The following is a 60,948-nucleotide window of genomic DNA, read 5'->3' on the forward strand; positions in this document are numbered from 1 at the left end:
AGCTAACAGAATCCATCTTTATGGAAGAGGCCATATGTACTTGGTAAAGAGTTTCAATGTGAACATGTCTTAAGCTTTGTTGTACACATAGGATTGAGTTAATTATCATCAAGAAACTTTTTTACAGAATTATGCTGTGCTTAAAAATGGCTTAACTGCCAGGGTCAAAATCTACAAGTTTGAACCAACATAGGCTGTAAGAAAGAAACAAACTGAGCCATTTTGAATAATACTTCCATCTTAAAAGCAGAGTGAATAAAGTTTAAGTTCCCCAAACCTCCCCAGTCCTCTCTGAATAACTGACACCCTGGTTGGCAAGGTGAGACCTGAATGGTGGATAAACTGACCCACCATATTTGAGTGAACCAACCAGTGAGAGCAAGATAAGTGTACCACAGAACAATGTTCCTAGGAAAGTCCCTAATTCCTGAATCCTGATTGGTGGAAAAATGTAACTGTAACTTTGCAATTTTTGTGCCTAAATACTTGCTGAGATGAGCATTTGGGGTGCAGTCAGCTAAGTCTGTACTGTTGTCCCTGACCCATGAGTGTTTGCTGTCCAGTTCAACGAAGATCTTGATTTGTGTGGACTGCTTGGGTTGATCAGGAGCCTTGGACACCACAACAAGGTTACTAAGTCCTGTTGAACTGGATTTCATTAGTTACTCTGCCAGCCCTGGTATTTGGAGAGACACACACACACACACACACACACACACATACACATACATCTTGACAACAGATAAAAGTCTTTGGAACTATTCACTTGATAGAACTCTATTCTCTGTTGCAGATAAAATAAAAGACTCAGAGATCAATATTGGGGTTCTAGCTTCAAGCTGAAGATCAGAAAAGTAACGCAGCCAGCCACTAACTCTTACCTCTACCTCAGCTCAGACCAAAGGGGCGATTCTCAAACTGCTCCCGACTTCACTGCTCCTCAGATTCACTCAGACTGCTATGCTGTCCTCAACATGGCTATAGACTAACTCTCAGACTGAGAGCCTCTACCTTTTATAGCTCTAAAATCCTAGAATTAAAGGTGTGACCTCTGATTCACTCTCTGGTGGCCCAAGGTGGTCTTGAACTCAGAGATCCATCTGCCTTTTTCCTGAGTCCTGGGGTTAAAGGTGTGTGCCACCACTGCTCAGCTTCTATAGCTTGTAGCTGACTTTGCTTTCTGAATTCTCAGGCAAGCTTTAATAAATCACAAATAATATATCACCACAATTCTCCACCAATCCAAGGGCTATGCATGCTGTCATACACCTGAAGCCATAGCTGAGGTCTGCCGCTGTGCTGTATCTGATACTTAACATTTCCATTAATGTGTCTGAAGGATGTCTTGATTTATAACTTTTTGTTCTGTTCCATGAAACCATGGAATCTGGGTACCTAAATCTGTTTCTGAGGCCACAGACACTCAAATTTGGCTCCAGAATAAACTATTTCTCATTTCCTTTAAGAGATGTATGTTTATATCTACCCCAGGACTAAGGATGGTATGGTGACAGTCACCATGACCTCCTAATGTGCTTTGAGGTTTTTGAAATATTAATACTAACAACACGGTACTTCTGCCCCAAAGTGCAATGTGATAGTGTGTGATTTCATTTCTCTTTATATGATGTGTTGGTTAATTCTTTTAATTAATTAATTATTTAATTAATCCCAGCACTCGGGAGGCAGAGGCAGGTGGATTTCTGTGAGTTAGAGACCAGCCTGGTCTACAAGAGCTAGTTCCAGGACAGCCTCCAAAGCCACAGAGACCTGTCTCAAAACCCACCCCCCTAAAAAATACTTTTCTACTGAGTGGTGGTGGTGCAAGCCTTTAATCCCAGCACATGGGAGGCAGAAGCAGGAAGATCTGAGTGAGTTTGATGCCAGTCTGGTCTACAAGGTGAGTTCCAGGATAGCCAGGACTGTTACACAGAGAAACCCTGTCTTAAAACAATAATAACAAAAAAATTATTGCTATGTATAGATGTGTTTCAGTTAGATTTCTATTGCTATGATAGACACTAAGACCAAAAGCAGCTGGGGTGGTGGTGGGGGCATTATTTCATTGTATACCTATAATCCATCATGAAGTAAAATTTGGGCAGGAACTAGAGGCTGGAACTGAAGCAGAGGCCATGGCTTACTAGCTTGCTCCTTATGGTGAAGGGACCAGCTCCCCATTTCAGCAGCCATAACAGCCGAACACGTGCTTGTCTGACCTTGTCTTAGTCACTAGGAGGTTAGATGCCTGCCTCGTGGCAAGCAACCAATCAGAAGTTAGCTGGTGGTGCTATGCTTTACGGCTTTGGGTATGCTTTACGGACAAGTGCACAGAAGTGACGCACAGAGCATAGCAACCACCCTGGGAGGGCCTATGGGCCATATCAACCAGTTGAGCAATCAACACAGGGCAAACCCTCCAAGACTGGAGGCACACCAATCCTGAGCCTGTACATACCCCTAGACACTCCCCTTACGCTGCCCTATAAGATCTCTATGCAGACACTTCTAGCTGTCTTTCCTAGCCATCTGCCATGGTGGGTGGATGAAAGACCCGAGCTAACCTGGGGTTAGCTCATTAAACAACTATAATAAAGCCTGGTGCAGTTTGCATCAAGCTTTGGACTCTGCCTGGTGATTGGGGTGACCACAGTCCTGGGCTGAGATCCTGGAGGCCTGAGCTTCCGGGGGTCTTCCATTGGCTTGTTCAACTTGCTTTCTAACATATCCCAGAATCACCTGCCGAGGGGTGACACAAACCACAATGGGCTGGGCTTTCCCCTATGAGTCATTTTTCAACAAAATGCAGCCAGGTGTGGTGGCACACACCTTTAATCCCCATGTGAAAAGTAGAAGCAGACAAGAAGATCTCCATGAGTTCCAGGCCATCCTGGTCTACATGTAAGTTCCAGGACAGCCAAGCCTACAAAGAGAGAACCTGTCTCAAAAAGAAATGCTCCCTGAAGGGCAATCTTATGGAGGTTTTTTTCGGGGTGTTCTGTTTTATTCCAGCAGTGGTTGTTCTGTTTTATTCTGGCAGTTCTGTTTTATTCCAGTAACTCCAGGATAAATTTTTGGTTTAGCAGAGCAGCAGGGGAGTCAGTTTCTGGTGAATTGACTGCCCTGTTGCTTTGTTTACCAAAAGGCCTTTTATTGTTATGCCTTAGCAAGTCAATTCCTGAATACCAAAACTTCTTATCTGGAGTCCCTTGAAGGAACCAAATGCTGGATCAATTCCTAGTCACGAGACCTCTTGGTTTTCCAAGTTTTCTCATAACTAAGTTTTTTGTTTTTGTTTTTGTTTTTCTTGAGACAGGGTTTCTCTGTAGCTTTGGAGGCTGTCCTGGAACTAGCTCTTGTAGACCAGGCTGGCCTCAAACTCACAGAGATCCACTTGCCTCTGCCTCCCAAGTGCTGGGATTAAAGGAATGCACCACCAATGCCTGGCTTATAACTAAGTTTTGCAAATGCCTTGAGCCCCTCAGGAAGAACTCAGGGAAGAATCAAACACTTAAGGCTGGAGAGTTGGCTCAGAGGTTAAGAGCACTGGCTGCTCTTCCAGAGGCCCTGAATTCAATTACCAGAAACCACATGCTGGCTCACGACCATCTATAATGAGGTCTGGTACCCTCTTCTGGCATGCAGGTATATGTGCAGACAAAGCACTGTATAAACTAGAAATAATAAATTAAAAAAAAAAGAATCAAACACTTTAAACAGAAGGCATCAGCCGGGTGGTGGTGGCACACACCTTTAATCCCAGCACTCAAGAGGCAGAAGCAGGCAGATCTCTGTGAGTTCGAGATCAGCCTGTTCTACAAGAGCTAGTTCCAGGGCAGCATCCAAAGTCACAGAGAAACTCTGTCTTGAAAAACCAAAAAAAAAAAAAAAAAAAATTTTAGTTTTATACTGTTTGACAGAAAAGACTAATATTTTATGTTTTATACAGTGTTATACACATGATATTCTTCCACTCAAAGTTGGATAACTTAGTAATATGTGCCTTGATAATTTATAATTTTTTTTTGAGACAGGGTCTTCATGTAGTTCCAATTGGTGTCAAACTCACTTTTAACTGAGGAATTCCTAAACCTCCTGCCTCTATCTCTGGGATTGCAGGTGTTTGCCACATTTTCCCTGGCAAAAGTTTTCTTTTTGTTGTTAGTAGGTTGGTCTTTAAAATGTTTAATAATTTATTTTTATTTTATGAGCATTGATTGGTATTTTGCCTGAATGTATATGTCCATTTGAGAGTGTCGGATCCTCTGGAACTGGACGGTTTTTTTTTTGTTGTTGTTGTTGTTTGGTTGGTGTGTGTGAACTGCCATATGAGTGCTGGGAATTGAACTCAGGACTTCTGGAAGAGTAGTCAGTGTTCTTAACTGCTGAATCATCTCTCCAGTCCCCTTTTCTAATTCTTAAAACAGGGTCCCAATCTTAGGCTGTGTTAGCCTGGAACTATGTAGCCCAGGATGCCCTCAGATTTGCTTCAATCCTCCTTCCTCACTTTCCCAAGTGCTAGGATTTCAAGTATATGCCACCAGACTGCTCTGGGCTTTGCTTTTGTAAGGAACGGTGCTAAATTTAGGGCTGGAAAAATAGCTCAGCGGTTAAGAGCCTGGCTGTAGTTCCAGCACCCACATGGAAGCTCACAACTGCTGGTACCTCCAGTTCCAGTTATGGAGGGTCTGTTGCCCTCTTCTGGCCTCCTTGGGAACTGCACAGAAATACAGCCCCCCCCCCAAACCTTTATACTAATAAAATAAAAATAAACAAAATCTCAAAAGTATTAACAGGAAAATAAAGTACTGATACTAAAGATATGGGTTTTTTCTGAGAAAGTTGTAGAAGTTAGCAATATATGTTCTGATAAGTTTAATATGTATCTATAAAACCACATAACAGTTGTTCTATTTATTTGTTTGTTTATATTGAGACAGGGCCTCATTATGTATGTAGCCATGGCTGGCCTGGAATTCACTGAGAACTATCTCCTCCCTCCTGATTAAGGGCATGGTTGCCAGACACATTTTTTTTAGATTTATTATTATTATTATTATTATTATTATTATTATTATTATTATTATTTTGGTTTTTCGAGACAGGGTTTCCCTGTGGCTTTGGAGGCTGTCCTGGAACTAGCTCTTGTAGACCAGGCTGGTCTCGAACTCACAGAGATCTGCTTGCCTCTGCCTCATGAGTGCTGGGATTAAAGGCGTGCGCCACCACCGCCCGGCCGATTATTTTTATTTTATTAGTATATTTTTGTTTTGTTTTGCCTGCACGTATTTTTTTTTTCTTTGTACCACATGCATGCAAAGCCACTCACGAAGGCCAGAAGAGGATGCAGGATCCCCTGGATCTGGAGTTACAACCGGTTGTGAGCAGTCTTGTGAATGCTAGAAATCGAAGCCTGCTTCTTCAGAAGAACAGCCATGTTCCCAACCACTGAACCATCTCTCCAACCTCAAAACAGAGCTTTTAAAAAAATATTTTATTTTAGCTGGGCGGTGGGGGCACAAGCTTTTACTCCCAGTCCTAGGTAGGCAGATCTCTGCCAGTCTCGTGTACAGAGCGAGTTACAGGACAGCCTCCAAAGCAATATAGAGAAAACCTCTCTCTCTCTCTCTCTCTCTCTCTCTCTCTCTCTCTCTCTCTCTCTCTCTCTCATTTAAATTTAAATTTTGAGATAGGGTCTATGTAGCTAGCTTTTTTTTTTGGGTTTTGTTTATTGGCATATATCCATTGCACATGGCACTGGGTTTTTAAAAATACATAAATTGGTGTTTGCTTAAATATATAAACTGGTGGTTTTAAATAAATTGGCATTGGTGTTTTGCCTGCAGATGTATCTGTGTGAGGGTATTCGATACCATTGAACGGGAGTTACAGACAGGTGTAAATTGCCATGTGGGTGCTGGGAATTAACCAGGGTCCTCTGGAAGAGCAGGCATTGCTTTTTACCACCGGGCCATCTCTCCAGCCCCGCTGGCTGTTTTTTGTTGTTTAACTTTTTTTTTTTTTTTGCTGGCTATGCTTTTAAAATAACACTTTTCATTTCTCCTTACAACCTCCCTCTGGTGGGGTGTCTTGGGAGGCGACATCATCCACGCTGGAAGAGGGTTTGGGAGTTTCCTGGCTTGTGGCATTTCGGGTCGCCTCCGTCTGAGAGCGTGACATCTTCCTCGCCCCTCCCCTCCCCTCGCCGCGTTCCTTGCCCCGCCCCTTCCCTTGCGCCTCCTTTCCCTCTACTCGCTTCACCCCGCCCCTCTTCCCAGCTCCTCGTTCCTCCGGGTCCCTGGCTCCGTCCGGCCCCTCGTCCGGCCCCTCTCAGCCCTCTTCCTGCAGTGGCCCGGGTCAGTGCTTCTTAGCCGCTTTAGCCACTCAGTGTCCCTGACACAGGAATCCCAGCAGCGTGAGCCGGAGTATTTTCCCGTCAAGCCTCACGCCGGCGTCAGAGCCGCGGTTGCCTAGCTACCGGACGTGCCCGGAAGACCACTGGTGGGGCAGGACTTCCGGCGCCGCTGTTGCATCAGATTCTGGAAAGAGTCTGTGGCGCCAGCCGCGGGTCGGGATTCCCAGAGATGGCAGGTTCCTCCGCGGAGCAGGGTGAGTGGCGCGGGCTGACTGGGGCTAGCATGGCTCGAGGAGGCAGTGCCAGGCTGGGGCCGTGGGGACAGCAATGGCCCAAGAAGCAGTGCTAAGACTAGGGATCTGAGGATAGCGATGGCCCAAATGGGCTGTGGCAGGCCAGGGCTCTGAGAACAGTGATGGCCCGAGTGAGCGGTGGCAGGCTAGGGATCTGGATTTGGCATGGACTGGAGTTGGCAGTGGCGAACCAGGGATCTGGGGTTGACTGAGCTCAAGTGGGTAGTGGCCAACCCAGGTCTCTGGTGACAAGTGCTTGGGTAAGACTGGGAGCAGCCATGACCCAAGTGGGCAGTGCCAGACGAATGCTCTGGGGATGGCCAGGGTCTCAGTGTGCAGAGGCAGGCCACAGGATCTGGGGGTGGGGTGGTTGCCTTGACTTCCTGAAGCTAGAGTACCTGCTTGATGGGGACCTGTCTCCTGTTCATACATCCCTTCCTCAACCTCAATTTCTTGATTTGGTTAAGGCTAAAGTGTCCTTGGATACTCAGAGATGGTCCTGAATCAAATAGCCTGTCTCCAGCTGATGCCTCGATGAGACTTCATCCCCCCCACCCTACCCTCCTGCCCTGGCTGGACTTTGGGGGTGTTGCAAAGGCCCAAAGATTGTTTTGGTCTTCTGCCCAAGTAGGTGGGCGGAAGGCCACCCTAGGTTGCTACTTAGGGAAGTAGGGCAGAGGAAGCAAGAACTCAGTGTACACATACATGAAAGAGCTTGGCGCTTTATGAAGGCTTTAATCGCCGGTGTGGCCATCAGTCACCACAGGGGCCTGTCCAGTCAGAGCATCACTGTATACTTTATTGCCAACTGGGAGGCTCCTTCTAGAGGCAGTCACTTAAGTCACCCAAGGGGAGACTTGGACCTTGGCAGATCTCTAAGAGTAGTGTCTTCTCTCATTATCTTTCAGCAAGTGGGTTCTAGAAAGAACAGGGGCTGTGGCCCAGACCCTGAAAGGTCAGAAGCAAGCCTTCCAGGACAGAATACTTGGTGTAGGTTGTAGTCTCTGTGATGCAGGCAGAAATTAGATGTGAGTTCTGACCTCCCAGTTGCCTGCCTCCAGAGTAGAGTATACCAAGATCTTTCTGGTGCCCTGTGGTGCTTTGTTGTTCCTGTTGTCTTGCTGGGTTCTAGGTAGGTGGCTCTGACTACCTGAGTATCCAGTGGTGTGGGGCACCCAGATGACATGGCAGTTCAACCTGTGCCTAGTGACAGTGGTACCTACCTTCATATTTGCAGCATCCACTCAACCCGGAGTGCCTGGATTCCAGCTGTATCTGCCACCCAGAGCACATCTTAGAAGTCTACCCAGACTTCTAAGTAACACAGCAGTGTGGCCATCCATTGTACCCTAAGCTGCCCAACAGGTCTGGGATTACAACTGTGCCCATACTCACAACACCTTGGAGAATGGTTCCTGCCTCAGAGGGCGGTGTAGGCATTGAATGAACTGGTAGGAAGGACTTGGAACAGTGCCTGGTGTGTAAGAGCCAGGTCTGTCAGAAATGAGACTCTGCGGCATTTATTTATTTTTTTATTTGAGATAGGGTTTTATATAGCCCAGGCTGGCCTTGATCTCGATAAATGATCCTCCTGCCTCCATCTGTTGTACAGAGGTGACTGGTGGCTTCCTCTTTGGCTTTTAAGTAAAAATGTACGTATGGTGTGGTTTGAATGAGAATGGCTCCTATAGGCTCGTATTTTTGAATGCTTGGTCCCTTGTTGATAGAAATGTTGGGGAAGAATTAAGAGGCAACATTGTTGGAGGAAGTGTGTCACTGGGGGTGGGTTTTGAAGTTTCAAAAAGCCTCTGCCATTCCCAGTTAGGTGTCACTGCCTATTGCTTGTGTCTCAAGACGTGAGCTTTCAGCTGCTGCTCCCCTGCCATGCCTGTTTGCCTGCTGCCATGCTCCCCACCATGATGGTTATGGAATCTAGACCTCTGGAACCATGAGCCCCAAATTAGAAACAAGAGACTAGAAATAAGATCTCCACAGAGATCACAAAGGAGATACACAAGTCCTTAGGGAAGATGATACAAGAGTCAACACTTTTCCTTGAAAGTCCAGGACTAGGCAGTGGTGGGTGTGGTGGCATGTGCCTGTCATTCTAGTGCTGCAGAGGCAGAAGTAAGAGGATCTCTGGGAATTCAAGACCAGCCTGGTCTACATAGCAAGTTCTAGGGCCAGTCAGGGATACATACTAAAACCTTGTGTCAAACAAACAAACAAGAAATAAAGAAAAAAGAAACTCAGGGAAAATGGCCACTTGCAACAAATCCAGCAAAGCTGTGTGTGGTGGCACACCATTAATTCTCACACTCTGGGAGATGAGGTAGGAGGATCACCAGTTTGAGACCAGCCTGGACTACATGAGATCCTGTCTCCAAAACAACATAATACCACTTAAGAACTGGAAAATACACAGTACAGAGATGGTCTTTAGTTGAGTTTTGGGAGCATTTGAGCAACTGTTTTCTTCATGTTTCCTCAGAAGGTGGCTCATGCTCTATGTAACACAGGGCACAAAGGGCAGGCTTATTACAGGAAATGTGGTAGTTGGAGCTCATCTCAGACACCTGATTTTTCCCATAGTTTAACCAGACAGTCTTCATAATCATACCATAACACACAGTTTGACTCAGCAAAGTCCCAGCACAGCTGTAACAGTGCCCGTGTTCCTTGTGATCCTTCCAGTGCAGTGAGTACCCTGACAACCAGACAAGTGAAGCGATTGAGTCTGCTGTTACCACAATCAGAGACAGGGCCAGGAATCCCTTGGTGCAGGGACTTCAGCTACCACTGTAGCAACTCCTGAAGATTCTTTTAGTGTGATCAGGTTTTGGCTCCAGTTCCCAAGTATGGGAAAGTACAAGAGCAGAGCAAAATGGACCTGTTTGAAGGCTACAGATACTTGCTCATCTGTGCCCTCATGTTCCCAGGATGTCAGTTACGGCAGTAGCTGCTGGTGAACACTGAGCAGCAGCTCCTGGTGGCAGTAGTGGATGGGAACCCCATAGGGAACATACAGGATAGGAGAAGCAAGAGCTGCTAGAGGAGGCTGAGAGGTGCTTTTGCTGGGATGGAGCAATCTGCAGGTATGGGTATTGTTGAGACATCTGCAAGGTGAGAGCCTAGCAATTGTGGCAGTAATAGACAAAGAGGGTCAGGAGCAAGTGATGGTGTTGCCCTGTCAAGTGGAGGCTTACCACCTGGGAACTTAGGGACCTGCTCCAAGAATGCTTTCTTGGAGAGCTCCCAGAGAGGAAAGGGGACAGAGACGGGTATGAATGCTGATGGGAGGAGCCAGCTGTTTTTCCACATGTGAGGACCGTGGGTCATTTGAAGTGAGGTGGCTTCTTCACTGTGCTGAGTGCTAGCACCTGTGCAGTCTCCATGGCCGTTTGGCAAAGACTCCATATGCTGTGTTAGTTATTGGCAACCTTTGGGACAGTCCCACCATCAAAGGGCTCTGCTCTTTGTGTGTTCGGGGGATTAGCTGCAGATCTGCTTGGTGGTGACCTGCCCTTCTGTGGAGGTAGAGTAGTTTGGGCATGGTGTGTGAGGGGTGAGGCCGAGTTTGCAGAGTGGGCCTGGGAGGAATTCTGTTGCCAAGTAATGAACAGCTGGAGAATGGCTCAGCCAGCTCCCTTGAGAAAGCTGACCTGTTCGAGACGCTTCTTCCAGGAATGTCTGCACAGCTGCCGTTACCAGAAGGACCACCTCATACATTCTTAGTTGCCCTGCTCACCTGGCCAGGCTTTGTTCCCTCACAGTGGTCTGGGCTGCTTTACACAGAGCCTTTGGGATGCTGTGGTCTGGCACATTCCTCCAGGGAGCCTCTGGAGTTCTTCAGTGATTACAATCATCGTAATGCTGGAGCAATTACAGTAATGACAGCAAGCAGGGGAGCTGGCTTTTTGCCAGAGATTTGTAAAGCATTCTGTAAGTGTAATTGCACTTAGCACTGTGAGGCTTTACAAGGTGGGTGGTGTCAAGTGTGGTTCAGTCTGAAGAGGGCAGGTGCTCAGCCTGCGGGCTAGGCCCATCTCCCAGAGCGTCCTGCAGCCTGTTCCTTCCCTGTGCTGTTTCCCTACACTCTAAAGTGTTGCAGTTGTCTGGGTGGTGTGGGTGCTTAGGGGACTTGGTGGCTGCCTAGAGTAGAAAACAGAAGTGATGAACACAAGAAGGGAGTAAATGTTTGGGGGTATTCCTGGGCGTGGCTTGGTGGTGCTCAGGGACTAGGAGGCAGGGGCTGCCTTCCTTCCTGTGTAGCCTCTTCATCTGGGAAGAGGTGGCCTATAAATGTCACCTAAGTGGCATGGAGTAGAGTCACAAGAGCACAGTTGGAGGGCCCTCCTTAGGCACACATCTAGCTCCTTCACCTGTGGCTGAGGGCCTGGAACAAGGAGCTGTTCTTCAAAGCCCACAGCTGAGTCCTGAGAGCCACATGCTTGAAGAAGGGAGGGAAACTGAAACTGGGCATGGGAGCTGGAAGAACTGGCCCTTGGGAGTCCCCAGCTGGCCCTGACACCTTTGCGGGGACAAGATCTGTCTGCTGCTTAGCTTTACTTAGCAGTTGGCAGGTCTGAGTGAAAAGTGCCTTTCTTGTTCTTGGATCCCTGTGTCTTTGGGTAGTAGTCTCCAGCCAAGCCATCCATGGGGGTGAAGGCTAGCCATCCCCAATGCTGGCTCTGTGTTTGGGTCCTTCCTGAGAAAGGCACAGTGAGCTCAAAGCTATAACTACAGTGCTAGCCCTCTGCTAGTCATGCCCTCACAGCTTTGCCAAGTGTCTGAAAAAGTCCAGGCTGAATTCTGGATGCTGAAGATAGCACAGTGAGTAAAGCAGCTGGAGAGCAGCAGTCAGTGAGGGGAGGGGGCAAATAAGCAGGGAGAAAGGGTAAGATGCCCTGGCAGTAGGCACTGAAAGAGTGAAGGAAGTTAGGGGCTTCACCATGCCTAGAGGTGCATATACCTCCCTGGAGCCAGCGTGAGGCCTGGCCTGTGTTCCTGTAAGGTACAGTTTATGGGAGGCAGAGAGACTCTCTCAGTAGGGAAGGCCATTCCGGACTGCAGGCTTGGTTTGCTAGGAGACTGCAGATAAGAGGGGATCTGGGTCCAGGTGCTGGGTGGATAGCTTGCTCTGGAAAGGGACACAATTTGGACTGGTCTGAAGGGGAGGATGAAGTTTTGGGCTCCTGTGGCTGTATAAAGTCACAGATAGACCAGGCTATCACACTGTCACATATATGTAGAGGACCTAGGTTGGTCCCATGTGGGTTCCCTAGCTGTCAGTTCAGAGTCTGTGAGTTCCTATGAGTCCAAGTTAGTTTTTCTGTGGATTCCCTTGTGATAACCTACACACACACACACACACCTCGTACAATCCTTCCCTCTCTTCAACAGGATTCCCAGAGCCTTGATCCAGTACTTACTTGGCTGTGGATCTCTGTAGGGTAGTCACCAATCTGGTTACATTAGATAGCCAGTTCAGGCACTCTTTCCATTATTGCTAGGAGTCTTAGCTGGGGTTATCCTTGTGGATTCCTAGTCATTTCCCTGGCACCGGGTTTCTCCCTGATCCCGAAATAGCCTCCCCTACCCCCAGCAGGACGTCTCTTTCATTACTCTCTCCCTCCATCCCACACCCAACCCAACCTCTCATGTTCCCATCACCTCCCACCCTGCCCCCAGTTTTCACAGGAGATCTCTTCTGTTTCCCCTTCCCAGGGAAATCCATGTGTCCCTTCTTGGGACCTCCTTGTTACTTAGCCTCTCTGGAGCTGTGGATTTTAGCATGGTTATCCTTCACTCTACAGCTAATATCCACTTATGAGTGAGTGCATAACATGTTTGTCTTTCTGGGTTTGAGTTACCTCACTCAGGATTATTTTTCCTAGTTCCGTCCATTTGCCTGTAGATTTCATGATGTTGTTATTGTTTTGTTTTTTGTTTTTTGAGACAGGGTTTCTCTGTGGCTATGGAGGCTGTCCTGGAACTAGCTCTTGTAGACCAGGCTGGTCTCGAACTCACAGAGATCCACTTGCCTCTGCCTCCCGAGTGCTGGGATTAAAGGCGTGTACCACCAGCGCCCGGCGAAGTCGTTATTTTTTTATAGCTGAGCAATACACCATTATGTATAAATGTACATTTTCTTTATCCATTCTTCAGTTGAGGGGCATCTAGGTTGTTTCTGGGTTCTGGCCATTACAAATAATACTGCTATGAACATAGCTGAACAAGTGTCCCTGTGGTATGATTGAGCATCCTTTGCATATATGCCCAATATTGGTATGGCTGGGTTTTGAGATAGATTGATTCTTAATTTTCTGAGAAACCACCATACTGATTTCCAAGTTTACACTGGCACCAGCAGTGGAGGAGTGTTACCTTCCTCCACATCCTCTCCAACATAAGCTGTCATTAATGTGTTTTTGATCTAAGTGTCTTTTAGCCATTTGAGGTTCTGTTGAGAATTCTCTGTTTAGATCAGTACCCCATTTTTTTAATTGTAATATTTGGTATTTTGATGTCTAGTTTCTTGAGTTCTTTATATATTTTGGAGATCAGCCCTCTGTCAGCTGTAGGGTTGGTGACAATCTTTTCCCATTCTGTAGGTTGCTGTTTTGTTTTATTGAAGTCCTTTGCCTTACAGAAGCTTTTCAGTTTCAGGAAAGTCCTGAATTTACTTATTAAAATAAATTTATTAATTGTTGATTCCAGTGTCTGTGCTACTGGTGTTCTATTTAGTAAGTGGTCTTCTGAGCCAATGCATTCAAGGCTACTTGATGACAGCCACTTTCTTTGTTACCGAGTTCAGTGTAACTGGATTTATGTTGAGGTCTTTGATCCACTTGGACTTGAGTTTTGTGCATGGCGGTAGATATGTATCTGTTTGTATTCTTCTACATCCAGTTATGCCAGCACCATTTGTTGAAGATGTTCTCTTTTTTCCATTGTATAATTTTGGCTTCTTTGTCAAAAATCAAGTGTTCATAGGTGTGTGGATTTATGTCAGGGTCTTCAATTCAATTCCATTGACCCATCTCTGCTTTTGTGCCAAAACCATGCTGTTTTTATTACTATTGTTCTGTACTAGAGCTTGAAGTCAGGGTTGCTGATAACTCTGGAAATTCCTTTATTGTATAGGATTGCTTAACTATCCTGGTTTTTTGTTTTTCCATATGAAATTGTATAGTTTTCTTTCGAGGTTTATAAAGAATTGTGTTGGAATTTTGATAGGGATTGCATTGAATCTGGTAGATTGCTTTTGGTATGATGGTCATTTTTATTATGTTAATCCTACTGATTCATGAGTATGGGAGATCTTTCCATCTTCTGATATCTTCTCTAATTTTTTTCTTCAAAGAATTCTTTTTGTTTGTTTGTTTGTTTGTTTGTTTGTTTTTTGAGACAGGGTTTCTCTGTATTGCTTTGGAGGTTGTCCTGGAAGTCACTCTGTAGACCTGGCTGTCCTCAAACTCACAGGGATCCACCTGCCTCTGCCTCCCGAGTGCTGGGATTAAAGGAATGTGCCACCACTTGGGGGTGAGGGTGGGGGGGCATGAAGACTTAAAATTCTTGTCATGCAGATCTTTCACCTCTTTGGTTAGAGTTACCCCAAGACATTTTATATCATTTGTGGCTATTGTGAGGGGTGTTGTCTCCTTGATTTCTTTCTCAGCTAGTTTATCATCTATATATATAGGAGGGCTACTGATTTTTTTTTTTTTTTTTGAGTTATATCCTACCACATTGCTGAATGTGCTTACCAGCTGCAGTAGTTCCCTGGTAGAATTTTTGGGGTCACTTATGTATACTATCATATCATCTGAAAATAGAGATAGTTTGACTTCTTCCTTTTCAATTTGTATTCCCTTAATCTCCTTTTGTTGTCTTATTGCTTTGGCTAGAACTTCCAGTACTATATTGAATAGATATGGAGAGAGTAGATAGCTTTGTCTTGTTCCTGATTTTAGTGGAATCGTTTTGAGTTTTTCTCCATTTAATTTGATGTTGGCTGTCATCTTGCTGATTATTGCTTTTATTATGTTTAGTGTTCCTTGTATCCATGATCTCTTCAAGACCTTTATCATGAAGGGGTGTTGGATTTTGTTGAAGGCTTTTTCAGCATCTAATGAGATGATCATGTGGTTTTTTTCTTTCAGTTTGTTTTTATAGTGGTTTACATTGACAGATTTGCATATGTTGAACCATCCCTGCATGTCGGGATGAAGCCTACTTGGTCATGGTGGATGATATTTTTGATGTGTTCCTGGATTTAGTTTGCCAGTATCTTATTGAGTATTTTTCATCAATGTTCATGAGGGAAATGGGTCTGTAATTCTCTTTCTTTGTTGAGCCTTTGTATGGTTTGGGTATTAGGGTAACTATAGATTCATAAGAAGAATTTGGCAGTGTTCCTTCTGTTTCTATTGTGTGGAACAGTTTGAGGAAGATTGGAGTTAGCTCTTCTTTGAAATTTTGCAAATTTCATTCTGCCCTGAAACCATTTGGCCCTGGGCTATTTTTGGTTGGGAGACTTTTAGTGACTGCTTCTATTTCCTTAGGGGTTATAGGTGTATTTAAATTGTTTATCCGGTTTTGATTTAATTTTGGTATGTAGTACCTATCAAGAAAATTGTCCATTTCTTTTAGATTTTCCAATTTTGTGGAGTACAGGTTTTTTTGACGTATAACCTGATGATTCTCTGGATTTCTTCAATGTCTGTTGTTATGCCCCCTTTTTGTTTCTGATTTTGTTAATTTGGATATTCTTTCTCTGCCTTTTAATTAGATTGTATAAGGGTTTGTCTATCTTGTTGATTTTTCTCACAGAACCAACTCTTTGTTTCATTGATTCTTTGTATTCTTTTTGTTTCTATTTTATTCTTTGAGCCCTTGGTTTCTTTCCTGCCATCTACTCCTCCTGGGTGTGTTTGCTTCTGTCTGGCAGACCTGTCCAGTGGTGAGAGTGGGGTGTTAAAGTCTCCCACTATTAATGTGTGGGGTTTGATGTTCGGTTTAAGCCTTAGTAATGTTTCCTTTACAAATGTGGGTGCCCTTGTATTTGGGGCATAGTTGTTCAGAATGGAGACTTCGTCTTAATGGATCTTTCTTTTGATGAATATGAAATGTCCTTCTCCATATCTTTTGATTAATTTCAGTTTGAAGTCTATTTTGTTAGATATTAGGATAACTACACCAGCTTGCTTCTTAGGTCCACAAGATTGGAAAATCTTGCAGCAGAAGGATGGATGCATCCTGTTTTCGTATCCATTCAATTAGCCTGTGTCTTTTTATTGGCAAATTGAGTTCATTGGTAATAAGAGATATTAATGACCAGTGATTGTTAATTCCTGTTATTTGTGGTTTTGGTGATGGGGTGTGTGTGTGTGTGTGTGTGTGTGTGTGTGTGTGTGTGTGTGTGTGTGTGTGCGCGTGTGTGTTTTCCTTTGGGTTTTGCTGGTGTGAGATTACCTATTGCCTGTGTTTTCATGGGTGCAGCTAACTTCCTTGGGTTGGAGTTTTCCTTCTAGTACTTTCTGTAGGGCTAGCTTTGTGGATAGGTGTTGTTTAAATCTTGTTTTGTCAAGAAGTATCTTGTTTTTTCTATCTATGGTGATTGAAAATTTTGGGGTATAGTAGTTTGGGCTGGCATCCATGGTCTCTTAGTGCCTGCAAAACATCTGTTCAGACCCTTCTGTCTTTTAGGGTCTCTATTGAGAAGTCGAGTATAATTCTGATAGGTCTGCCTTTATATGTTATTTGGCCTTTTTCCTATGCATCTCTTAATATTTTATCTTTATTCTGTATGTTTAGTATTTTAATTATTATGTGGCAAGGGAACTTTTTCTTTTGGTCCAACCTGTTTTGTGTTCTGTAAGGTTTTTGTACCTTTATAGGCATGTCCTTCTTTCGGTTAGGAAAGTTTTCTTCTATGATTTTGTTGAATATTTTCTGTGCCTTTGAGCTAGGATTCTTCTCCCTCTTCTATTTTTATTATTCTTAGGTTTGGCCTTTTCATGGTGTCCCAGATTTCCTGTATGTTTTGTGTTAAGAATCTTTTGGATTTAATATTTTCTTTGACTGAGAAATCTGTTTCATCATATCTTCAATGCCTGAGATCCTCTCTTCCATCTCTTGTATTCTGCTGGTGATGCTTGCATCTGTAGTTTCTGTTCACTTCCCTAGATTTTCCGTGTCCAGAATTCCCTTGGTTTGTATTTCTTTATTGCTTCTATTTCCATTTTTAAGTCTTGAGCCGTTTCCTTCACCTTCATGTTTTTTTTTGTTTTGTTTTGCTTTTTTCTTGGCTTTCTTTTGTTTTGTTTTTCAAGACAGGTTTCTCTATGTAGCTTTGGAGCCTATCCTGGCACTCGCTCTGTAGACCAGGCTGGCCTTGAAATCACAGAGATCCATCTGCCTCTGTCTCCTGAATGCTGGGATTAAAGGCATGCACCACCACCACCTGGCTTTTCTTGGCTTTCTTTAAGGGATTTATTGATTTCTTCCAAATTTTGTTTGTCTTTTCCTTGATTTCTTAATTTTGTTTGTCTTTTCCTTGATTTCTTTAAGGGTATTTTTCTTTTTCCTCTTTAAGGGCCTCTATCATCTTCTTAAAGTTATTTATTTATTTATTTATTTATTTATTTATTTATTGGTTTTTCGAGACAGGGTTTCTCTGTGGCTTTGGAGGCTGTCCTGGAACTAGCTCTTGTAGACCAGGCTGGTCTCGAACTCACAGAGATCCTCTGCCTCTGCCTCTGCCTCTGCCTCCCGAGTGCTGGGATTAAAGGCATGCGCCACCAATGCCCAGCCTTAAAGTTATTTTTAAGGGCATTTTCTTGTGCTTCAGCTGCATTGGCGTGTTCAGGTCTAACTGTTGTAGCATTACTGGATTCTGGTGGTCCATATTTCTGTTATTGAATGTATTTTCACATTGGCATTTACTCATCTGGATTTGGGGTGATTATAGCTCTGGGTGTTGATTCTTCTATTTGTTTTGGTTGGATGGGTGTTTTTTAATTTAAATTCTTTAATTACTACTCATATTTAGATATCCATCCCCATTCCCTCACCCTTCCATCCCCCCATGTTCCCCACCCAACCCCGCCCACCCCCAATTCCTCTCCAGGGATAGTGAGGCCCTCCACCAAGGACCTTCAAAGTCTGTCATATTGTTTGGGGGAGGGCCTAGGACCTCCTTGCTGTATCTGGATACAAGAGTATCCCTCCATAGGGAATGGGCTCCCAAAGTCCATTTGTGCTCTAGGGATAAAGACTGGCTCCGCTGTTAGAGGTCCCATAGACTGTCTTGGCCTCCTAGCTGGTACCCACATTCAGAGGGCTTGGTTTGGTCCAATGCTGTTTCCCCAGCTTTATGACTAGGGTCTCCATCCTATCAGTAGGTCAGATCCACTGTTTCTACAGGTCTCTCCAGCCCCGTCTTGGCTCCTTTGCTCATCCCTCTTCCCTCTCCACAACTGAATTCCAGTAGTATGGATCAGTGCTTAGCTGTGAGTGTCTATTTCTGTTTCAAACAGCAACTGGATGAAGGCTCTCCTTCCTCTCCCTGCCCCCGGGCTCCAGTTTGGTCAGGGGTTCTTGTCTCCATCCCCTTCTTCAAGGGACTATGCAATCTTCTCTTGGGGTCCTCCTTGTTTCCTAGTTCCTCTGGCAGTATGGATTGTAGACTAGTGATCCTTTGCTCTATGTCTAAAAATCAAAAATGAGTGAGCACATACCATGTTTTTCTTTTTGTAATTGGGTTACCTCACTCAGGATGGTTTCTTCTAGTTCCATCCATTTGCCTGCGAATTTCAAGATTCTATTGTTTTTTTCCCACTGAGTATTACTCCATTGTGTAAATATACCACATTTTCTCTATCCGTTCTTCAGTTGAGGGTCATCTAGGTTGTTTTCAGGTTCTGGCTATTACAGATAATGCTGCTATGAACATAGTTGAACGTATGTCCTTATTGTATGAGTGTGCATTCTTTGGGTATATGCCCAAGAGAGGGATTGCTGGATCTTGAGGTAGACTGATTCCCATTTTCCTGAGAAACCGCCATATTGATTTCCAAAGTGGTTGTATAAGTTTGCACTCCCACCAGCAATGGAGGAGAGTTCCTCTTTCTCCACATCCTCTCCAGCATAGAATGTCATTGGTGTTATTGATTTTAGCCATTCTGACAGGAATAAGATGGTATCTCAGAGTGGTTTTGAGTTGCATTTCCCTGATGGCTAAGGATGTTGAGCACTTTCTCAAGTGTTTTTCAGCCATTTTGGATTCTTCTGTTAAGAATTCTCTATTTAGTTCTGCACTCCATCTTTTAATTGCATTGTTTGGTGTTTTGGTGGCTAGCTTCTTGAGTTCATTGTATATTTTGGTGATCAGTCAGATGTGGGGTTGGTGAATATCTTTTCCCATTCTGTGGGCTGGTGTTTTGTCTTGCTGATGGTGTCCTTTGCTTTACAGAAGCTTCTCAGTTTCAGGAGGTCCCATTTATTAATTGTCGATCTCAATGTTTGTGCTACTGCTGTTATGTTCAGAAAGTGGTCTCCTGTACCAATTTTCAAGGGTGCCACCTACCTTCTCTTCTAGGAGGTTCAGTGTGGTTGAATTTATGTTGAGGTCTTTGATCCATTTGGACTTAAGTTTAGTGCATGGCGATAGATATGGATCTAACTGCAATCTTCTACATGTCAGAATCCAGTTATGCCAACACCATTTGTTGAAGATGCTTTCTTTTTTCCATTGTAAAAATGGAAAAAATCCATTTTTGTCAAAAATCAGGTGTTCATAGGTGTGTGGGTTAATATCAGGGTGTTTTTGTTCCTTTATTTTCTGTTTTCTTTGTTGTCTTCTGGCCCAAATGGCCAAAGGTTCTGGTGACTGGCAGATCTTCAGGTCTAGTAGAGTGTCTCAGCTGAGATTTGTAGGGTTTGGGTGCCTAGATATAGTGTATCCTCCTGGTTTTCTGACTGGTGTGAGCTGCACCTTTGCCTATGGAGTCTGCTGGAGTTTCGGGGGAAGGGCTCACCACAGGGAGGATGATGAGGTGGGTGGGATTGGGTGTCAGAGTGGTTCTTGGGAACAGAATCCAGTGGGTGGTGTCAGTGGTGGTGCAGCATGATAAGAGCTTAGATTTCTTCCTGGTAGCCCATGCAGAAGCTTACCCTGGAGTCCTACACACTCTCAGGGTTGTGGGTGGTGGGTGTCATGACTATTGTACCCTTTGTATTAGGTGCCTCAGTGAAGGGGTCAGGTGTCCTTGGAGCAGTTCTTTCTGGCATCCCTGAGCACTATCGAGTGGGCTTGGACAACCTGGGGATGTGGTGTCTTGCTTCTGGAAGTCATGTTTATTCCAGTATCTGCAGGCTTATGCATGGTGATGTCATGTGCAGAGGGCTCTGCAGCTGCTACCCTCTCCATAGCATAAAAGTAGCCATTTCGTTAATTAATTAAGTTTATTTTGTGGTGCTTGGCTTCATACCAAGAGCCTTATACTAAGTGAGTACTGTGCCACTGAACTACATCTGCCAGCGATTCACCTGCTTCTGCTTCTGCCTCTGCCTGTCTGCCCCTCTGTCCCTCTGTCCCTCTGCCCCTGCCAGGATTAAAGGTATACATCACCATGTCTGACCCAAAGTTAGACATTTTAAAGCACATAATCCCTGGCATCTAGAGCACCCACGGCACTGCAGACCACCTCAGTGTACATCTGAAACCTTTCCATAAGTTCCAGGAGGAAATCTGACCTGTGCCACTGTCACCCTGCCTTCCTCCTGCCAGCCACTGCTCTGCATGCCCACCCTGTGTTCACTCTTCTTCTGGATGTCTGGCATTCAGGAAAGGGCTTTGATACACACAGTTCTCTAGCTCTTGTTCCTGGACAGCTTTCCACGCGCATGCCTGACATTCTGTGACCTCTTCCTTTTCCTGTCCCACGCCCTCTGCCTGCCTGCCTGATGGTGCATCTCTCTACCCACTTGCCTGACATCATGTGCCCTTCTGCCTGCTTTCCTGCCTGCCTGATGTCATGTATTGCCTGTCCTCTGGCCTGATGTCCTGTGCCCTCTGTCTTTGCAGCTGCCGACTACAGGTCCATTCTGAGCATTAGTGACGAGGCAGCCAGGGTGCAGGCCCTGGACCAGCACCTCAGCACGCGTAGCTATGTCCAGGGGTACTCCCTGTCCCAGGCAGATGTGGACGTGTTCAGGCAGCTCTCAGCCCCTACTGATGACTCAAGGTTCTTCCACGTGGCTCGGTGGTTCAGACACATAGAAGCGCTCCTGGGTGGCCCCCAAGGCAGAGGCGAGCCCTGCAGGCTTCAAGCAAGTGAGTAACAGCAGTGAACCTCTGCTCCAAGGTCAAGGGCATGAGGTACTATAGGACAGTGGATATCCTGTTGGAGACTCACCTCCATATTTTAGTCAAGTGTTCTCATGGGGCAGATGCCATGCTTGCTGGGTCTGGTAGGGTGAAGTTGTGTACCCAGAATGGCAGGGCTCAGAGCCACCACAACCAGGGACCACTTCAGGGCCACACTGCATGCTGCTATCTGGGATTCAGTTAATGCTTTGCATGTAGTGGCTCTTGGTTCTTGTCTTTAGTACTGTAGGTTACATTTGTTTCTCTTCAGGTGCAATGTCACTAAATTTAGAGCTTTATTCATTGACATTGAACCTTTCAAAAACCAGACATAAATCTCTTGTCTGTCAGCCATGCCTGTGGGTGCTGCTGGTGTCCCTGGACACAGTTGTTAGTATGGGGAGGCACTACTGGAGAGGATTTGGCTTGGGACCCAAATAGTTTGTCACCTTGATTTGGCCATATAGAAATGCTCCCTTCTGTGGGTGCTCCCTTCTGAATTGCCTAAGGCCCTTGAGCCCCAGTTTCTCATAGCTACAATACACTTCTCCCTTATGTGGAGAGGGCTGAGTGCTAATTTATGCTAGTCCCTGCTGATGACCTCCTTGAAGCTTTGCAGACTTGGGGTGGGTAACTTGGAACGTGTGGAAGGGTCTCCTAGGGTTAGAAGGTGTCTTGATTTTCTGGATTATCCCAAGTAAGCATTCCAGCCTAGGTGGGAGATGTGACAGCATCAGTGGTCTCCCCTGGACATCTGCTGTCCTGTGTCCAGCACTGTGTTCCAGGTGTCATGTAGCATCAGGTGTCTTCTTCAAAAAGCTCAGGGAGTCAGATTGCCTGAACATTATGCCCCAACTCCAGTGAGATGAGGGACCTGGTCCTGGCCTCAGCAGCCACCCATTTAGGCTTCCTTTATGGTCCTGGGAAGAACTGAACAGACAACCACTGTCCATACCAGTAGACACAATAGAGCATTACTTCTCAGGGGCCTCATGACCACGAAGAGAGGGTATCCTGATACAGTCAGCCACTATCTACCGAGGCTTCTCTGAGGGATGCTTTTAAATGGAGAATGGACCAAGGACAGAACTAACAGGATTATCCTGCTTCCTCCAGTACCACAGCAGCCTATGAGGCCATCAGGACCATGTAAGCCTGTGAAGATCGTGTGTCAGGTCAGATGTCCCTCAAACAAAACGTTCAGAAGCTTGGCTGGAGGGGAAGGCAGGTTGGAGCTGGGCTACCTGGGTTTGGTCAGGCCCGGGCCCCAGAATCCAGTGTCCACACTATGCCTCTGGATTCATAGTAGCTCTGTCTGCCTCTGTGCAGCTATGAGGATTAGAGTTCTCCCTGTCCTGGTGTCTCTAAAGTATGATCTCCAAGTGAGAACAACTCCCCACTCCAGGCACTGCTCCCCAGCACAGCCCACCATTCCTTCTGCTTGCTGCTCTCTACATAAAACATGCCACATCTTGCCTTCACCAGCCTCCCCTCCTCAAGGCTGAGGCCTTAGCAGCAAAGGACCCTCTCAGATATGGAAAATTCCTATGTTGTTCTTAGCCTTCATGGTCCCCTTCCAGAGGAACCAGCCCTCTTCCCACCAGCCTCCCCTCCTCCTTTCTCCCATCTTGTCACCTTGCCATCCTCTGTGCTTTGAGCTTGCTTGGGAGCTCTCACCTGGAACTGGAGCTTGGCCCATTTGGCCCCTTACTTCTCCCAGTTCTTCTGGAAGCAGCAGACATACTGGAAGCCAAGGCAATGTATTTAGGAAGGTTCAGTACCTGAGTTCTTCATCCCAGGCAGGTGGCCACAGCTGGGGCTCAAGCTGCTGACATTACCTCATGCTCCTGGAGCAGGCTGTTGCTTCCCAGGAGCTTCTCCCTCTTTGGACCTCCAGCCCCTTGCATCCCATTTTCAAAGTGTAGCTGTCTGTGCTGCAAAGCTGCCTGTTGTGTCAGTGACCCTTTCAACATGATGAATATGTCACCATGGTGCCTGGCCTGGAGTGGGACAGTTTCTGTGTGTATGTGGAGTGACACTGTTCCAAAAGAAACCCAAACAGGCTGACAGCACCTTGGAGGCTGTGGGGACCCTGACACTGCTATGGGTCCTTGGTTGTGAAGTTTCAGGGATAACCTGAGAACCTCATCTGTGTGTGCCCTGTTGACCCAGGGAGCCTGTGCAAGGCAGGCTGTTGTGTATCTTGCCCTGTTGTTCCCCTTTTCAAACCAGAATGTGTCTCTGCCAGGTGGCCTTGAAGCCTGTCACTAGGTTTAGGGCTATGGCAGCCTTTAGTAGAGATGAACACTGAATGTGGCCTAAATTTTACAGGGACTCATCTTCAGCCCTCAGCATAGTAGCCCTTGGCAATGTCTTTTTCCTGTGAGAATGCAGCAGCATCTCCATTTTTTGCTGTCACCTCTGGGTATTATGAGGAAGGACAGTGACACAGAATCCTTCATCACATCATAGATTTTCCCATAAGGATGCCAATGTGCTCAGAGTGAGCTGAGAGTAAATTTGATGTCTGATGAAAGGTTTGGGGATTGCCTTCATCCTAGCCTGTGGCTGCCTGTGACTGGATCCCGAACTCACCTGGAGGAAGGATCTCCTGCTTGCAGCTGGCTGCTGTTGCCTCCCTCATCTGCATCCACACCATGGGCAGTCCTCCCCTTTATCCTTACCCTGTTAGTTACCAGTGTCCTCTATTCTGTTTAGTGTAATCTGGGCGAGGATTGGAGGCTGGAAATGGCCAGTGACCAGAACAAATTTCTCCATGACTTTTGAAGTGACATCAACAGGTTGGCAGGCTCAAGTGTGGTGTCACCTATAGCCAGTTTCTCATAGGAGTCATAGGTGGCTGGAGGCAAGAGAAGTATCCATGTTGAGGGAAGACTAGGACCAGGACAGCTCAAGACCCCCCCAACCTGTGCTCAGCAGAGGTGAGGGGCTGATGGACTGGGCACCTTACAAAGGTGCGTTAGGGTGTGCCACGTGGCCTAGTGAGATCCGTTTACATAGACCCGCATAGGGAGCAGCACAGGGCCTGGCTCTTGGCAGCACTAAGGAGGAAGCCAGGTGTGCCCCTACAGAGCACAGGAGCAGGCTGTGGATGATCACTTGGTTTCCTCGTGGCCTTCTGTCAGCTTCACTTGACCGAGATTGTGAGGCTTGAGGCATCACCCTTGTGACAGCTTAGAGTTCCCAGGCGTGCAAATTAGGGACAGCCTTTCTCAGGGCTAGAAGCAGGTCTGTCTTTGGGAAAGGACCTATAGGCCTCAGACACATGCTTTGGAGGGACTGTGCCATGTAGTGTCCACAGAGCAGGCACTGCCTGAGAAAAAGGGACTGGGCTGTGGAGCCTGTCAAGCCAGTGTGAACCAGCCTGGGTGGGAGTGGAAGTGGAACAGGCTTGTATCCAGAGGTCAGTCTGGCTATGGGACCAAGGCAGGTTTGATGCCAAGGACAGAGATGAGGTGCTAGAGGCCATTCTCACCCTGACCTTTGTTGCACCCAGTGGCGAGGAGGTGGCCTGTGTATCACAAATGGTCCAGACTCTTACCTTGCCCAGGCAAAAGATCCTGAGAGCTAGTGGCAGCCACGTCGTATTTGTTGGGATGCAGTACTATGCAGAATGTGAACTGAGAATCACAAACCTTGCCTTTAATCCTAACACTAGGGAGGCTAAGACTGGAGGATCCTGAGTTTAAGGCCAGCCTGTACTACACAGAAAGTTCCAGAAAGGCCTAGACTACAAAGTGAGAACCTATCCCAAAAACACAGTTCCGTTGTTGAACCCAGGTGTTGAGAGCTAGTGGTGCCCTTCTTTGTGACCTGTCTGCTCTTCTGCCTCTAGGTAAAGGCCGGCGAGTGCAGCCTCAGTGGTCCCCTCCAGCAGGGACTGAGCCCTGCAAGCTCCGCCTGTACAATAGCCTCACCCGGAACAAGGTAAGAAGGATAGGATGTCCTGTGCCCTTGCAGAGCAGGCTATAGCCTGGTAACCACATGGCTCTGTGTTCCCTCATCTTCGCTCAGTGTCCTTCTGTTACTCCCATGCTGTGGCCTTTGCATCCCAGACAGAGCTATGTGCTGAAACTAGGACACAAGTACTTTGTACACAATGCTTTGGGAACCCTGTCTGCTGGCCTCCCAGCATTGCCCAGGCATGAGTGCTCAAGGTCATCATCACAGCCAAGCCAAGTGCTGGCAGCTTTCAGGAGGACGCATGGCTATCTACGTTGTCCAAGCCAAACAGATCAGGCAAAGTGGTAAACCTGCCAGGTGGTGTTGGAGCCAGCATGTGCCAGGGTGCTAGCATAGGCTTTGTTTTTTGGGGGGGGTTTGTTTGTTTGGTTGGTTTTTGTTTTTTGTTTTGTTTTGTTTATTTTGGTTTTTCGAGACAGGATTTCTCTGTTTTATTTTGGAGTCTATCCTGCCACTCATTCTGTAGACCAGGGTGGCCTCCAACTCATAGAGATCCACCTGCCTCTGCCTCCCAAGTGCTGGGATTAAAGGCATGTGCCACCAATGCCTGGCTTTCAGCACAGGCTCTTGACCTGATAGACTCATCATGGTTTGCTTTGCTTAGCTCATGGCCATGTGGTACAGGTCTCAGAAAGTTCCCCAGTTGTGGGGTGAAGTTGTTGTTGTTGTTTGTTTTAATGTTTTATTTCTAATTATATGCATATGTGGGGGGTGGTATGTGCATATGAATACAGTGTTCACAGAAGCTTTGGATTCCTTGAAGCTGAAATTACAGCTGATTGTGAGCCCCCCAGCATGGGTGCTGGGAACTGAATTCAGGCCCTTTGAAGCAATATGCACTTATCTCTCCAGCCCCCTCGGCTGGGTTTTTGGTCAGTACACATGCTTAGCAAGCAGGAGATATGTCTGGGACAGGTCTCCTTATGTGACTCACTGATAATGATGCCCCCAGAGAAGTGTGAGAATGTCGGGGTGCTCTAGCCTCTAAGCCAGGCTCCTGCGGAAGGGTCAGACCCTGGCTAGCTGCTCTCAGCTTTGTGCTCTTTATCTGTAGAAGACAGTATCAGTACCAACCTCCTGAGGTGATTGGCTAGAGCAGGTAGGATTCAGGGTAGTACTTGTTAGCCACAGCTTCTATTTAGCTAGCTAGCATTTTCACAACAGCAACTTTGTTCCCTTCCCCACTCTGAGGAGGAGGAGGAATGTTCCAGGGAGGAGGGGGTGAGGATGCCCTTGCCAGGCTCCCACTGCACAGCTTACTGACTGTGCCATGACTTATCAGTAAAACAGGAAACAGGAAGGTCTTGGTGGTTTTGGCTCAGGCCTGTCATCTAAATATGTGGGAGGTAGAGGTAAGAAGATAGTGAATTCAAAGCCAGAGCCTGGCTCACAAATGGCTCCTTTCACTGTGCTGTGGAGTTTCTTGAGTTTCTGGTGATGGCATTCCTTGTTTTTTAACAAGGATGTATTTATACCTCAAGATGGGAAGAAGGTGACGTGGTACTGCTGTGGGCCGACTGTGTATGATGCATCTCACATGGGACATGCCAGGTAGGTCTGGTGCCTGGGGATCTACACTGCTGGAGGATTAAAGAGAGCAGAAAGGGAACGTACAAAGAGCCTGTGGTTGCCATCCTGGAATCCGCCCACACTATCCCTACCCCAGTGGACATGTGATGTGTCCATGACATGTAGACTTTGGTGTAGTGTCCTTACCTGCCACACAGACACATGTTCATGGGTATGACTTTTCAGAGTTTATGGCTGATGGGGTAAAAGCCATGGATCCTGCCCCTAACAAGCTAATATTCCTTAGCCCTGGTGCCTGGTCCACAAGGGCTGCAAGGTTTTCAGATTTGGGACTATTTGCATATGAACAAGAGGTCTTAGGGATGGAACCCACACTGAAACACAGTGTTTATTTATTTCATGTACATTTTATATTCATAGCTTAAAGGTAATTTAACTTCTTAATAGCTTTGTTTATGAAACATTATTTCATAGCATGGAAGTTTCTATTTGTGGCATCATGTGGGTGCTCAGAACTGGGATTTGGGGAAGTTTCTGGTTTTAGGGTGCTCAGCCTGTGCGTGCTCTTCTTGGACTGTCTGGTTCATGGATAGTGTGTGCCAACTGGAGAACTGTGCTTTCTACTGCTTCAGGTCCTACATCTCTTTTGACATCCTGCGGAGGGTGCTGAGGGATTACTTCCAGTATGATGTCTTTTATTGCATGAACATCACGGACATTGATGATAAGGTAAAGGGATGCCTAAGTTAACATTCAGATCTAAATAGGTGACATGAGAGGAAGCAGGACTTTCAGATAAGAAAATACAGCTGCAGAACATTGCTTAGGAGGCAGATTGTGAGTTTGAGGCCAGTCTGGACTGCTTAGGGAGTTGCAGGACTGCTTGGGCTACATGGATAGAAAGATGGGCTAGAGGACAGGCAGGCTTGGGTCTGACCTAATAAACCCTGAGTCCCTGCTGTGAACTGTTACCAGAGTTTGTGCAGATGTAGGGTCACGTGCACAGGTGTGTTGATGCTACTGGACATCGGCACATTGGGATCATCGGCTGAGTGTCCATCATTCCTGGTGTTTTATGGAGCAGGCCCACTCTATATCTCACTAGCTGAGGAAGCTGGGGCCTCAGTGACCTATCCTTAGACACCCAGAAATTGACAGACCTCAGCCCCACTTTACAGGTACACGTGGAGGGTGGTAATGGTGTCCCACAGTGCCACAGTGTTTGGGACCTGTGGCTGCTCCCGCATGGGAGGGAGTGGACTCTGATCATAACCAGTTTCCTGCCTTGGCAGATCATCAGGCGGGCGCGGCAGAACTACCTCTTTGAACAGTATCGGGAACAGAAACCCTCAGCTGCCCAGCTCCTGAAGGATGTCCATGCTGCCCTGAAGGTAGGCCCCAGACACCACCCTGCTTCCTTGTGCCTCTTAGGCCCTGTGCATGCTCCTGTCTAGGGTGGTGTGTAGTTAGGTTTTTTACTCTTTGCTTTTTGGGGGCCCACCACTTGGCTCCCAAATAAATACAGAGACTTATTTTTACTTATGAATGCCCTTAGCTTGATTTATTTCTAGCCAGCTTTTCTTAAATTATCCCATCTACCTTTTGCCTCTGGGTTATTACCTTTCTCTATTCTGTATACCTTTCTTATTTCTTATTCCATAGGTGGCTAGGTGGCTGGCCCTTGGCATCCTCCTTTCCTTCTCCTTTTTTTGTTCTCTTTTGTTTATTCCCTCTCTATCAGCCCCACCTATCCCTCTCCTGCCTTCCTATTGTCTATTCACCTCTTTATTAGGCCAATTAGGTGTTTTTGGCAGGCAAAGTGACAAGCTTCACAGAGTTAAACAAATGCAACATAAAAGATTGTAACACATTTTTACATCATTAAACAAATATTCGATAGCATAAATGAATGTAACACATCTTAAAATAATATTCCACAACAATGGTGTTTGATCTGGCAGTCATTCCCAAGGCAGTACCCAAACCCACCTGCATTCCCAAGGCAGTACACCAAAGCCACAGCAGGTGTGCCCCTGCCAAGCCCATGAGATAGTCACCAGGGCAAAGTTCTGCAGGATATGATGTAGAGTAGATGGAATATTAGGTGAAATATCTACTCTATCTCCATCCCTCTTGGTAGTACCTGACAGAACTGCTGTCTGGTCCTGACAGGTCACAGGCAGCCTGATGCACACTTTTTTTTAAAAGATTTTATTTATTTATTATGTATACAATCTTCTGCCTGCATGCCAGCAGAGGGCACCAGATCCCATTCAAGGTGGTTGTGAGCCACCATGTGGTTGCTGGGAATTAAACTCAGGACCTTTGGAAGAACAGTCAGTGCTCTTAACCACTGAGCCATCTCTCCAGCCCACTTTTGACCACAAGGCAGACACGTGATCTGTAAGTCCTTGTCATATTCACAGTGCTGTAACCTTCACTGAGAAAGTGTGTCCTCTACAGTTCTACACCTTTACTCTGGATGAACCTCCTTTTAATGTGTAGGCTCTTATATTAGTGTCTTAGTTATTTTCCTATGCTGTGATAAAACACCATGACTGAGGCAACTTACAGAAGTTGACTTTGATGTCGGACAGTAGTGGTGCATGCCTTTAATCCCAGCACTCAGGAGGCAGAGGCAGGTGGATCTCTGTGAGTTCGAGACCAGCCTACTCTACAAGAGCTAGTTCCAGGACAGCCTCCAAAGCCACTGAGAACCCCTGTCTCTAAAAACCAAAAAAAAAGGAGGAGGAGGAGGGTGGAGGAGGAGGAGGGAGGAAGAAGAAGAAGAAGAAAAGAAGAAGAAGAAGAAGAAGAAGAAGAAGAAGAAGAAGAAGAAGAAGAAGAAGAAGAAGAAGAAGAAGAAGTTGTTGAGTTTGGCTTAATGGTTTCAGAGTGATGAGTCATGAGCCCCTCAAGACAGGGAAGCATGACATCAATTAGCAGGCATGTTTGCAGGAGCAGGAAACCGAGAGTTCACATTCTCAAACACACGCACAAACCAGAGGGAGCAAACTGGAGTACTAGGGCATGGCTTTAAGCTCTCGGAGCCTGCCCCCAGTGACATACTTTCTCCCCAAACAGCACCACTACCTTGGGACCAAGTGTTCAAATCCCAGAGCCTATGGGAACCATTTCTCTTAAACTGTCATACTTATGGTAAGACTAGATCATTCTGCTTCTTGTCACATACCACCCTTAGCAACTCCAATAACAACTGCTGGGATGCTCATGGCATTGTCCCTAGGAAGAAAATAGGCCTGAAGTGAGAGCATAGCTATCCTTGGACTGACAGGGCTGGAAGCTGGTGAAGCAGGGACACCTTTGACATGGATGTATCCATCTTGATGGATGTACATTTTGTTATGCCATTTTTGCATGGGGCGGGGCTGGCAGTTTGCTCAATAAAGTTAAGCATCCTGTCTAGCCACATGTGAAGAAAGGCATCAGACTGACTGAGAGCTGAAATCTGGACAGTGGGGAACACCGTGCTCTGATGCATTGGGTCAGTTGTAGGAAGTGGGGTTCTGCACTGTGCCTGACATATTTGGTGTGTTCTTACTGTTGTAGCCATTTTCAGTCAAGTTAAGTGAGACCACAGATCCTGACAAGAGGCAGATGCTGGAGCGGATCCAGAACTCTGTGAAGCTTGCCACAGAACCACTGGAACAGGCTATGCACTCTGGACCCTCTGGAGAGGAAGTAGAAAGCCGTGTGCAGGTGAGCTCTTCTGGGTCCTGGACAGCCATTTGTATACAACGTCATACTCTGCACAAGATTAGTCCATATTCAGAGTCAGTGTGACCCAAGCCAGTGGCTCCGTTCTTAGGTGCTCAGCCAGTATCCCAACCCACCTGGGAACCCCAGCCTCTGGAGTCCCATTCCCCAGGCATGGAGCTTAACACCAGGGAGTTGAACCTGGCTTCCATGTGTACTGATACTGCGACTCCCTTTCCCCCATGCTCCCTCCTTCTACTTCTACTTGGAATGCAGGGGAGCAGCCTTCTGCTTTCCCATTCCACAATTAACCTCGGGATCTTCCCCCACATTTCTTGGTAGCAGAAAACAGAGCCAGCAATTGAAGCTGAAGTGAGCAGCAACTTGTAGTTGGCAGTGGAACTGGGGCTGTCACACTTGCCAACTCTTCCATTCCTGAAAAAGCCTCCTTGAGACAAAGTGGGTGAGGCCATGTGCCCTCTGTCATTCCACCATAGCAGAGCTCTGAACACACAGGGCCCTTCCCCTTTCTGCTAGCACCCCCTGCTGGCCACTCTTTAACTCAAGGAAACCAGACAGGAGGAATATGGCTGTAGCTCATCAAGCAGCACAAAGGAGAGACCTGGGCTTCTGTGTTACAGACTTGTGTCCACTTGGGCCCCCACCTGAGCTAACCGCTGCACCTTTTGTTCACTTTTCCTGTTAGGGTTTCTCTCTTTGTTCCTACAGGACAGATTCTGATGATTATGATAAGTCCATGTTGATAATCTTGAGGGCTATGTGTTTTCTCTCAGGTTGTGTTTTTGAGACGGGCCCACATGTCATTGCCTGCTCCTGCTTTTGAAGCCTGCAGTCAGATGACAACAATCCCACTAAAGTCTTTCCCTGATTCACCCACCAGTGCCCATCTTCAAAAATGTCACACATGGCCAGGCGGTGGTGACGCATGCCTTTAATCCCAGCACTGAGGAGGCAGAGGCAGGTGAATATCTTTGAGTTTGAGGCCAACCTGATCTACAAACAAGACCAAACAAACAAACAAACAAACAACAACAACAAAAAAACCACAAAGGCTGCCATCTTAACCCTGTAAGCACCCATATCTCAGTATCAGGATCTGCCACATTTCCGTGCCGCTGTACCTACCATCCACCACCAGAGTTTACTACCTTCTCAGACTGAAACTACATATAAAGCCCTGGTTGCTTAGCCCCTTTCCTAAGCTTTTTGCATATGCCAGAAGTGGAATTGCAGGATCCTACTTTGCTCAGCATTTTGAGGAATACCATCCTGTTTTACACAGCACATTTGCACATTTTCACCAGTGCTTATTGCCCTGTGCCCTTGGTAACAGTCATCCCAGTGTATGGGAGGCAGTCCCTCTCGTGGCCTATGATTACATTTTCCAACTGCCATCGGTATTGCCTATCCATGTATGTATTCATGAGCTGTAGTGTGTTATCTCTATGCAAGTTCCTTGGAATGTCTTTAGGACATGTTCTAGCATATGGATTTGGTGAGTATTAGACCATATATTTGGGTGACTTGTGGGAGTCCCCAGCACTGACCATACATCCCCAGTTTCTCTGAAGGTCCTGGGGGACTTAGTGTGGAATTATCTTGTTTCTGAGATTGGTTACAGTGACACAGGTAGGACCCCATCATGCTGAGAATAGGCAGGTGCTGCAGGATTCCGTGCACAGCTCTGAACTGACCTCCACCCAGCACAAAGCATGTGCTGCCCTGGCAAGATCAGCTGTGTAGGAAACACATCTCCCAGGGAAGCTCACAGGAGCCTCAGCAGTCAGGGCTGTGTTTTCTCCACTCAGCACAGTCAACAGCTTAGACTCTAGGAAGCAAAGTGAGGGCTCCATCCCTGTGGTCTCCAGTGTTAGAGCAGAGCCCATGGGGGCTGCTGCAGCAGAGCTAGGCACCACTGCTCAGCAGAGGGACCCTCACCTCCCTCGGGATGGCAGCCTTGTTCTTTCTCATGTAGATGCTTGTAAGTTCACCAGTGACCACATCCAGCATGTTCACCTTCACCTGTTCCCCTCTTTCCTTTGTATCAGTCAAGTAAGTGTTTGGAGGTAACACCTGTGACCTGAGGCAGTTTTGCTGCCTTCTTGTGTGTGATGATTTGGACCCCTGTCCTACCCCTTCTCCTGGAGTGGTTAGCCTTTTTCTGCATTCAGAAAGCATCCTATATATTCTCACTATATATTCCAAGCTAGCCTAGAACTCTCTGTGGCCTGGAACTCATGATCTCCATGCCTCACTTCCCAAGTTCTGGGGTTGTAGGCCTGCTGCACTGTTCCCAGCCCTTTCCTTTTTTGGGAGTGAACTTTATTTTGTCTCAAGAAGTCTGCCCCACCATTCTCCTGTGTTTTCTTTAAAAGGTTGTAAAGTTTTAGAATTCCCCTGAAAGTCGTGCACATTGCTTTATGAATGGCTGAGGGAGGATTCTGCCTTCCTCTAGCTAGGGGATGCCTTCCTTTCCTGGGGGCTGTAGCACCAGGACATTCTGCATATCTCCTATGTGGACTCTGTCATTTGTACTGTCCAGCCCAGCAGGGGCACCTACTGCCAGTCTGAGAGGAAACAAATTTTGGTGGTGTCCTGTGGCACGTGGAACATTCCAAACTATCCTGCTAGGTCTATTGATCCTCTAGATCTGTCTGCATCATCAACCATTCTTTGTTGCCTCTTTCCTTCATTCTATTTTTTTAAGACTTTTTTTTTTTTTGTATGTTTATATACATGTGCCTGGTGAGTTTATAAGTACCACATGCATACAGGAGTCTATGAAGGTCTGAAGAAGATATTGGATCTCTTGGAACTGGAGTTATAGGCTATTGCTAGCTGCCATGTGGGTGCTTGGAACAGAACCCAGGTCCTCTGGAAGAGCAGCAAGTGCTTTTAACCACTAAGCCATTTCTTCATCCATCCCAGCCTTCATTCTCTGTTCTTTACTCCTTAAATAGGTGGAGCTCATTTTCTGTTTTTTTTTTTTTTTGGTTTTTGTTTTTTGTTTGTTTGCTTGTTTGGTTTTTGTTTTGTTTTGTTTTGTTTTTCCTTGGTTTTTTGAGACAGGGTTTCTCTGTGGCTTTGGAGGCTGTCCTGGAACCAAATCTTGTTGACCAGGCTGGCCTCGAATTCACGGAGATTTAATCACAAGTGCTGGGATTAAAGGCATGCACCGTCCCGCCCGGCTCATTTTCTGTTTTAAGTGGGGCTTTTTGTTGTTTTGGTTTTTTGTTTGTTTGTTTTTTGGAGACAGGATCTCACTATGTATCTCAGGCTGTCCTGAAACTCACTATGTAGACCAGACTGGTCTCAAATTCACAGAAATCCACCTGCCTCTGCCTTCCAGGTGCTGGGATTAAAGGAATGTTGGGATTCAAGGTGTGCTCGGAGCACTTTTGATAACCTTTCTAATCTTTTGAAAAGTCTTTCTTTCCAAGTGCACAGTTGCTATTTGGGTGAGACTCATTCACCCAACAGAGTGCATCTGTCCTGTGCAGCTGAGCAGGAGGCTGGCTTCTAGTGTCAGGTTGGAGACATTGTCTTGTGCCAGAGAGGATTCTGTATTCATTGTGCTGCATCTCCTGTTCTCAACTATGTTGTTGGGATTCTTTGTGTCTTTGCTAGTTCTTTTAACAGTTCATCCTATTGACACAAAGGTTTAAAGTCTACTGAGAACAAGGCCCTCTGATGCTGGGTTATTTGCCTCTCCTGTCCTAACCAGACCACCTTCCTTCTTCCCTTCCCTCCCTTCCTTCCATGCTGGAGCAGAGCTTTCTTCCATTAGGTAAGCACTCTGCCACACCAGCCTTTTCTCCTCCCCTTTTTGGGGTGGGAGGGGTGAGTCTCCTTGTGTTACTCAGATCAGCCTTGAATGCTGTCTTGATGCCTGAGCCTACAGATTGGCTAGGATTGTAGGTCTGTGCTACAGGCCTGGCTATTTGGGTCTTAAAGATCTTAATTTTTAACATGCCTTTAGACCCAGCAGGCAGAGCTCTGAGATTTCTAGGCCAGCCTGGTCTACAAACTGAGACTTTGTCTCAACCAAATCAACAAAAAGATATGTCTTAGAGTGGACTCTGAGTCACAAAAAGTGAGAGGTATTATGTGGTTTCTGCTGCCTGTACAGCTCCCCCATCAGCAGCACTCCACCAGAGTCCTGCGTTTGTTGCCATCTGGCAGCCTGCAGTGATAAGTAGTTATTTGGCTTTAAGGTCAGCTTCCTAAACATTGGGATTACACACATGACCACATGTGCTGTGTGTCCTGTAGGTTTGAACTGGTGGGTAAGGAACTGGATCCCATCGTCACAGACATAAAGCTGTGTGTGCTCCACCTGCTCCTCTCTTCCCTGAGTTTCTGGTCGCTGCTGTACTTCATGTGTCTCCGTAGACAATCCTTCCCAGGTGTGATGAGCTGCAGTTGCACAGAATGTGCCTTTCCAGGCTGGCTTCACACCCAAATGTGATTTCCCTCTCCTCCTCCCCTATACACACCACCACCAACCCTCCAGAGACCTCTGCTGGACACCCTGCAGTTCAGTTCTGACACTCAGAGCCTGTGAGGTGAAGCCCTCACAACTTCAGCTGCCAACCCCAAGTAATAAACTGTCACCTACCTTGTGACTAGTCAGCTGTGAATCCAGGGTCCCCACAGTCCTCCTTGGCTTTAGTCAGTTTGCCAAGACCAGTCACAGAACTCGGAAACAACTGAGATACATTCACTGGCTTATCAGTAAAGTGTGCAGAGGACGAGGCCCAGCCAGGCCCCCACTCCCGAATTCCCCAGCTTCAGCTACCCAGAACTGTCCTTTGGCTGTTTTGTGGGGTTTTTGTTGTTTTGTCTATTTGTTTGTTGTTTCTGTTCTTGTTTATTGAGATAGGGTCTTTTCACAGTCCAGTCTGGTTTCGAACTGCTTATCTTCCTGTCTCAACTTCCTAAATGCTAGGAATACACATGTAACCACCACAGCCCACTCCTTTGGTTTCTTATGAGTCTTCATGATGCAGGTACACCTGATCAGTGTGGTGAAGACCCATGGTGATCAGCTCAGCCTTCCATCTTCTCCCTTTGTAACCTTGGCAGCTGGAACTCTCTGGACAAGCAGACGCCATTTCAAGGCTGTCCCCTCAATGGAACAAAAGATGCTCCTTCACCCAGGAAATTCCAAACTATGTAAAGGCTTTGTGTATGAAACCAGAGATAGGTGTTAGGGTTAGGGTTGTAATTATTTCATAGTACCACTGCTTCTCTTAGATGTATTCTAAATATCCTCCAAGTCTTTTCATGGCCTGATAGCTCATGTCTTTTTAGCATTAATATTCTATATCCCATTATCTAGACATACCCCTATGTTTATCTGAAGGGTGTCTTGCTTCCAGGTCTGGAAGTTATGAATAGAGTTGCTCTAGAGAGCTGGGGGAGGGGGCTTTCTGTGGACTTAAGTTTTCAGCTCTTAGGATAAGTAACAATGAATATGCTTGCCAGGTCATTCAGCAAGAAATAATAATAATAATCCAACTGTCTTTTAAAGTGTTGGCACCCTTCTGAACTCCACAGGCCTTGAGAGTCCCCACTGCTGTGTCATCAGCAGAGTCCTGAAGACTCTGCCACCATCATAGGTGTGGAGCTTTTGGTGGTTGGGTTGGGTTTATTTATTTTTATTTTTTGGGGTGTGTGTGTGTTATGAGCTACCCATTTTGGGTGCCGAGATTCAAATTCAGGTCTCCATGGCTAAACGGCAAGTGTTCTTAACTTCTGAGGTAGCTCTCCAGCCACAGGATCTTTCTATTGGCCCTTGCAGCCTGGAACTCACTATGTAGAACAGGCTGACCTAGAACTAAGAGATCCTCTGCCTCTGCTGGGATTAAAGTATGCACCACTGTGTCTGGTTCTGCTGTGTTTTAATTGTAGTTCATTGATGGCATGTGTTATCAAGCACCTTTTCATGACTGTTTAGAGCTACTTTAAAGAACAGTTTTTAAAATGTTGATCTCTCAGGACTGGAGAAAGGGCTCAGTGGTTAAGAGAACTGGCAGCTCTTCCAGGTTCAATTCCCCACACCCACATGGCAGCTCACAAGTGTCTATAACTCCAGTTCTAAGGCATCCAACACATATGCAGGCAAAACACAAATGTACATTTTTTAAAAAATGTTGATCTCCAGTTCATTGCTACTGGTAGCAGTTACATTTCTGTTTCTGTGATAAAAATGCCATGAACAGAGGCCATTTAAAGAAGGACTTTGGGTATGGTGGTGCAGGGTGGTGGCTTATGGTTCCAGAAAGAAAGTCCATAATGATGAGGGAGGCATGGCAACAGGCAGCCAGAGCAGGAAGCTGAGGGAGCAAACTGGAAGTGGAGTGATGCTATAAACTCTCAAAGCCCATCTCCACTGATGTACTTCCACCAGCCAAGCTCTACCACCTCCCCAAATGATACCACCATCAGGAACCAAGTCTGTGAGGGACATCCTCCATCTAACCACCACACTGCCATACTGATTTGTTGACTTTTTAAATTTTTATTCCTCCTTTCTTCCTTCCCTCCCTCCTTCCTTCCTTCCTTCCTTCCTTCCTTCTTTCCTTCCTTCCTTCCTCTCTTTTCTTCCTTCCTTCCTTCCTTCCTCTTCAATAAGGTTTGTTGTTTTAGGTGTTAGTTTTGTGTTACTGTGTCAAATTCCTGAGGGAACTGACTTATAAAGAGAAAAGTCCTATTGGTCAGTTTCTGGGGTTTGGGTCCTTGGTTGGCCCTGATGCTTTGGGTCCAGAGTAGGACCACAGAGTGTGGTAGGAGGGGGCATGTGGAGGATGCTAATTTTGTGGCTATTTAATTTTTGCTGTTGATTTTGTTTTTTTTTTTGAAATGAGATTTCTCTGTGTATCCCTGGCCATCCTGGAACTCACTCTGTAGATCAGGCTGGACTCAAACTCAGTGATTTCTTGCTTCTGTCTCCTGAATTTTGGGATTAAAGGTATGCATCACCACCTTTCGTTTTTTTGTGGCTATTGGAAAGCAGAGATGGGAAGGGACCACCTGGTGACCTGACTTCCTTCTGCTAAGCTCTGCCTCCTCTATTTCACAGCCTGTCAGTGCTAAGAGGCAGCCCTGGGGCCTCTTCTTTGATACATGCTGACATCTCTGCCTGCACTGAGACCCTCACAAATGGTCTTTAGTTTCCCTGCTTATCTGGAACAAGCTGATTGGAGCTTGTTGGCTGTTTCCTTCTTCCATGTAGTCTCTGCTCCCATGAAGCTCTGGCAGGTTCCTCATTGGTTAAATAGCTCTCCTGAAGTCAGTGTCATAGGTCATTGTGTGTGACTACCAGAACACTTGAGTCTTGGTAAGCTATAAAGTATAGAAATCTATTATAATTCCTGCGCCTGGAAAGTCCAGGGTGAAGGGATCTTCCATCATCCACTGTCAGGGGCAGAATGGAAAGAGCTGGTGACCTAAACATCTATTAGCCTCATCTTCTCACAGTATCAGCACTGACTGTGTCTGCTGCATGGCTTCTGGGGAACACGAAGACCACAGTGGTCAGGCAGGCAGGGCTTCTCTCTACTCCAAAAAGGTCCCTCCTTCCATTGTCCCAAAGGCAGCACAAGCTCATCTCTCTTCGAATCAGCCATGAGATTCTGGGGTTTCTGGAAGTAAAGCATGGTGACTGGCCCTCTGCGAGTTGTCCCTAGTGAGTTCACTCAGTCTCTTTAGTTATTTGTCACATTGCTGGCTTTGCAGCCTGCACTGGCTCCATGGGCTATCAACTCATGTATCCTTTATGCTGAGCTCTGCTCTCCTGGCTGCTGTCACGACCTCACATTCCCTCTAAGATGCTAGAGTCTAGAGCTAAGAAAAGCCTGTGCTTTTGTTTGTGCCATACCTGCTGTGTGGGTGGCGCAGCACTCTCTACACTGCTTGCATGTCCTCACTGCTGGCATTGGAACTAAAATCCAGTCTTATTCACCACTTCCATAGTAATACATTTGGAGGCCATCTGATTGTGGGTTTCAATTTTAAGGTTTGTTTTTGCTGTGAGGTATTTCATCTCTTGTCATATGGAAGGTGACTTAGTCCCTAGAAATACCCAAGCCCACTGGCCTCTACACTGGATGGCAGCATGGATTTGAAAGCCTACCTCTTCTTCCTCTCAGCTTCACACCACCTTTCCCAAGCTGGCCAAATTCCCGAGCCTAACTCTGTCCCTCACTCAGTGGCCTGTAATGATAAATCTTTACACCAGCTGCCTGAGTTCTGCCCGCCACCACGTTAGGGCCCCAAGTAATACACAGAGACTTATATTAGTTACAATGCTGCTAGCCAATGATTAGGATTTCTTATATGCTTGCTCTGTCTTAAGTATCAACCATAGCATTAATCTATATATTTATAAAGACTTATCTAATGGAGGACACCAGCAGCATGTGTCCTCTTCCCAGGATCACATGATGGCTCCACAGAGAAGAGAGGAGGAGGAAGAAAGCGATTTCCTGCTTGTCCCTGCTTATATTCTGAGTCTGCCTGCTATGTCACTGCCTGCCTGGATCACAAGACTTCTCTTTACTACATTTCCCAGAATTCTCCTCAACTCCTAGTCCCACCTATCTTGCTCCCCTATTGGCCAACAGTGCTTTATTCAACAACCAATAAGATAAACATACACAGAAGGACCTCCCCCATCAGTGTCCTGTGTTCTGGGATAGCTGTTGAAGTTTAGCCTCCTGCTTTCTATCTACTGGGTGATCTCTGACAGTCTACCTCAAAAAATCAGTGTAGCCAGAGCTAACCTCTGTCTCCTTCCTTAGTCCCAAGTGCTGGGATTACAGGTGTGAGGCCCAGTGTCTTGGTTTCTTTTGGCCACTGTGTGGTTGCTGCATTGTGGGCTTCCTTCCCTGGTAGTCTAGTAGTCCACACCTGCCCTTCCAGAGCTTGCTTTTGAAGCAGTGCTAAGTGGGTATTGTCACCCAGCAACACATCAGTGGTCATGTTTGAAATAATGCTGTGTGTTGTAACTGAATGGCCTGAAATAACTGCACCCCATTTTTCTAAGTAATACAGGTCAGAACACAGAGCTCCCACACAGCTCCCAACCACACACTGTGGTCTCTTTTTTAAAGCTTCTGTTAGGTGTCTCAGCCATCTGCCCTCTTGCACCTCAGTCTCTTCTGAGGTCAGATTTGCTTTCATGACTTCCATCCTCTGCCCAGCACTTCCTGTCACCCATAGCTGTTAAACGCAGGTTTCTAGGCTAGAGAGACGGGGAGCTGGTCTAGTGATTAAGAGTAAGTTTGGTTCCCAGCACCTTTAACTCTAGTTCCAGGGAATCTGATACCCTTTTCTGGCCTGTTTATACCTACACCCACATGACAGACACATGTATTGGTACACATGAATAAAAATAAATCTTTTTTTAAAAGCACAGTTTTCCCATGTTCCCTAGAGCACCTGCTGGTGGGTGCTGGCTGGGCTTGGTGGTCTGCCTTTTCAGAGCTCCCAATAAATTGGAGGCTTCAGGCCACATACTGGCTTTGGTGCCATGACCTTTGAATGGACTAGATTTTGATGTTACCCACTTTCTTGGAGCCATCTTTCCTCTGCACAAGACAGTTCCTATTAGTCACACCTAGATGGGGTGTGACTAGCCTCTGCGTCTTCTCTGCTTTGGCAGCTTTGAGAAACTGTTCAAGAGTTCTAGTGGAAGGCCCAGCTGTTGACTGCTTAGAATAGTGTCCATTTCAGTGTGGTCTCAGAGGTGGTTTGCAGGATAGGCTACTTGGGTACACTATTCTCCAAGACCCTGGGGCTGCCATGCTGACTGTTGGAACTGAGGCCTGGATGCTGTACTATAAATCAATTTCCTGTGTCTTCTGTCTAGCTCTTTGTAAAGACACTCTTGTGGCTTTCTGCTGTCTCAAGATGATCAGGTATGCATGCACTGCCGGCCTGCAAGCTGTCCCCTGAGTTCTGAGAAGTCCTTAGGTATTTCCCTGGTTCCTACTGCTTCCTTCCCTCCCTCTGGGATTCCTGTCAGAGGCCTGGCTCTGTTCCGCCCCTCTGACCTCATCTCATTTTAAGTGACTTGAAGTTAGAGTCAGACTTTCATTTCACCCGCCATCTCCGAAATAACATGGAGACTTACTATTAATTATGAAAGCTTGGCCTTAGCTTAGACTTTTCCTCAACTGGGGATGGGGGCCCATGGAGCCAGCTTTCCCCTGAATAAGACTGTGCCTATTAGTCATACCTAGATGGGGTATGACTAGCCCCTGCGCCTTCTCTGGTTTGACAGCTTTGAGAAGCACTGTTATAACTTAGCTCTTATAACTTAAATTAGCCTGTTTTTATTAATCCATGTTCTGCCATGTGGCTTGGTTATCTCTCCTCTACCATATGTCCGACTTCTTCAATGTCTCATGGGCATCTCTGCAAAGTCCCACCTAACCTCTTCCTGCCTAGCTATTGGCCGGCCATTCAGCTCTTTATTAAACCAATCAGAAGGTACCCTGGCAAAGACACATCTTCACAGTATAAACAAATATACTGCAGCATCAAGTCCCACTTGCCATTCCTCTCCAACCCTGTCATGTCCTCTGGAATGTTTAGTGGTTAGTAGACTTCATCTCAACTTTCATTTGTTTCTCTGTTCATACCTGCCTGGACTATTTCCATGCTATCTTGTAGCTTGCTGTTGCTTGTCATCTGAAGGTTATATTTTTCTAGATGTGACACTTATAGTCTAGATGTGACACTTATAGTCTAGACACTTGTAGATATACCCACTACTTATCTGGGAACTCCCTCCTTCCTTTCTTTCATTTTTTTTTTCTTTTGATTTTTTTGAGACACGGTCTGTATGTAGTCCTGGCTGGCCTCAACCTCACAGAGATCCTCTGCCTCTGCCTCTCTGCCTCTCTGCCTCTCTGCCTCTCTGCCTCTCTGCCTCTGCCTCTCTGCCTCTCTGCCTCTGCCTCTCTGCCTCTCTGCCTCTCTGCCTCTCTGCTTCGAGTACTAGGATTAAAGGCATGCCCCCGCACTTGGCTTCCTCATTTCCTTTTTGTTTGTTTGTTTATGAGACAGTATCTTGCTGTATAGTGCAGGCTGGCCTCAAATTCATAGCATTCCTCCCACCTCAGCCTCCCTAGTGCTTTGAGAAAAGTTATGAGCCACTGTGTCCAACTTCCTCTTGCCTTTTCTATATTCCCTGCCCTTCATGTGGGGAAGAGTGTGAGCACCCTGAAGAGATCTGCCCTGCTACTTCCTGTGTGGCTCCCTGCATCCTCTCCTGCCAGTGTGTCCCTGCCACTGTCCTCCCTGGTGCCTTGGCTCTGCCAGGTCATCTGAATTTTGTGTGTCTACCCTTTGCTCTTTGCCTTGTGCTCCTGTGATAGAGTGCAGACTGCTGGTGGCCTCAGCCCTACACTGCCGGAGATAATGTGCTCAAGACATTCATCCTAGGAGGACAAGGACAGACATTTTCTCACCCAGCACGATTACATTTGGACTGTTTCACATCAACAGTGGGAGATGGCAACTCATGGATCTTGCCCTGCAAGACTGGCTTGGACCTCAGGGCGCTGATTGGCTCCTGCCATCTTTCTGTGTGCTTGCATGAAACCTAGCTCAAGTGTGGATATCCTTTCTCTTAGGTATTGCTGGAGGAAGCAAAGGACTTGCTCTCTGACTGGCTGGATTCTACAGGTGGCAGTGAGGTGACTGACAATTCTATTTTCTCCAAACTGCCCAAGTTCTGGGAAGAAGAGTTCCACAGAGACATGGAAGCCCTGAATGTGAGTGTCTTGGATTGCCTGGTCCTTGCTTTCTCTGGCCAAGCTCTGCTTTACAAGTTGTGATTTTGGTAAAGCCAGAAGGCCTGTGATCCACAGTGTCTTCATTTTGCAAGCTCAGTGGCTGAGTAAATGTTGAACTTGAATGAGGGGTGAGGAGATCCTTTACTCTTTGTTTTAGTGTTTTCATGTGTATTCCCATGCCTGGCGCTTAGGACTACCTAGAAAAGAAGTCAGAGATCCAGGGTGGAGCCAGCTGTGGCAACACATGCCCGTGTTCCCCACACTCAGGAGGCAGAGGCAGGAGGATCTCAAGTTCATGGCCAGTCTGAACTATGTTGTGTGATCCTGCCTCCAAAATAAACAACCTTTAATCCCAGCATTTGGAAGGCAGAGGCAGGCAGGTGGATCTCTGTGAAAGACCCTGTCTCAAAAAAGAAAAAGAATGAAAACATAAGGAAACAAATAGGAATCACCTAAGATGAAGGACTCCCAGGAAGCAGGACAAGTCCGTGTCCGGTCTTTATGACTGCCTGGAGGCCAGTGCCCATGTGTCCTAAGTCTCCTCCCGCTGTAGGCAGGCCCCAGACAGGGAAGGTCTTTCTTTCTGCCATGTGTCTCTTTTCCTGCTGAAATAGTTTTCCGGCCCTTAACTTGTATTTTGAAACAGTTTCGATGAGTTTTCTATGTGGGTCTTGAACTTGTGATCCTCCTGCCACAGTCCTCCAAGTAGCAGGGATGACACATCTATGCTGTGGGTTCTGACGGTAATGTACTCAGTGGAGGCTGAGGCTTTCAGACTGGTTGGAAGAAAGTGCTGAGACTCTGTCCCCACAGGTTCTCCCTCCTGATGTCCTGACCCGGGTCAGCGAGTATGTGCCAGAAATTGTGGACTTCGTCCAAAAGATTGTGGACAATGGTTATGGGTGAGCATGAGAAACCTCCCCTCCCCTGCCAGGCCACTCAGCTCCTTGGGGAGAGAGAGTCTAGGTGCGGGGGCCACACCTACTCACTCCTCAGCCCAGCACCTGACCTAAAGCTGCTCTTCACTTCAGCTCTGCTCCAAGAACTTGGATTGCTGCAAGGAAGAAGCCCTTGCCTGGTTCATGACATACATGGGACACACCGCTGTCACAAGCATTTAACCAGGAAAATTGAGTCAGGGAGCAAGCAGGAGAGGCGGAACTGGCTACAAGCTCGCTCCCAACAGCCATTCTTTCGAAGCACTGTCACAGTCTTCATGACTGCCTAGAGGCTGGTGCCTAGGTGACCTAAGTCTCCTCCCCATGCAGGCTCCAGGCAGGGAAGGACCAGGTCTTTCTGTCTGCCATGTGTCTATTTTCCTGCCAAGCCAGCCAGGGTGCAGAGCATAATGCTATCTGAATGGCGAGAATTCTTCCGGGTGGCCCAGTGGTCTCCTTGGGATGTTATCAGGAAGATGTGGTCCCATATCTGCTTGGAAGCTTGACAGTGATGACCATAGGTCATTGGGGACAGAACAGCATAATAGTAAGCTTGGACACTGCAGGCCCCTGGAAACATCAGTATCACCCAGACACTTCATGAGTGTGTGTCCTATTGTCTGGCTGTGATTTTAGTGTAGATACTACCCAACTTATGCTCTAGCATGATTGACAACTGGAAACTTTCCCACATCACTAACATTAGTCTTTTCATGGGCTCCTCAAAGGGACTTATGGACAGGACCTTGGTACTAGGCACCTGCTGACTGAACTACTGCACCTGGCCTCGGGTCACTTCTCTACTTGTTGGCTGCACAGGCTAGAGAAGAGAGGACTATTTACAGTGCCTGCTACAGTGCTACCTTACCCCACATGACAAATGGCTCAAGGCAGCAAGAGACACTGGTCCAGCCAAGTGGCAAGCCTGGGTCAGAGAGGACACTCCTCTGTGCTAGAATATGCTAGAGACACATGGAGAGCCATGACAGGATCACAAAGTAGAATGCAGACAGAGAGAGGAGAAGGTGTGTCATGGAGTTATGCCATCGAGTGGGGATGTCATCAAGTGGCTACAGTACACCAAGCAGAGGGTCTGTGAGGCCTGCCTGACACTGAGGCCAGCCACCTCTGCCTCAGGAGGCATCCCTGTTGCTCCTACTCAGCCCATGAAACTATGGCTTCTGACCAGCTGCAGAGAGCAGAGTCTTGATGGCCTTGGCCATTGGCACTTCCCAGTCCATCGTGCTCTCTCATCAGTGCTGTGGTGTGTGTCTGAGACCCCCTTTCCTCTTGTTTCCAGCTATGCTTCAAATGGGTCAGTCTACTTTGACACAGCCAAGTTTGCTGCTAGTGAAAAGCACTCCTATGGGAAGCTGGTGCCTGAGGCTGTTGGGGACCAGAAAGCTCTTCAGGAAGGGGAAGGTGAGAGCTCAAGGAGCCCGCGTGGAAGCAAAGCTAAGCTGCTCCTCCTCACTCATGGCCTGCACCAGATCTCTACCTCTTGGTATGGTGGGTGCCCATGTACACTACACAGGCACATGGAGAGCAGCCTGCTTTCCCTAAAAGAGTGCCAGGAATTGCTCAAGACAGAATTGCTTAAGAAACAGAGCAGTTAGCCCTCTACTGTCCTGACACAGGTCCTGGGCCTTCAGCTGCTGTGACAGTCACTTAGTAGAGAGTTCCTGGCCCTAGCCCTAAGCTATTCTGATGGGGCACTTGACTTGACACAGAGGCCTTAAACATAGGTGTCAATGTTTTCCTGGGTCAGGCAGGACCACATGACAACAACACTATTCAGAAATCTTTACCCACAGTGAAGCCAAGGACAGTCTCACAAAACCCAAGGTTGGGTAAACACACTCTTTTTTTTTTTTTTTTAAGATTTTTATTTATTTATTTTATTATGTATACAGTGTTCTGCCTGCATGTGTGCCTACAGGCCAGGAGAGGGTGCCAGATCTCATTACAGATGGTTGTGAGCCACCATGTGGTTGCTGGGAATTGAACTCAGGACCTCTGGAAGAACAGTCAGTGCTCTTAACCGCTGAGCCATCTCTCCAGCCCCGGGAAGGCACACTCTTAAGATGAGAAGTAACTTTCACGGCAGATACATCTCCCACTGATCCCTTGTTTGTAGAGGTCAGGCTTTCCATAAAAATGTAAGCTTTATATAGAAATATCAGCTGTGGGGCTCTGTTCTAAAGAAATAACCAAAATTGAAAAACTCAACAAAAAACATGGAAACCTTGGCAAGAGAGAGAGAGAAACTAAGCCAGCTTAGCTTTGATATTAGGTTCAGAGGTAGATAGATGTAGTATTCAGTATTAAAGAGGTGACTTTACAGTGATAAAGCTGAGAGGACTCTAGGGCCATACACTGACACATGCCTAGAGTCAGCCTTGCATACTTTGCAGAAACAGAGAGGTTGGGTTAACGGTGGAGCAAAGGTTTTGAACATGCTAACAGACATGGTTGAAGAAATCAAATAGCAGCTTTCCCTATTTAAATTTTGCTTTTAATGTGTATAGTATTGGTTTGCATATATGTCTGTGCACCATGTGGTACCCGAGAAGGTCAGAGAGTATGGTGTCAGACTTCCTGAAATTGGAATTATAGATGGTTTTGAGCTACCCGTGGGTGCTGGGAACTGAATTCAGGTCCTCTCAAAGAGCAGCTAGTGCTCACAACCACTAAGCCATATCTCCATCCTCTTGGATCTTTCCCATTAAGCCCCCAGATCACAGGCCAGGTACAGAGGGAAGTCTGAAAGCTAGTCCCAAACAGTCCTTTTATTGTCTAACCAAGGTGCAGGTATGCAGGCCTCCACGCTACAGGGATGGGAGACTGGCAAGCTACCTGAGGTTTCTAATCCTTAGTCCCTCAGAGGAAAGGAGACCACAGAAGCACAGGGATGCAGGTGTAATGCTGACTGCCAAGCACGAGTGGCTGTGAATAAGCAGAGAGGAAAGGAAATGAGCCGAGCAGTCAGGCAGAAAACTAGCAGAGAAGAACAGTACATGGAGAGAGAGCAGAGGAGTTAAGGTAAAGGCAGGTTAGTGAATGACTTTGGTAAGCTAGAAGCTGTCTCTTTACAGACACAGCATGGAGAACCTGGCTGCCAGCCTAGATGTGTGAAAGAGACACTGAAAGAGCACCTGGAGCCTCAAGAGTTGTGGTTCTGGATGCTTCTTGCTGACAGAGGAACAGCAGGAAAAGGAACTGGAGCCAGGCTAAGGCCTGTCCTGAATACCTTGTGTTTCTGCATTTCTCTTGAAAAGATTATTTTCATTTTGTAGATGAGCACACCAGAATGTAACAGTGATTGTCTTGGGGCCAGGAAGTGATGATGGGAGTCCTGCTCAAACATTATGCATTCCGTACATGTCCAGCATCTTAAGCTGGTGTTTCAGGATGCCCTAGTATTGCCTCCCTCCACCACAGCTCAGGGGCATCAAGCCTGGGCACTCAGTTCCTGAAAGATGGAGCTGATTTACATTCCAAGTTAGCCTAATAGAATAGCAAGTGTGCTTCCTATTCCAGGGCTTCCACAGGGCTCCATGGATGCAAGGATCAGATAGACCCTTGTAGTCCAGGGCCTAAGCCTGAGGTTGAAGGAAGACATTCATTCCATCCATTCACCTAACATAGGCTTGATCGTCAGTGTAGGGGACAAAGACCCCACCTCCACAGCACCTCTAGCTATGTATTTGGTGCCAGTGCCATCTTGGGTCTCCAGTCATCTTATACTTGTTGCTGTCCTAAGTGCCTCTGGCCAGTGGTTCCCTTCACTACCCCATGGGGTCTCAGAGGATCTGGCAGGAAATGCATTGAGGCTACACCTCAGCCCTTTCACCTGGTGCTTTATGAATCCAGTTGTTACCACTGACCTCAGCTTCCACGGAGTGGTGCACAGCAGCTCAGGCACACCTTTGCACTTCTGGAAAGTAGCATGCTGCAGCTATGTGTGCTGTTGACCCTGGGTGCCCCAAAGAGCCACACACCCACTTAGCTTCAGCCTAGAAGTGCAATGACCTTTCCTTCAGACATAGAGTTCACAGCTGAAGAGACAGGTGTGTCTCTAGGACTGCTGCAGTAGCTGAGACCCTGGCTCAGAGTCAGACTTAAGAGTTGATAGGCAGCAGTTGCTACTCATGTCTGTCACAAGTTAATTGGTTAACGAGGATTGGTCATAGATTGAAGTAAGGTGCTGACACTCCTAAAGGCACCTGTAAATGACCACGCCTGCTTCCCTTAACCATTCACAATCACAGGTGACCTGAGCATCTCCTCTGACCGCCTCAGTGAGAAACGCTCTCCCAACGACTTTGCCCTGTGGAAGGCCTCCAAGCCAGGAGAGCCATCCTGGCCTTGTCCCTGGGGAAAGGTAAGTGAGCTACTCTTAGGAGCAGGGACAGTTAGAAGAGGTGATGTCACAGACTGCTAACATAGCTCCCTTAGTCCTCTAATAGGCAGTTCTAGTGATGGGGTGGCTGCTGGGAAAGGGTGGACAGTGCTGCTGGGACCAGGCCTGGTTCTGGAACAGTGAAGAGCTGCATGCCCACTGATGCTGGGCCTGAGAAGTTAGCAGCTTCTCTTCTCAGGACTTGGTTTCCTGATCTCTTAGTGGCTGCCTCAGAGACTTCTGCTCTGGGTGTCTATGCATGAATGTTGCTGTTGTTGGCGCTGGAGGTTCAGGTGATTATGTGACAGCCTTGTGGCAAGTCTTGTGTGAGTGGCTATTTGCCACTTGTTGAGTGCTTGGGGATCTAGAAATAATCCCAGGCTTTAGCTAAGCCACAGCTACAGAGACTGACTTTGAACTGTATAAACAGATTTGCCTTTAGTTTGTGCTGTGAAGATTTGAAGCCATTGCAGTGAAGTTCAGAGTAATAAAGGCCTGTGCGTGTTTGGAATGGTCAGCAGGGCCCTTTGTGTCTCTCTAGGGTCGTCCAGGATGGCACATAGAGTGCTCCGCTATGGCAGGCACACTCCTGGGAGCCTCAATGGACATTCATGGCGGAGGGTTTGACCTCCGCTTCCCCCACCATGACAATGAGCTGGCACAGTCAGAGGTAGGTAAAGACAGGGTGCCTTGCCGGAAAGGGAGCGTGGTATCCGTCCTGTTCTGTTGGAGAAACAGCAGCAGCACCCCAAGGGAGAGCCTCCTGGTTAACTTGAAATCCTCTTGGGAGCTGAGGGAGAGCTGTCTCCTAATCATTTTGTCTAAATCTCAGTGGTAACAGCTTGACCTTCAGGAACAGAGAGGCTTAGGTTCAAACCAGTTGTATCCTGCTAGCAGATCACCAGGGCATTCCCTTCAAGCCCTAGGTGGCCCACTTAGGAGAGTTGGCATCTGCCTCATTCATGTCTGTCACAAGTTAATTGGTGCACAAGCAAGACACTGTGCATCAGATGTCCAGGATCTCCTGACAAGCAGCCAAGCCTTCCTCCCGTCTCTTTGAACTCAGGCTTACTTTGAAAATGACTGCTGGGTCAGGTACTTTTTGCACACGGGCCACCTGACGATAGCAGGTTGCAAGATGTCCAAGTCACTGAAAAACTTCATCACCATCAAAGACGCCTTAAAGAAGCACTCAGGTAAGCAGAGCTCCTGCAGAAACCATGACCTGGGTACCAGGAGCTGCTCGGGAATAATTGTGGCCATGTGTCTGCCCCCCAGCTCGGCAGCTGCGGCTGGCATTCCTCATGCACTCTTGGAAAGACACACTGGACTATTCCTGCAACACTATGGAGTCTGCACTTCAGTATGAAAAGTTCATGAATGTGAGTGCTCAGTTCTTGCTGGAGGTGGAGAGCATTGTTTGGTGGTTGTGGGTCTTCTGATATAAGCCAGGGCACAGTGATGCCACTTCCTGAAACTGATAGCTGCAGAATAAAGGTCGTGTTCACATGTGGGACATTTCATTCTGACTCAGGCTTCCTGCCCAGGGAGTTGTCACGTTTCTGTCCTGAGGAAGAAGTGTTCTGTGTCTTTTGGACCTGTGTGCATTGGGCTGACAGATCTCCCCTCAAGTGACATCACGTCAGTAGGATGTCAAGTCTCTCTAGGTAGAAGGTTGTCCAAATGCCATTAACCTGACTTCCATAACTTCAGGAGTTTTTCTTAAACGTGAAAGACATCCTCCGAGCCCCTGTAGACATCACTGGCCAGTTTGAAAAGTGGGAAGCTGAAGAGGTGGAGCTCAATAAGAAGTAAGATGGAGCCTTTTCCTTGGGGAGGGAGGGGGAGAGAGAGCGAGTGTGTGTGTGTGTGTGTGTGTGTGTGTGTGTGTGTGTGTGTGTGTGTGTGTGTGTGTGTGTAAAATGTGTGTTCTGGGTCAGCTGGTGGTATCTGCACTATGGCTTGTCCTGTAGCTGATGATGAGGCCCTGTCACGTGTCAGAAGTGCAATACCTGCTGGTGACAGTGGCTCTGATTGTTGGACTCTGGAGAACTTCTGTAGTACAGCATCGGGACTGACTGTTGCTTTCATTCCTCTTCCTTGCTCAGCTTTTATGACAAGAAGACAGCAGTTCATGAAGCCTTATGTGATAACATCGACACCCGCACTGTCATGGAGGAGATGCGGGCTTTGGTCAGTCAGTGCAACCTCTACATGGCAGCCAGGAAGGCTGAAAGGAGGAGGCCCAACCGGGCTCTGCTGGAGAGCATTGCCATGTACCTCACCCGCATGCTGAAGGTGAGCCTGGCAGCATGCCCATGATGGGAACTTAACTTGAATGGTACTGGAAGCTGCCTCATGCTGCCTGGCACCATTTTGGTCTGGGGCCTCCCTGGATTGTGGTTAAAGCCTCAGAGTCATCTGTAGTCAACAGCTGTTGGTCCCTGCTAAGCAAAAGCCAGTGACAAGACCTTGACTCTGAACATATCATGTGCAGAGCATTTCTGGCCCCAGGCCACCATGCCCTGAGGCAGCACTCCCTCCTAGGCTAGTGGGACTTTCCCTGCCCTTATTTTTGTCCTTGTCATCAGCCTCTTGTGGCTTTTAGCTGGAAGAGGGTCAGAGCAATAGCTCTGAGCCAGGACACACCATTGATATATACAGGCACCTTGGGATAGCGTTACAGAGTTTGATGCTGCTTCTCCCCAGAGATGTCAGGACAGTTCTTGAGCTATTGGCCATATGTGACAACTCACCTCTCTATATATCTTGTTCATTCTACTCACAGTTTGCATCCTATTTGTTTCTTCCCTCAGATCTTTGGGGCCATAGAGGAGGAGAGCCCCCTGGGTTTCCCAGTTGGTGGGCCTGGAACCAACCTGAATGTAAGTAGAGTGCACCAAAAGGGTCCCCAAGTGGCCAGCTGCTGCCACCCTCTGATTCTCATGTCTGCATGCCTTGAGACCACCTGTCCCTTTTCATAGTAGCTCCTCTATATGCGTGCCTGCCTGTGTGCCTTTGTGTGTACAGAAGTCAGAGTTCAGCCTCAGAGAGCCACCTCCGTTGTTTTTGAGACAGGGTCTCTCATTGACCTGGGACTCTTAGGCTTGGCTGGCTAGCCATCAAGCTCTAGGGATTTACCTGTCGGCATCCCCAGCACTGGGATCATAAGCATGTCCCATTACCCTGGCTTTTTTATGTTGGTGCTGGGGATCAAACTCAGGTCCTCATGCTTGCCCAGTAGCACTTTAGCAATGGCTGTCACCTCAGGCCTCCTTTATAAATTTTAAGTTGCCTCTAGGTTGTTTATAATCTCTTGTTGTAAATGCTGTACAGATGGTTACAGTGTGTGGTTTGGGGAATGATGGTACATGTTCAATACAAACACAGGATTTGTTTTTCCTCCCAAGTATTTCAACCTGAAAATGTGTAGTGTGGATGCTATAATCAGTGGGTATGTTCTAAAGGTCATGCGATCACATACCACAGTGCTATCCTGGGGGAATTCCCACATCCCCACTGCTCCTCAGAGCTGGACAGAACCCAATGCCAGGCCAGGTCCAGTTCTCATACCAGCCCAGAGTCCACCACATAGCCCAAGCCCCTGTTAGAACAGACCCATGTTCACAGCTGGCTTCAGCTTTTGCAGGTCTCATGGACTGACAGTCACACGTGTCAGCAATGGTCCTCTGCAACATGGGGACAGCTCATTTAAGATTCCCTGCCACCCTCCTTCTGCAGAGTGCTGTCTTAATTATGAAATTAAGACAGTGTGTATAAATATTTAGATGGAGCATCTGCTATGCTAATGCAAACAGTAGCTCAGTACAAATGGAAAGACAAAGCTGTCTCAAAGCTGCTTCCTACCAATGAGCAGCCCAGGTGGCCCCTCCTCCACACAGGGCTGTCAACCCTGAGCCCTGCTCCCATGAAGGAAGAGATCTCTCTGAGTCTCAGTGAGCTGTTGGTGTGGTGGCTTCTGGACTTTGCCAGATAAGGGTCACTGCTGGGGCCTTTTAGAAACTTATAAAAGGCTCCTCTTTCTTCTTAACAGCAATGCTGCAAGCTTGCTTTTTTAACATTTTATTTTTAGTTGTGTGCTGGGGATGGGTTGTGCATGTGAATGCAGGTGCCCTCAAAAGAGGGCATCAGAGTCCCTGCAGCTGGAGTTACAGGTGGTTGTGAGTTACCCAATACAGGTGCTAGGAACTGGATTCTCTACAAGGCCACCAAGTGTTGAGCCCCCCTCTTTTCTTTGAAAACAAAAAACAAGTCATACGGCTAGAGAGATGGCTCAGAGATTAAAAGCACTGACAGCTCTTCCAGAGGTTCTGAATTCTCTTCCCAGCAACCACATGGTGGCTCACAGCCATCTATAATGAGATCTGGTGCTCTCTTCTGACTGTCAGCATATGTGTGCAGAACATTGTATACATAATAAATACATCTTTAAGGAAAAAAAAAAGACATAATTCCTCATGGAAGTCATTCTGCCTTTGAACTTAAAAGTAGTTTTTAGTCTTCCACAGCACTCTGGTCTTGGAGAAGCATCTTAAGATATATAACATCATTCATCCCCAGATGGTCTCATTATCCCCTTGAAGTTGGCTTATAGGAAATAACAGCCACTAATGAATGTGGTAAGCCTGTGAGGCTACACATCCTCTATCCCACAGCTCCCATTGTAAAGATCGGGAGTGACTTCCAACTTAAAAAGTACTGTGTGAGCTGGGCGTTGGTGGTGCACGCCTTTATTCCCAGCACTCGGGAGGCAGAGGCAGGTGGATATCTGTGAGTTCGAGACCAGCCTGGTCTACAAGAGCTAGTTCCAGGGCAGCCTCCAAAGCCACAGAGAAACCCTGTCTCGAAAAAAAAAAAAAAAAAAAAAAAAGAAAGTGCTGTGTGAGCCAGAGTCAGACCTGGGCCTAAACCTCTTGTGCCCAGGTAGAAGCTGGCAGCAGGTTACCAACCTCAGGACTGTTGGAGACAGAGCCTGCCCTCTACCAAGAGGCCTCTTTGGGGACTGGGAACCAAGTTGGTACTATAGTGACTGACCTATTTATGCTATTCAAGGGGTTGGTGTCTGGTGGAAGGCCAGGCCTAGTTAGCTGACTTCAGGTCTCTCTTGCCTGCCAGCCAATGTTTCTACTAGTTCCTTATCTTGGTTCTTGAGCTGTTGTGTAATTGAGACACGGGGAGACCCTGCTCAGAATTCCCAGGCCTTTTTGGTCCTGGAGATAGAGAAATATACTGTAAGATGGTTCCAGATTTAGACTCCTGTTTGGGTCTTGCCCAGTGTGGCTCTGGGTCCCCTGGCTTTATCCTCAGGGTCACTGTAGGTAGTGACCCTTTGTACAGCTATCAGTTATACATATAAGTTAATAAATAAGATAACTAGTCCAGTCGGGCGTTGGTGGCGCACACCTTTAATCCCAGTACTCAGGAGGCAGAGGCAGGCGGATCTCTGTGAGTTCGAGGCCAGCCTGGTCTCCAGAGCGAATGCCAGGATAGGCTCCAAAGCTACACAGAGAAACCCTGTCTCGAAAAAACCAGGGAAAAAAAAAAAAAAAAAAAAAAAGATGACTCCTCAGCAGGCCCACATGTGGTAAGTGCATCCCAGTGGAGATGGTAAGGACACGTTTCTGGCAACAGTATCGGTCCTGAGGAACACACATCATGTCAGCAATGGACAGAGTAGTGTCTGCTGAGTAAGTCCAGGTAGAAGCGCAGAGGTGCTTTTTTTCTCCCTGGCCCATATCACCTTTATTAGGTATTGTGAGCCAAGGTTGACAGTATGGTGGCTAGTTTCTTCAAGCTGTCCGAAAAGGCTGGAGATAGGGTCTAGCTCCACTCCAGCACATGTAACTCATCCTACCTGACATGACAAGGACTTGTGGGCTTCAGGACACAGGATACAGCTGCATGTAATCTGTGATGTATTCACTGAACTGTTAAGTATTCATTTACAAATACAGCAATGGCTCTTGTGACTCAGACTCATTCTCTCCACAGCTGGAGTCCACCATCATGCCCTACCTGCAGATATTGTCGGAATTCAGAGAAGGTGTGAGGAAGATTGCCCGAGAGAAGAAAGGTGAGCCTCATACTGGGTATCTGACCCTTGCTGCTCACCCTCTGCTGGGTTCCCTATGATAGCTGCCCATATTCTGTAGTGTGTAGCTCTGTGCCTAACTGGACCTGCTTTGTCCCACTGGCCCTTCAGGGCAGCACTGTAATAGGTCAGAGTTTCCTTTGACTTAGAACATCTTAGGCAGAACCTTTCCTTGGTCCTGAGGGTCAGGTGTCTACATAGCTCTTGTTCTAAACAGGCAGGTTAGAGGGCCCTGTGCACAGCCGGCATGCACTTGCCTTTGGCTTGCATTGGGTCTCCTTACTGTTCCTGGTGACCGAAGAGTGGCTTGCTCTGCTGCAGTTTCAGGTTGCTTGGAAAAGCTCCTGCTGGGGCCAGAGCTAGAGTCATATCTCTGCCCTGCCTAGTGCATGGTGGTGCCAGGCTGCCTATGCACACCCATTCCTTCATTCTCCAAAGTTAGGAGGTGTGTGCCTTGAGAGAAAGGATTATTTAGTAGGCCAAAAGCCACACCATCATTTGTTCTGGGTGGTTCTGGGGAATCATCTGCTTCTAGCACAAGTATCCCCAGGAGGTACCCAGACTTGGAACCTTGTCCAATGAAGGTTTCTTTGCCTCCCACTAGGCACCACACTGATTATGAAGTCACTTGCTTCTCGGCAGCAGTGCTACTGGCCATGGCAAGGGTGGCCTTCAGTTCAGAAGAGACTCTTCTGTCCAGTTAGTAGACTTCCATCCTGGTCTCAGCCTCAGCAGCCAGTTTCAAACCTAAACTTTCATGGCATTGGGACCTCCAGCAGCCTGGGCTGTGTCCTTTGAGTTGTGTAGGTGACAGTACCAGGCTTCTCCCAGTAGGGGACTAGGCTCAGGCAGGCAAATAATTTAATAAGGTGGATAGTGCATAACAAAAGTAATCTTCAAATCAGCTCTCAGAATTCAGTGCAAGGCTTTGTTGTACAGCTCCACCTTCCATCACTCCTGCAAGGTCTCCTCACTGTCACACAGTGCTGCTGCCTCCAGACCCAGCCTGAACCATGGACACTATTTATTCCAACTACATTCTGATTTGGGAGGGCATTCAGAGCTGTAGGGGGGCTGGGTCTTCTTGAGCACCCAAGGAGCTCTTAGCCCCTGGAGACATACACAAAACTGTTGTGTATGGCAACATGGCAAGTGTGTGAGGTGATGATGTTAGGGGAAGAAAGAGCCCTTCGGGACATCAGGGCAGAGACCCTGAATAGGTGTAGCATTGGCCTGGAGACATGCATAAGGGGACACGGCCTCAGTGCTGAGCTAGGCTGGTTATGACCAAGGCTTTGAGTGGTATGGAACCTTATCATTGAGGGGCAAAGTTTGGCCATAACAGACAATCTGACTTCTCCCTGCTCAGCATCTCTGGGAATAGACAGGCCCTGGCTCCCAGCACTGGGCTGCAGTACTTGAACAACTGACTGTCCTCATTAGACCCCATGGGCTCACCATGAGGGTAACTGTGGGCCTGCGCTCTACCTTGGATTTCTTTGGCAGTGTTGGCATGGGTAGCCTCCTGGGTTCTTTATCTTCTCTCCAAATCTGGCAACCAGTACCCACTTGCCAGCACTGAAAGAAGCAGTTTTGGGGGACCTAGGCCTTCTGTAGTCTTAAGATGCTGTTCTTTCTTGCCTACAGTCCTTGAGGTTCTACAGCTCAGTGATGCTCTCCGGGATGACATCCTGCCTGAACTTGGGGTTCGGTTTGAAGACCATGAAGGTGGGTAATTCCTTGAGCTGCTCCCTGTGGACAGGGCAAGCAGCTGGGTATAGGCTGGTGGTAAGAAGGATGCTGGGAGGCAGTGTGGCACAGCAGCAGTCTAGGGGTCCAAGGGCACTGGTGCTTTCATATGTAGCTGAAGAATCCCAAGCAGAGTAGGTGTCTTCTCAGATGTGCCCCGACCCCCTCACTCCCCTGTCATCTGTGAGTAGCTCATTACTCGTTACAGTGATGTGTTCATCTCTCCAGCTCATTTTCTATTTGCAACCTTCCCTCACACTTTTAGGAAGATGAGCTGCATGTACCCCAGTCTCACTGTGTGCTTTCTGACTTTGTGAAGCCTTTTGCTACACAGAAATTTTTTTTCTCCTTACAACTTTTTATTATTCAAAGAGTCATACAAGGCAGGAATGAAGAGCTTGTCCAGGCTGCCTGTGCTGGTCTGAAGGTGACCGACAGCAATGGGTGACTTGAACACTCAGCTCATTTCTTTCCAAGGATTTGCTCAGCACACCAAAGCATTGTTTTGTGAAGAAGGAAAAAGATGGCAGAAAGTGCACTGTTCTTAATATTTTTTTCCCCCGACAGTATTTTACTATGTAGCCCAAGCTAGGCTTGAATTCATGGTAGTCCTCTTGCCCCAGCCTCCCGAGTGCTGAAATTGCAAGTGTGAGTTGCCACACCTGCTAAAATGATGGGTTGAATTTGATGACTCCAGACAGGCAAGGCCTTCCCATTTTACCATGGTTTTGTTTTTGCAACACAGGTTTGGAATCCCTGGGCCACAAACAGAGCTAGGCAGGCATTCTACCCTTGGTGTGCAACCCAATCCTATGTTTTTCTTTCTGCCAGTTTTCTTCACCTAGCATCCATTTTGCTTGTGTGAGAATGGTGTTGGGGCCTTGGCTAATAGGCTCAGGGGTAGAGTCTAGCTGATGGGCAGGTCACAGTCCCTGTGTCTCACTGTCTGTCTGCTTTTAGGACTGCCAACAGTGGTGAAGTTGGTAGACCGAGACACCTTACTGAAAGAGAAGGAAGAGAAGAAAAGGGTTAGTAAAGTCAAAGTGATGGAGCTTGAGTTTGCTGAAAATGAAAACACTGTAACACTGGTTGGTTTTTATGTTGCTTTAAGAATGGATGTTTAGCCAGGTGGTGGTGGTACACACCTTTAATCCCAGCATGCGGGAGACAGAGGCAGGAGGATCTCTGTGAGTCCGTGGCCAGCCTGGTATACAGAGCTAGTTCCAGGACAGGTTCCAAAGCCATAGAGAAACCCTGTCTCAAAAAACAAAATCAAAAGTATGCAGGGGTGGGGTTACTTAAGCTAAAGTGAAGCTCATCACTTAGGAAGTGTGTGGCAACCTGACTTTCACCTGGTGCCAAATGTCCTGGTTGCTGCCATTTGCTGTACTCATTCTGTCTGCTTGTCCTCCAAGTGTCCCTCTCCTTCTCCCTACTCTCAGTGATGGGGAGGGTCCCTGCATCTAAGGACTTGGGTGTCAAAAGGGAGAAAGAACAGAAATGTGTTGTCATAGTAAGTTACAAATCCATAGCCTCAGTACCCAGGAGACTAAGCCAGGGGGATTACCATGAGTTGCAGACTAACCTGAGCTATACAGCAATGCAAGACCCACTATCATAACTCTGGATCCAGTGAATGGGGACCTACGGGGGCATTGTGCTCCATGGGCCAGGCACAGGTGGGCACCATGTTGGGTGGACACCAGCTTGGAGAGCAGGCTCAGGGCAGCTCTCCCAGGGACCTTTGAGAAAGGAGCAAAGTTGATAGTTGGGTGACTGAGGGCTGATTTACAGGGTCAAGGACAAGCACCATGGGTAGGGCCTAGCAGGACAGCAGGGTGGGCTCGAGAGCATGTCTCAGGTGTATGCTGTTTCCCTAGGCTGAAGAAGAGAAGAGGAGGAAGAAAGAGGAGGCAGCCAGGAGGAAACAGGAGCAAGAAGTAACTATTTCACTTGTTTGTTTGGGGTGCAGGAGCTCCTGGGCAAAAGTCACTTTTATCCCTGCTGTTCAGTTCTCTATGCCACCTTTGCTCTTGGACCAGGCACCCTGAGGGAGCTGGTCTCTGACTCAACCCCTCAAATGGTGTCCTGGCATCAGCAAAGGAAAGATTGCCCTTGGTGGGTCCCCAGTGCCAGCAGCTTCATAGTCCTGCCATTTGAGGATTGCTGCAGCCACTCAGGCCTCTGGATGCTTAGATGGTCTTTATGCTCCCTGCTTTTGGTTGCCCCCCTCCAAGTCTTTCTGGGTTTATGTTGAGTTTTAGAACTTGGAAACCTGGGCTGGAGAGATGGCTCAGAGATTAAGAGCACCGACTGCTCTTCCAGAGGTCCTGAGTTCAATTCCCAGCAACCACATGTTGGCTCACAGCCATCTGTAATAAGATCTGGTGCCCTATTCTGGTATTTATTATGTACATGCAGGCAGACCACTGTACATAATAAATAAATCTTTAAAAAAAAAAAAAAGAACTTGGAAACCATGTGGTGGAGGTGGTAGTGCGGGCAGCATGGTAGTGGGCAGGCCTATCTGACATGTTATGTTTATGTGTGTGTGTTGTATGTTCTAGGCAGCAAAGCTGGCCAAGATGAAGATTGCACCCAGTGAGATGTTCCTGTCAGAAACCGACAAGTATTCCAAGTTTGATGAAAATGTAAGACAACCTCACTCTTCAGACTTTGGTTGCCCACACCCTCCAAGCTGGAGAGTCCAGGGACTTTCAGCCTTGGGCCAGTGGTCTTCTGTTTGGAGAAAGCTATAAGGGTGGCTAGGACCATGAAGCTCCTGTCAGGGCAAAGGGCTAAGGTAGGCTGTCTCTGCCAATTATATATATGGTGAGTTCCAGCCCCTGTTACTAGAGTATGACCCGAGGCCCAGTTTAAGGTGACAGAAGAGGAATCTGCAGGTTCTCTGGGGACCCTCCTAACTACCCAAAGTGCAAGATCATAACCCTGCCTCCTCCCTGGGGGTGTCTTGGAGTCCCTTAAGTGTTCCCCAAAGGCTCTTGGATTCATCACTACATAGTTCTCCCTGGCCACTTCTTAGCTGAGAAGTTATAGGCCTTAGTGGAACTTTGCTCCAGACTTCTGTCACTTTTCTCTAGTCTGAGCTGCTAGAATCCCACTGCCAGAACAGCACACTGGACTGAGGGTGGTGACCAGATAGCCACACAGAAGTATAGTGACACACACCTGTGATCCCAGCACTTTGGGGATAGAGGCAGGAGGATCTCAAGTCTGAAGCCAGCCCCTATCTTTTTTGTTTGCTTGTTTGTTTTTTGAGACAGGGTTTCTCTATGCAGCCCTGGCTGGCTATCCTGGAACTCAATTCTGTAATCTAGGCTGGCCTTGAATTCAGAGATCTCTCTGCCTCTGCCTCTGCCTCTGCCTCTGCCTCTGCCTCTGCCTCTGCCTCTGCCTCTGCCTCTGCCTCTGCCTCTGCCTCTGCCTCTGCCTCATGAGTGCTGGGATTAAAGGCATATGCCACTGCTGCACAGCCAGCCCTGATCTTGAGATCTGTCCCCTGTCTTAGAAACATACTAGATAAACAAGGGCTTGGATGCTGACCCTAAATCTAAATATGTCTGAGTCAGGGAGAGAGGTGTTTTCTCTCAGCAGGGATGAGGCCTGAAGAGAACAGGGAACTGATGGCATTTGTGTGGTCCTTGCAGGGTCTGCCTACCCACGACACTGAAGGCAAAGAGCTGAGCAAGGGGCAGGTCAAGAAACTGAAGAAGGTCTTTGAAGCCCAGGAGAAACTGTACAAGGAGTATCTGCAGATGTTGCAGAATGGCAGCCTCCAGTGATGCCACAGCAGCCCAGCAGTATACCTGCCAGTCTGGCCACCATGGATTGTGGCCACACCTACTCAGGCCCTGTGCCCTGGTCATGTTTACAGCTGTTCTCACACCTGAATCAGGCAGAGTGGCAGCAGCTCTGGGACATTGATAATAAATTCTTCTGAACACTGAAGCCTGCTCTGCCCTCTCAGCACTTAGAGAGCTGGCTTATGGGTGCCTGGTCAGCAGCTTACAACTTAGGCCACCTAGTCAATTGAGCCCCTTCAGCCAGCCTGCCCGAGGAATTTCTCTCACAGTGGTGAGCTGAGCTAATCTCCGCTGTGTTGGCACATTTGGTGGTATTGGAGTAGGAAAAAGGCCGAATCAGCCCAACAGATTCCCCCTGAGCCTCAGACAAAGGCTGCTCAGTTCACTCCCTGGCTCCGATGAACATACACTGCATGTTTCCCAGAGCAACAGACAGGGTGGCAGCAGGATAGTTACCCTGTAGGGTAGGGCTCTGGCAACCTGCCTTCGACTACTGTTAGGACAGCAAGCCCAGATCATCACTACTGGCTTGTGAGATAAGGGGTCTTTGGGTTCAGCCTTCAGTGTGTTTCCTCCCTACCTACTCCCATCTAGTTGTTCACCACTGCTAAGAATCAGCACCCATGCTGAATGTGTCTGGCCTTCTCTGATCAAAAAAAAAAAAAAAAAGTATGGACTGTAGCTAGAACCTGGCCCAGCACCCGTAAAGGCCACCTCCAGAGAAACCAGGGGTGGGTGTGGATTCCAGATGCCACAGAGCCCATGTGGCAAGTGTGCTGATGTCTGCTATAAACATTCTGTCCCTTTGTCCTTGTGATGGAGTTCATTGAGAACTGTCCTGAAGACAGCTGTACCAGTCTGGGGTACCACAGGCATGTGCTGTGGAGTGTAGTGATATGAGACTGCAGGAGGATATACAAGGTCTCTCAAAGAGTCATCATTAGATGGGACCACTGGAGATGCCCACTTGGGTACTTTGTGTCTCTGTGGTCTCTCATGAAGCTTCAGAGTGAATGCATCTCCAAACCTGGAAGCTGTGGTTCCACAGGTGGCTGTCCTGAGAGAGAAAGCACTGGATGACTCTTTAGGATGGAGCCTCACAGGTCAGCACAGTCCTTCCTTGGACTTCTGTTTAGAAGCATCTCAGGTTTACCATGTCACCATGAGGAGATAAGTTCCCAGAGAGGTGTGGACTGGAGAGTCCACAAAGCCATAAATCAGCCACCTTCTCAGACAAGGTTCACTATGGATCTCAGCTGCAGAAGTACAGAGGGTTGAATGGGCTTCAGCAGCATGGCTGTTGGCATCTACAAGAATTACGAACATAGGCAAGACCCCCCCTGAGCCCCACCCCAGCTATAATCTAAGGCATAACAAATGGAGTGTTGGTGGCAGCAGCCAAAAGTCTTGTGTAATAAATAGTAAAACCCTAGAAGGAAAGGAGCAGCAATGCAGTGTGAGTTGGACAGAACAGGATGGAGGCACCAACACTGGGTTCCTCCGGGCAGTACAGATGGGGAAGCTGGCAGAGTGGGGCAGCAGGGCAGTCTATGCCTTAAATGTTCTCCCTTTCCTACAGCAGTGGGCAGAGTCAGGAGAAGTGGTCTGCCCACAAAGGCACAAGGGATAACCTAGTGACATATAGCCACCAGCTGGGTCCCGAGGGCATTATGCTAAGGGGAAAAGTAGCAAATCTTCAAAAAAGTCCCACCTGGCTGATACCCAAGTGATATTTTCAAATCCGAGCTGCAGAGGTGGCAATCCCAGGACAGCCTTGCCTGCATGACATGCTATAGAACCAGCCATCTTACTGCCAATGTCTGCCTCTGGCATTGATCTCAG

General features: G+C 47.3%; 1 protein-coding gene across 3 annotated transcripts; it reads left to right on the forward strand.

The window, feature by feature from the left end:
• The first annotated feature begins 6,450 nt into the window (after positions 1-6,450).
• On the forward strand, positions 6,451-59,775 carry Cars1 (cysteinyl-tRNA synthetase 1). 3 transcript variants are annotated; one of them, XM_027408837.2, is made up of 23 exons: positions 6,451-6,609; positions 20,741-20,989; positions 24,879-24,970; positions 26,469-26,557; positions 27,169-27,265; positions 27,829-27,927; positions 30,107-30,256; positions 41,920-42,060; positions 42,895-42,983; positions 44,320-44,441; positions 47,291-47,403; positions 47,963-48,091; positions 48,488-48,617; positions 48,700-48,803; positions 49,135-49,232; positions 49,530-49,719; positions 50,238-50,306; positions 53,434-53,515; positions 55,181-55,261; positions 56,243-56,310; positions 57,163-57,222; positions 57,850-57,933; positions 58,951-59,775. In XM_027408837.2, exons 1-23 carry the CDS (start codon positions 6,585-6,587, stop codon positions 59,083-59,085), a joined length of 2,496 nt encoding a protein of 831 aa, XP_027264638.1. In that variant the 5' UTR covers positions 6,451-6,584; the 3' UTR covers positions 59,086-59,775. The 3 variants fall into 3 exon arrangements, with proteins under 3 accessions (XP_027264638.1, XP_027264641.1, XP_035297981.1); XM_027408840.2 differs by lacking the exon at positions 20,741-20,989 and having other exon boundaries at positions 6,454-6,609; XM_035442090.1 differs by lacking the exons at positions 6,451-6,609; positions 20,741-20,989; positions 26,469-26,557.
• Positions 59,776-60,948: the final 1,173 nt, after the last annotated feature.

This window comes from Cricetulus griseus, chromosome 3 (assembly GCF_003668045.3).
Source record: "Cricetulus griseus strain 17A/GY chromosome 3, alternate assembly CriGri-PICRH-1.0, whole genome shotgun sequence".
NCBI lineage: Eukaryota > Metazoa > Chordata > Mammalia > Rodentia > Cricetidae > Cricetulus > Cricetulus griseus.

Coding starts and splice junctions, on each gene's coding strand:
- Cars1 (XM_027408837.2), top strand. CDS start 6,585: ATGGCAGGTTCCTCCGCGGAGCAGG. Junction 24,971..26,468: donor ATAGCCTCACCCGGAACAAG/GTAAGAAGGATA, acceptor TTTTTTAACAAG/GATGTATTTATACCTCAAGA. Junction 56,311..57,162: donor AGAAGGAAGAGAAGAAAAGG/GTTAGTAAAGTC, acceptor CTGTTTCCCTAG/GCTGAAGAAGAGAAGAGGAG.